We start from the raw sequence: 72,089 nt of genomic DNA on the forward strand, positions 1-72,089 counted from the left end.
CCTTCGAATGAATATTCAGGACTGATTTCCTTTAGGATGGACTGGTTGGATCTCCTTGCATTCCAAGGAACTCTCAGTATATACTAGTTTAGTTTGCTGTATGATGCTGATTTATTAGGGAAATCAGATAAGCTTTCTTTTGTGCTGACTTAGAAAGGTAAATGTCAGAGTTCTGGAATATGACTAATTTACTTAAGTGAATTTTATCTGCTTCAATATGCTTATAACATATAAAGCAAGTAAGAATGTGTAACTATAGTGAACAGTAAAATTTTGTTCATAATATCTAATATTTTCTTAAAAAAATAAAAGAATTAAATTTTAAAAAAAGAAAATTAAAGATACCAAGGGAACATTGCATACAAAGATCGGCACAATAAAGTCTAGAAATAGTATGGACCTAACAGAAGCAGAAGCTCAACATTCAGAAAACTATGATCATGGCATCTGGTCCCATCACTTAATGGGAAATAGATAGGGAAACAGTGGAAACAGTGTCAGACTTTATTTTTTGGGGCTCCAAAATCACTGCAGATGGTAATTGCAGCCATGAAATTAAAAGACGCTTACTCCTTGGAAGAAAAGTTATGACCAACCTAGATAGCATATTGCAAAGCAGAGACATTACTCTGCCAACAAAGATCCGTCTTGTCAAGGCTATGGTTTTTCCAGTGGTCATGTATGGATGTGAGAGTTGCACTGTGAAGAAAGCTGAGCGTCTATGAATTGATGCTTTTGAACTGTGGTTTTGGAGAGGACTCTTGAGAGTCCCTTGGACTGCAAAGAGATCCAACCAGTCCATACTAAAGGAGATTAGTCCTGGGTGTTCTTTGGAAGGACTGATGCTGAAGCTGAAACTTCAGTACTTTGGCTACCTCATGCGAAGAGTTGAGTCATTGGAAAAGACCCTGATGCTGGGAGGGATTGGGGGCAGGAGGAGACGAGGATGACAGAGGATGAGATGGCTGGATGGCATCAGTGACTCGATGGACATGAGTCTGAGTGAACTCTGGGAGTTGGTGATGGACAGGGAGGCCTGGCGTGCTGTGATTCATGGGGTCACAAAGAGTCAGACACGACTGAGTGACTGAACTAAACTGAACAGAAGCCGAAGATATTAAGAAGAGGTGGCAAGAATACACAGAAAAACTGTACAAAAAATATCTTAATCACATGGATAACGATGCTGGTGTAATCATTCACCTAGCGTCAGACATCCTGGAGTGCGAAGTTAAGTGGGACTTAGGAAGCATCAGTATGAACACAGCAGGTAGAGGTGATGGAATTCTAGCTGAGCTATTTCAAACCCTAAAAGATGATGCTGTGAAAGACCTGCACTCAATATGCCAGCAAAATTGTAATACTTGGCAGTGGCCACAGGACTGAAAAATGTCAGTTTTCATTCCAATCCCAAAGAAGGGCAATGACAATGAATGTTCAAACTATGACACAGTTGCACACATTTCACATGTTAACAAGGTAATGCTCAAAGTCCTTCAAGCTAGGCTTCAACAGTATCTGAACTGAGAACTTCCAGATGTACAAGCTGGATTTAGAAAAGGCAGAGGAACCAGGAATCAAATTTCCAATATCTGTTGGTTCATAGAAAATCAAGGGAATTCCAGGAAAACATCTGCTTCTGCTTCATTTACTATGTTGAAACCTTTGACTGTGTAGATCACAACAAACTGTGGAAAATTCTTAAAGAGATGAGAATGGCAGATAATCTTACCTGCCTTCTGAGATGCCTGTATGCAGGTCAAGAAGCAACAGAACCAGACCTGGAACAATGGACTGGTTGAAAATTGGAACAAGTGTATGTCAAGGCTGTATATTGTTACTATGCTTATTTAACTTCTATGCAGAGTTCAGTTCCGTTCAGTTGCTCAGTCGTGTCTGACTCTGTCACCCCATGGACTGCACCACGCCAGGCTTCCCTGTCCATCAGCAACTCCCAGAGCTTGCTCAAACTCATGTCCATTGAGTCAGAGATGCCATCCAACCATCTCATCCTCTGTCGTCCCCTTCTCCCACCTTCAATCTTTCCCAGCATCAAGGTCGTTTCCAATGAGTCAGTTCTTCACATCAGGTGGCCAAAGTATTGGAATTTCAGCTTCAGCATCAGTCCTTCAGGACTGATTTCCTTTAGGATGGACTGGTTGGATCTCCTTGCTGTCCAAGAAGAGTCTTCTCCAGTGCCACAGTTCAAAAGCATCAATTCTTCAGTGCTCAGCTTTCTTCACAGTCCAACTCTCACATCCATACATGACTACTGGAAAAACCATAGTTTTGACTAGACAGATTTTTGCTGACAAAGTAATGTCTCTGCTTTTAATATGCTGTCCAGGTTGGTCATAACTTTTCTTCCAAGGAACACGTGTATTTTAATTTCATGGCTGCAGTCACTGGCTGCAGTGATTTTCGAGCCAAAGAAAGTTAAGTCTGTCATTGTTTCCATTGTTTCCCCATCTATTTGCCATGAAATGATGAGACCAGATGCCATGATCTTAGTTTTCATTGCAGAGTACATCGTGCCAAATGCCAGGCTTGATGAGGCACAAACATGAATCAAGTTTTCCAGGAAAAATATCAATAACCTCAGATATGTATATGATGCCAACTTTATGGCAGAAAGCGAAGAGGATCTAAAGAACCTCTTGATGAAGGTGAAAGAGGAGAGTTAAAAGGCTGGTTTAAAACTGAACATTCAAAAAACTAAGATCATGGACTCTGGTCCCATCAATTCATGGCTAATTTATGGGGAAACAATGGAAACAATTAGACTTTATTGGGCTCCAAAATCATTGTGGTTGGTGACTTCAGGCATGAAATTGAAAATGCTTGCTACTTGAAAGAAAAGCAATGACATACCTAAGAAGCATATTAAAAATCAGAGACATTACATTGCAACAACAGTCCATATAGTCAAAGCTATGGTTTTCCCAGTAGTCATGTATGGATGTGAGAACTGGACCATAAAGAAGACTGAATGCCAAAGAATTAATGCTTTTGAAGTGTGGTGTTAGAGAAGACTCTTGAGAGTCCCTTGGATTGCAAGGAGATCCAATGAGTCCATCCTAAAGGAAATCAGTCCTGAATATTCATTGGAAAGACTGATGCTGTAGCTGAAGCTCTAATACTTTGGTCTCCTGATGCAAAGAGCTGACTCAATGGAAAATACCCTGATGCTGGGAAAGATTGAAGGTGGGAGGAGAAGTGGACAACAGAGGATGAGACGGTTGGATTACATCACCGACTCAATGGAGATGAGCTTCAGTAAACTCCAGGAGATACTGAAGGACAGGGAAGCCTGGTGTGCTGCAGTCCATGGAGTTGCAAAGATTCCAACATGACTGAATCAACTTAACATCAAGTAGAGTGGTAGTGAGGGGAAATGTCCAAGTGAGTCCTCTTTTTTTTGCAGCTACAGTCGATATGCCTATTCAGAAAGTCATCCAGTACATCTAGGAAGGTCTCTGGACCTGTTGTGGATATTGTGGGGTCAGCTCAGACTCAGATCTTGCTTTGCTGCAACTTGCATTCACTCTCAGAGTCTATAGTTGCCCCTAAAGTCCAGTCTCAGGCTATTATATGTTATATTGTTCAACACAGCAATTCACAATTTTTAGAGGCTATATTCCTTAATTGTTACTACAAAATACTGGCTATATACCTTGTTTTGTACAACACATTCTTTTAGCTTATTTTTTTATACATAATAGTTTATACCTCTTAATCCCTTACCCCTGTCTTACCCCTTTCCCTTCTCGCTTCCCCCTGGTAAACACAGTTTGTTCTCTCTGTCTGTGACTCTGCTTCTTTTTGTTATATTCCACTAATTTTTCAGACTCCACATATATGTGATAACATACAGTACCCTTCAAGTCCATCAGTGATTTTGCAAATGGCAAAATTTTCTTTCTTTTCTTTCTTTTTCTTTTTTAAGAGCTAAGTAGTATTCCAGAATGTATTGATGAACATTTAGGTTGCTTCTATATCTTGGCCATTGTAAATAATGCTATGAACATTGGAGGACATGTATCTTTTCAAATTAGTGCTTTTTGTTTTGACACTGCATACCCAGTTGAATTTCTGGGTCATATGCTGAATCGATTTTTAGTTTTTTGAGAAAACACCATGGTGATTTCCACAGTGGCTGCATCAACTCAAACATCCACCAGTGGTGTTTGAGGTTCCATATTCTTCACATCCTCACCAAAATTTGTTGTTTTTCTTCTTTTTTATGGTAACCTTTCTGAGAAGTGTGAGATGATAGCTTACTGTGTTTTTGAACTAATTCTTTTATTTTAATTGGAAGCTAATTACTTTGCAATATTGTGGTGGTTTTTGCTATACATCGATATGAATAAGTCACACATATTCGTGATGATTAGCGTTGTGTAGCATCATTTTATAGCACCCCACTTCAATACTCTTGCCTGGAAAATCCCATGGATGGAGGAGCCTGGTAGGCTGCAGTCCATGGGGTTGCTAAGAGTCAGACATGACTGAGCGACTTCACTTTCAACTTTCACTTTCATGCATTGGAGAAGGAAATGGCAACCCACTCCAGTGTTCTTGCCTGGAGAATCCCAGAGATGGGGGAGCCTGGTGGGCTGCCCTCTATAGGGTCGCACAGAGTCGGACATGACTGAAGCGACTTAGCAGTAGCAGCAGCAGCATTTTATGTGCCTGTTGGTCTTCTGCATGTCCTATTGTAAAAATGTCTATTTAGGTCTTATGCCCATTTTCAAATCAGGTTGTTTTTTGCTATTGAGTTTTACTAGCTGTTTGGATATTTTTAATATTAAGCCCCAATCAGTCATGTTGTTTGCAAATATTTTCTCCAATTCAGTAGGCTGTCTTATTGTTTTGTTCCTACTTTCCTTTGCTGTGCAAAAGCTTTTAATTTTAATTAGGACCCATTTATTTATTTTCGCTTTTATTTTTCTTGCCTTAGGAGACAGATTAAAAACAATATTGCTATAATTTTGTCAAATAGAATTCTATATTTTATTTTTCTAAGGATATAGTCAGTGCTATAAAATTTCCCCTCAGCCTTGTGTTAGTTGTGTGTCATTAGTTTTAATGATATGTATTTATTTTCATTCAGTTCAATGTATTTTTCATTTCCCTTGAGATTTATTTTTGGTCCATGAACGTTGAGTAAGTTTATCACTTAATGTTCAACTGTTCATATAGTCTTTTGTTATCTTTCTGTTATTGCTTTCTAGTTTGATTTCATTGTGATTGGTAAACACAGTTGATATTATTTCAGTTCTTGTAAACAATTTGAATTTTGCCTTTAATCTAAGATATAGTCTACCTTGACATGTTTTGTAGGTACCTCAAAAGAATGTGCAGTCTTCTGTTTTTGAGTGTACTGTTGTAAGTACATGTGAATTAATTCCTATTGGTTGATAGTTTTTTTTGTTTGTTTGTTTCTACATTCTTCTATATCCTTGTTTTCTGTCTCATTGGTTGCAAGAGGATTGTTAAAATTTTGAACTTAAATTTTGATACTTTTGATACTTAAGGTTGCTGTGTCTTGCTATAACTACATTATTTTCCTTTTTGCCTCTGATATTTTCTTTGCTCTTATGTCTATTTCATCTGATATCAAACACAGACATTCCTGCTTTCCTTTCAGTACTGTTTCCATGTGGTATCATTTTTTCCATACTTTTACTTTTAACTCACTATATTTGAAGTAATTGTGGATTTGTCTGTTTCTTATTTCAGATCTCTTAGTATTTCCTTCACGTATTTCTGTTCAGTTCAGGTCAGTCACTCAGTCATGTCCAACTCTGCGACCTCATGGACAGCAGCACACCAGGCATCCGTGTCCATCGCCAACTAATAATTTAAAAAATTATTTGATTTATTTGTCTGTGTCAGGTCTTAGTTGGGGCATGCAGGATCTTCTGTTTCAAATCATAGACTCTCTAGTTGTGACTTAAGGGTTCCAGAATACCTGGGTTTCAGTAGCTGTGGTATGCAGGCTTAGTTGCTCCACCACATGTGGAATCTTAGTTCTCTGATCAGAGATTGAACCTGCTGCTAAGTCACTTCAGTCGTGTTCGACTCTGTGTGACCCCATAGACGGCAGCCCACCAGGCTTCCCCATCCCTGGGATTCTCTAGGTAAGAACACTGGAGTGGGTTGCCATTTCCTTCTCCAATGCATGAGTGAAAAGTGAAAGTGAAGTCACTCAGTCGTGTCCGACTCTTAGCAACCCCATGGACTGCAGCCTACCAGGCTTCTCCATCCATGGGATTTTCCAGGCAAGAGTACTGGAGTGGGGTGCCATTGCCTTCTCCGACTGAACCTGTGTCATCTGCATTGTAAGGCACATTCTTAACCACTGGACCATCAGGGAGGTCTCCACATACTTATAAGCTCTATTTTTTGGTGCATGATATTTTTGATACCTAAGGTTGCTGTGTCTAGCTATAACTACATTATTTTCCTTTTTGCCTCTGATATTTTCTTTGCTCTTATGTCTATTTCATCTGATATCAAACACAGACATTCTTGCTTTCCTTTCAGTACTGTTTCCATGTGGTATCATTTTTTCCATACTTTTACTTTTAATGCACTATATTTGAAGTGATTTTCTTGATGACCCTAGATATTAGGGAAATATTATTTAAATTTATTTTTTTATTGAAGTAGCACTGATTTAGAGCATTACATGAGTTTCAGGTATACAACATTATATTTTACTTAGGTTGTTTCCATATCTTCATTATTGTAAATAACACTGCAATGAACATAGGTTGCATGTATCTTTTAGAAATTGTATTCTAATATTCTTTAGATAAAACATATAAGTGGGATAGCTATAAATAGTAATTCTATTCTTAGTTTATTGAGGAATCTCTATAATGTTTTCCATAATGGTTGCACCAATTTACATTCCCACCAGTAGTTCACGAGAGTTCCCTTTTCCTGCAACCTTGCCATCATTCGTTATTTGTTGGCTTTTGGTTGATAGGTTGATAGACATTTTGAGAAGAATAAGGTGATATATCATGATTTGCATTTCTTGGTGTTGAGCATCTTATCATATACCTATTGACCACCTATATATCTTCTTTGTATACCTGTTTATTCAGCTGCCCTGCCCATTTTTAAATTGGTTTGTCTGGGTTTTCTTTGTTTTCTTTTGGTGTTTATTTATATGGAATATGTGTGTGTGTGTGTGTGTGTGTGTATGTGTGTGTCTATATAGAATTAACACCCCCAAAAGATGTCATTTTCATTACAGAGAACTGAAATGCAAAAGTAGTAAGTGAAGAGATACCTGGAGTAACAGGCAAATTTGGCCTTGCAGTACAGAATGAAGCAGAGCAAAGGCTAATAGAGTTTTGCCAAGAGAATGCACTGGTCATTACAAGCACCCTCTTCCAACAACACAAGAGAAGACTTTACATAAGGACATCACCAGATGGTCAATGCTGAAATCAGATTGATTATATTATTTGCAGCCAAAGATGGAGAAGCTCTATACAGTCAGAAATGAAAATGGGAGCTGACTGTAGCTCAGATCATAAACTCCTTATTGCCAATTTCAGACTTAAATTGAAGAAAGCAGGGAAAGCCACTAGACCATTCAGGTATGACCTAAATCAAATCCCTTACAATTATACAGTGAGAGTGACAAGTAGATTCAAGGGATTAAGTATGATAGAGTCCCTGAAGAACTATGGATGGAGGTACATGACATTGTACAGGAGGCAGTGATTAAGACCATCCCCAAGAAAAATAAATGCAAAAAGGTAAAATGGTTGTCTGAGGAAGCCTTACACATAGCTGTGAAAAGAAGAGAACCAAAAGGCAAAGGAGAAAAGGAAAGATATACCCATTTGAAGGCAGAGATTCAAAGAATAGCAAGGAGAGATAAGAAAGCCTTCCTCAGTGATCAATGCAAGGAAATAAAAGAAAACAATAGAATGGGAAAGACTAGAGATCTCTTCAAAAAAATTAGGGATAATAAGGGAACATTTCATGCAAAGATGAGCACAATAAAGGACAGAAATGGTTTGGAGCTAACAGAAACAGAAGATATTAAGAAGAGGTGACAAGAATACACAGAAGAACTATGCAAAAAGGTCTTCATGACCCAGATAATCATGATGGTATGATCACTCATCTAGCTGGAATATGAAGTCAAGTGGGCTTTAGGAAGCATCAGTATGACAATGCTAGTGGATGTGATGGAATTCCAGTTGAGCTATTTCAAATCCTGAAAGATGAAGGTGTGAAAGTGCTACACTCAATATGCCAGCAAATTTGGAAAACTCAGCAAAGGCCACAGGACTAGAAAAGGTCAGTTGTCATTCCAATCCCAAAGAATGCTCAAACTACCACACAATCTCACTCATCTCACATGCTTGTAAAGTAATGTTCAAAATTCTCCAAGGCAGGCTTCAACCGTACATAAACCATGAACTTCCTGATGTTCAAGCTGGATTTTAAAAAGGCAGAGGAACCAGAGATCAAATTGCCAACATCTGTTGGATCATCGAAAAAGTGAGAAAAGTCCAGAAAAACATCTATTTCTGTTTTATTGACTATGCCAAAAACTTTGACATGTGGATCACAACAAACTGTGGAAAATTCTTGAAGAGATGGGAATACCAGACCACCTGACCTGCCTCCTGAAAAATATATATGGAGGTCAAGAAACAACAGTTAGAACTAGACATGGAACAACAGCCTGGTTCCAAATCAGGATAGGAGTATATCAAAGCTGTATATTTTCACTCTGCTTTTTTAACTTATATGAAGATTACATCATGTGAAATGCTGGGCTGGATGAAGCACAAGGTGGAATCAAGATTGCTGCAACAAATATCAATAACCTTAGACATGCAGATGACACCACACTTATGGCCAAAAGTGAAGAAGAACTAAAGAGCCCCTTGATGAAAGTGAAAGAGGAGAGTGAAAAAGTTGGCTTAAAACTCAACATTCAGAAAACCAGATCATGGCATCTGGCCACATCGCTTTATGGCAAATAGATAGGGAAACAATGAAAACAGTGACAGACCTTTTTTGGCTCCAAAATCCCTGCAGATGGTGACTGCAGTCATGAAATTAAAGGAAAAACAAAAAACAAAAACAAAAACAAAAACGTGCTCCTTGGAAGAGAAGTTATGACCAACCTAGACAGCATACCTAAAGCAGAGACATTACTTTGCCAACAAAGGTCCATCTAGTCAATGCTATGGTCCTTCCATTAGTCGTGTATGGATATGAGAGTTGGACTATCAAGAAAGCTGAGCACTGAAGAACCAATGCTTTTTAACTGTGGTGTTGGAGAAGACTCTTGAGAGTCCCTTGGGCAGCATGAATATCCAATCAGTCCATCCTAAAGGAAATCAGTCCTGAATATTCATTGGAGGGACTGATGCTGAAGCTGAAACTCCAATACTTTGACCACCTGATGTGAAGAACTGACTCATTGGAAAAGACCTTAATGCTGGGAAAGATTAAAGGTGAGATGAGAAGGGGACAGAGGATGAGATGGTTGGATGGCATCATCCACTCAATGGACATGAGTTTGTGTAAACTCCGGGAATTGATGATGGGCAGGGAGATCTGGCATGCTGCAGTCCATGGGGTTGGAAAGAGTCAGACACGACTGAGCAACTGAAATAAACTTGTATATTTGAATACTTACACCTTTTTGGATAAATTGTTTACAAATATTCTCTCCTCCTTAGTAGGAAGTCTTTTCCTTTTGTTGATATTTTCTGTCATTTGGCAAAATCTTTTTAGTTTGATGTCTATTTATTTATTTATTTTCCTTTGCCTGAGGAGACATATTCAGAAAGATATTGCTATGACCAATATAAAGGATTATATGGCATGTTTTCTTCTAGGATTTTTGTCATTTCAGGTCTTATTGTAAGTCTAATTAATTTGAATTTATTTTTATGTATGATGTGAGATAGTAGTCTAATTTCATTTTTTTTGCATGTGACCATCCAGTTTTCCTAGCACCATTTATTGAGGAAACTATGCTTTTTTTTTTCATTGTATATTCTTTGCCTTTTGACATAATTTAATTGTCCATTCCATGTGTAGGTTTATTTCTGGGCTCTGTTCTATTGCATATCTACCAATACCATACTGATTTGATTATTATAGCTTTGTAATGTAGTTTGAAATCAGTGAGGGTGATAATTCCAAATGTGTTCTTTTTTTCTCCAGATTTCTTTGGCTGTTTAAGGTCTTTTGGGGTTCATAAAAAATTAGAATTTTTGGTTCTTTTTCTGTGAAAAATAACCTTTAAATTTTGATAGTAACTTCATTGAATCTATAGATTATATTGCATAATATGGACATTTAAACAATGTTAATTCTTATCTTTTTATGTTGTTGTGTCTCCTTCAGTTCCATTCAACAATGCCTTATATTTTTCAGTGTATGTCTTTCACCTCCTAGGTTAAATTTATTCCTACATATTTTATTCTTTTCTTTGCAACTGTAAATAGTATTTTTACTTCATTTTCTAGTAGAGATAATCGAATATTTTATGTCCTTTATTTTGTGAAAATTTTGCATTATGTTGATTGATTTGCTCCCTTAAACCATTCTCACAACCCTGGAATAAAGTCTGTCTTACTAGTCTATTACAATTCAGGAAATGTTTTTTCCTTGTTACTTCTCCCTATATCTAGAGTTACACTGTTACAATTAATTTTATATAGAGCTACATATGTGATGAATTGTATTATGATATTTAGCCATCATTTATTTTGTTAGAAGATTGGTTACACATTGGGTAATGCAAGAGACAATCTTATAAAATAGAGTATAAGTAATGCAGCTATAAACATTAATAAAATCATAAATGGGGGTTTGTGCCATTAGTTTCTAGAACCAAACGAACTCCCTCAAAGATCACCAAGACTAGGAAGTTGATCACTTATGGCAGAAATCTTATTTTTCATGTGGGTCATAGTTAGCATAAGAGGAAAGGGGTTCTGGAAAACAAATGTAAAAAAAAACCTAACATTTTAAACAAAAAGTAACAAAATTATAAATCATGTTTATCAGCCCTTTCAGTCCCATGTTAATTCCTGTTTATCTGGATGAAACCATTAAGTTTTCCTTTAGAGCTTTGTAATTTCTTACCCAATTCAGTGATATGATCTAAAAGTCATCAGAAACATATTTGTCAGAAAATCCTTTTAATGGATCTTCATGAAGATCTTCATTCTGTAAAGTGTTCAGAATTAAATGACTGTAAATGACAAAAAACCTAAAATGACATGGTTAAAAATCTGATTAGAGTGAAACTGACAAAGAAACTTGCCAGTTGCTGTGAGACACACCATTTTAAGATGATAGAGTTATGACATTATACCAGAACATACCTGATTTTTATAAATTCCATATAATTTTTGGAATATGTTTTAATGACACTTACCCAAGAAATATAACCAAAGAAGATTTAGTAATACTACTTGTCAATATTTAATTTAAGATGCCAAATAAACAGAATCATTATAATATCTCACTTTGGAATGTTTCAGGGCCCTTGGAAGCATTCCAAGTTAGCTAGAGGTCAAAAGAACTTAATTTAGAAATTAACTTGGGGAATATTGTCAATATATCAAAATGTTTTAAAACACTTGGTCAAATAGTATCATATATCACTGTTAGGTATTACTTACTCAGCCAAAGTGACAATAAAATATTTTAAAGACAAGTAAAGTTACAACATTATTTAAAACATAAAGAAAGCTTTCAATGTTATCAAAAGCAGATCAATATTCCAAGAAAACTTTGTTCTCTTAACAAAAAAGAGTTAATTGAATTCTAGTTTTGTACCAGCTTACTTTTAATCTTAAGGTTTATTTACTCAATTAAATTTTATTTTGAACTTAGCTAGTCATGACCACGAAGAAACTCTTTTTTCAGGGTTCTTTTCCTACAAACTTTCTATAACTTTCTTCTTGCTTTTAGATTTTTTTCTTTCTTTCTCTCTCTCTGGAACAAAATTACTTTCTTTTCACTAAACAAAATGCAATTCTATTCTTTAAACCTTTCTCCTTTTATATAAAGACTTTTTCCTTATTAATATAGTAGTTTTGTTACATATTTCAAGAGAAATCTTAACTTTAAAAGCTTTAATTTATAGTGAAAATTGAGAAGTAAGCAATTGTGAGATTTTACATTAATGTTCTATAGATTTTCAAACATATAAATATTATTTATATTTATAAAAGCATGCTTTTTATAGAAAAATTTTCAATGTGACTCCCCAAATTTTTATTCTTAGTTTTAAGTATTTTTAGTTTATCTATAAAAGGAATACTTTGTTCAGTAATTAATGTTTCAGTATCATATTTAATTTGGGAATGATATAGCTATTTAATAAATTTCCATCATTTAACTTTGCAAAACTATAAAGTTTCAAGGTACCAAAAATCTAGAGAAACTATTTTTAAGTAGACATAGATAAAACATAGTTACTGAATGTTAGGTCCATGAATCAAAGCAAATTGGAAGTGGTCAAACAGGAGACAAGAGTGAACAATCAACATTCTAGGAATCAGTGAACTAAAATGGACTGGAATGGGTGAATCTAACTCAGATGACCATTATATTTATTCTACTGTCGGCAGGAATCCCTTAGAAGAAATGGAGTAGCCATCATACTTAAAAAAAGAGTCCAAAATACAGTACTTGAATGCAGTCTCAAAAATGACAGAATGATCTCTGTTCGTTTCCAAGGCAAACCAAACAATATCACAGCAATCCAAGTCTATGCCCCGACCAGTAAAGCTGAAGAAGCTGAAGTTGAACAGTTCGGTGAAGATGTACAAGACCTTCTAGAACTAACACCCAAAAAAGGATGTTCTTTTCATTATAGGGGACTGGAATGCAAAAGTAGGAGGTCAAGAAACACCTGGAGTAACAGGCAAATTTGGCCTTGGAGTACGGAATGAACCAGGACAAAGGCTAATAGAGTTTTGCCAAGAGAACGGACTGGTCATAGCAAACACCCTCTTTCAACAACACAAGAGAAGACTCTACACATGGACATCACCAGATGGTCAACACCGAAATCAGATTGATTATATTCTTTGCAGCCAAAGATAGAGAAGCTCTATACAGTCAGCAAAAACAAAACTGGGAGCTGCCTGTGGCTCAGATCATGAACTCCTTATTCCCAAATTCAGACTGAAATTGAAGAAAGTGGAGAAAACCACTCGACCATTTAGGTATGACCTAAATCAAATCCCTTATGATTATACAGTGGAAGTGAGAAATAGATTTAAGGGACTATATCTGATAGAGTTCCTGATGAACTATGGGGAGGTTCGTGACACTGTACAGGATACAGGGATCAAGACGATCCCCATGGCAAAGAAATGCAAAAAAGGAAAATGGCTATCTGAGGAGGCCTTACAAATAGCTGTGAAAAGAAAGGAAGCAAAAAGCAAAGTAGAAAAGGAAAGATATAAACATCTGAATGCCGAGTTCCAAAGAATAGCAAGGAGAGAGAAGAAAGCCTTCCTCAGCAATCAATGCAAAGAAATAGAGGAAAACAACAGAATGGGAAAGATTAGAGATCTCTTCAAGAAACTTAGAGATACCAAGGGAACATTTCACGCAAAGATAGGCTCAGTAAAGGATAGAAATGGTCTGGACCTAAGAGAAGCAGAAGATATTAAGAGGAGGTGGCAAGAATACACAGAAGAACTGTACAAAAAAAGATCTTCATGACACAGATAATCACGATGGTGTGATCACTCACTTACAGCCAGACATCCTGAAATGGGAAGTCAAGTGGGCCTTAGGAAGCATCACTACGAACAAAGCTAGTGGAGGTGATGGAATTCTAGTTGAGCTATTTCAAATCCTAAAAGATGAGACTGTAAAAGTGCTACACTCAATATGCCAGCAAATTTGGAAAAGTCAGCAGTGGCCACAGGACTAGAAAAGGTCGGTTTTCATTCCAATCACAAAGAAAGGCAATGCCAAAGAATGTTCAAACTACCACACAATTGCACTCATCTCACACGCTAGTAAATAAATGCTCAAAGTTCCCCAAGCCAGGCCTCAGCAATATGTGAACTGTGAACTTCCAGATGTTCAAGCTGGTTTTAGAAAGGGCAGAGGAACCAGAGATCAAATTGCCAACATCTGCTGGATCATTGAAAAAGCAAGAGAGTTCCAGAAAAAATCTATTTCTGCTTTATTGACTATGCCAAAGCCTTTGACTATGTGGATAACAATAAACTGTGGAAAATTCTGAAAGAGATGGGAATACTAGAACACCTGACCTGCCTCTTGGGAAACAAATATACAAATCAGGAAACAACAGTTAGAACTGGACATGGAACAACAGACTGATTCCAAATAGGAAAATGATTACATCAAGGCTGTATATTGTCACCCTGCTTATTTAACATAAATGCAGAGTACATTATGAGAAACACTGGGCTGGTTGAAGCACAAACTGGAATCAAGATTGCCAGGAGAAATTTCAATAACCTCAGATATGCAGATAAAACCACCCTTATGGCAGAAAGTGAAGAAGAACTAAAGAGCCTCTTGATGAAAGTGAAAGAGGAGAGTCAAAAAGTTGGCTTAGAGCTCAGCATACAGAAAACTAACATCATGGCATCCAATCCCATCACTTCATGGCAAATAGATGGGGAAACAGTGGAAACAGTGGCTGGCTTTATTTTTCTGGGCTCCAAAATCACTGCAGATGGTGACTGCAGCCATGAAATTAAAAGACGCTTACTCCTTGGAAGGAAAGTTATGACCAACCTAGACAGCATATTAAAAAGCAGAGACATTACTTTGCTAACAAAGGTCCATCTAGTCAAGGCTATGGTTTTTCCAGTGGTCATGTATGGATGTGAGAGTTGGACTATAAAGAAAGCTGAGCACAGAATAATTGATACTTTTGAACTGTGGTGTTGGAGAAGACTCTTGAGAGTCCCTTGGACTTCAAGGAGATCTAACCAGTCCACCCTAAAGGAAATAAGTCTTGGGTGTTCATTGGAAGGACTGATGTTGAAGCTGAAACTCCAATACTTTGGCCACTTGATGCGAAGAGATGACTCATTGGAAAAGACCGTGATGCTAGGAAAGATTTAGGGCAGGAGAAGGGGACAACTGAGGATGAGATGGTTGGATGGCATCACTAACTCGATGAACATGGGTTTGGGTGGACTCCAGGAGTTGCTGATGGACAGGGAGGCCTGGTGTACTGTGGTTCATGGAGTCGCCAAGAGTCGGACCCGACTGAGTGACTGAACTGAACTGAAAAGCTTTTATTCCATTTTAATCTACTTGTTTCCAACAATCATTTTTATATTACCTGTGAAAATTTTATCAGACATTTGGCAAAGTCTGCCATCATTTCAAGGTGTTTTTCTTCCTAGCAAATTTTCTTAGCGATAATATGACATTATTTGACTTCTAGTAAACCTAAGTGCAATGAAAGTAAGACATCTGTAGTCATTAAACCAAAAAAGCAATATTAAACATTAATATTGACTGTTTCCCAGATGATGTGAACCTGCAGTTCATTTGGATTGTTTTCTATTATATTTATAATTTTTAATGTGTAAGCACTTACTTTAAGGTCAATTAAATAGAGCTCTTTTAAAATGTTAATTTTGTTAATACTATCTGAAGGTAGAAACATTATATATATACTGTGTCTGTGTGTCTGTGTGTCTGTGTGTCTGTGTGTGTGTGTTTGTGCTGAGTCAGCTCCTCTATCCATAGAATTTTCCAGGCTAGAATACTGGAATGGGTTGCCATTTCCTACTCCAGGGGATCTTCCCTACCCATGGATTGAACCTACATCTCATGCATACTGTGCTACCTGGGAAGCTTGATGTATAATTTATATATACGCATATAAATAGACATAACTAGAGATCTCACAGCTTTATTTTAGGATTTAATCATGCCTTAGGTGTTACAATATGAGCTTTCTTGTTTATAAATAATAATTGTAATAAGACCAATTTATTTGCTCAGATGACTAAAGCTTTTTACTATTAGTCAGAAAGATTTGATATTTGTGTTTGTTCTTAAATCCTTATGAAGGCTATGAATTAGATTTTAGATGAAGGAGCTTTTCCAGAAGTTTTAAAAAAGTTTCTTTATCCTCCTTTTTTCTTTTTGGTTTCAGGTTCTACTTGATTGAGCTAATTAGGCTTAATCTCAGGTCATTGTGGGCTATGTTTATATTTCTTACTTGTAGATATAGGCAAGACAAAGACAGTTACTTTTAATTACCTCCAAAACTAATCATCTACAAAGAGGATATCAAAGATTGATTTGCCTACATTGTGTTTACCTTTTTGTATCAGTGAGATATTCAACTAAAATGGAAATCAAGAATTCTATGTTCTAGAATTTTATTTATTTTTTTATTTTATTTATTTTATTTTATTTTTAGAATTTTAAAGTATAATTTATCATGCCTTCAAAAGTTTGCACAAGGCATTCAACCACGCCCTCTTTCTGAGTTTACAAGTTCAACTCAGTGCAATGTACCATAGGGGCAAATAAAATCTCCATTATTGACTATATTAGCCTATGAATATTAGCTCCCAGTTTTTATTTTATATTGTGTGGGTTTGGGTAACCTGTTGGCTTCTTTGTGTATGTTTAATTATTATTGCCTGAGGGGCAGACTTATATACCCTGCCTTATAATACCAGGCAGGAGAAAGATTCCCTAGGGAGACTTAATGTCTATTACACAGTATAATTAAGCAAAAGAGAGGTAACTATCTTATACAAGGCCCATTTAAATATACCATCAGAATAATCAAGACAGCAGACTAGTAGGATGTGAAGCTCACCTTCTCCCCCAGATACATGAAAAAATACATCTATGTGTAGAACAGTTCTCATGGGGTACCTACTAAACACTGGCAGAAGATCTCAGACTGCTGAAAGGGAAAGAAAATCTCCATGTAACTGGGTAGGCAAAAAAGAAAAAAATCAGGACAGAACCTGTGCCCCTCGGAAGGAGCTGTGAGAGAATAAAGATTCCTGAATCCTGAAAGGTCCTTCACTGGTGGGGAGATCAGACAGGATAGAAGGGGAGCTTCAGAGCATGAGAGGAGAATGCAGCAGGTGATTTGTGGCAGCAAGACCAGAGGAAGAACAGAACAATCAGTGTCACTGCTCTGCACTCCCCAGCCTGAAATACACTACCACCACTGTGGGCAGGGGCTGGATGCTGGAACTCAGAATTTGGAGATCAGAACTGTGAAGAGGACTGGAGCTGGCTGTGTGGAAACAGCCTCAATGTGGGGGTTGCTGGAATCCATTATGACCACAACTGAGTGTACATGGAGGAAGCCTAGGTTACTTACAGGCTAGTCACCACTGTTTGAAGTTTGCATGGAGAGACAGGAGGGACTCTTGATTATAGCCCTTTTCCCAGTGAGTGCACTCACAGAGGACTGGACACTGCCTGCACAGGCTCCAGGGGTGTGGGGGTGGGTATCAAGCTGCCACCACTAACCACCCATATGCCTGGAGTGTTTGTGAATCCCTGATGCATCCCTCCTGGAGCCCAGGGGTATTCGTGACCCACCCCTCTACTACCCATTCAGACACCAAGAGTGGTCCCAAGATGCCATCACCACCCTCACAGTCTCCAGAAGTGGTCAGGAACCACCTTCAGGGTTGTGCCTGAACCACCCCTGCCTCTGAGAACCTCAGGACCAGGAAACAGCTACCATATCAGCGCACCTCCTATCAAGAGGATAACAAATAACACACACTGAGGAAAGAGGTGACAAGCATCCATACTAAAAACAGTCCTCACACCAAATATATTAAACCTACACAAAGATTCCCCCACATATAAATAACCCTCCAAGACCACAGTAAATAATTATTTATCCTAAAGTCACAGAATAAGAGAATATAAGTAAAATGGAGAAGCAGAGGAACCACTTCCAATTAAAAGATCAAGAGAAAGATTAAAAAAGACACTATATAATAATAAAAGGATCCATACAAGAAGGGGATTTTACGCTTGTTAATATCAGTCAGTTCAGTTGCTCAGTCATGTCCGACTCTTTGCAACCCCATGGACTGCAGCATGCCAGGTCTCCCTGTCTATCACCAGCTCCTGGAGTTTACTTAAACTCATGCCTATTGAGTTACTGTTAATATATATAATATATATCTTGTTAATATATATGCACCTAATATAGGAAGACCCAAATACATGAAACAAATAGTAACAGACATAAGGAGAGAAATTTTGGTGTTTTTTAAGAGGTACATTCTGTAAATTAACAAAGCCTGGCTTTAAATTTTCAGTTCAAAAGCACACTTATTTTCCAAAAGGATGACTGCACAACTGATGCCATTGCAGAGAGCAGAATCTGAACCAACTTAAAAGTGGTGTGGCTCCATGAAGACAGAAACAGTAACTAACTGATTTACCTCAATGTTTAGGAAACAAAATCAATGTCAAAGTATCTGAAATCATAAAAATTCAATGCTTTACAAATTTTCCCTGTGAGCTATGGAAGCTTTTTACATGTAGTCTGTAGTAAAACAGATGCATTCTATCATTCCAAGTTGTACTTATAAATCCCATGATTCTTTTTGCTGAAAATAAATCAGTTATGTCTCAAACAGCACAAAGTGATAGCAATTACACGTTTCATGAAAACCTTTGGTGAGACTGCAATCCTGCAGAAGTGTCTTATTTTGTTTCCCTTCTACTGTTAGATACCATTAGAATCATCCAAGTAATTTTTAAAAGAGAAACCATAGGTCCATAATGAAGGATCAGCAGACCATCCTGCATTGCTGCATCACCTATTATATGTCATGTTTCCTTTAGAGTTTGATACGCTCTAACAAGTGATCACCACAGATGATATCTACTTGACAAGCTGAATCAAGACCCATTTTTCTTTTTCTTCTGAGGAATTTTTCTACATGTCCAATAGTTGCTTCTCATGAAATTCAGACAAACTTCTTCTCCAGTGGCTTAAAATGTCCTGTGCCTTCATCAACACCAATAAACTTTAGTAATAAAGACATATCAAGTTCAGGTGGAATAGGACACATCGATTTTAAGACTTCTTAAGTTTTTCTTTTGCTTGAAGGGGCTGGCTGTGGAACAGAAGTTTTAGGTGCTTCTAGACCCCTTTATAGAAATCATGCATTTGCTTTTTTCTCTTAGATTGATCACTAATTTGTACACTATGTCTTGTAACCCTTGGTCCAACCTTATGTGGTAAAGAGGTTGTGTCTGATGTATTACTATGTTGTATTTTGGACATCTGTTGCTATAGCAGAAGTGTCTTACAGTGCAGTTTTTACAAAATGTATGAAGACATTTTGTAATGGTAGTTGCATTATTAAGTAACCTTTGCAAATGGAACACAAAGATGTACGGGGCTGGCTCAGAGAGATTAATCAGGTGCTCCTCCTTCTGAGAGTCTGGCTGGCCCCACTTCAGCCTCAGCAAGAAGTGATTCATCTCTTCCTCCTGTTATTCCTCCTCAAGATCCTCATCCTCTTCCAATTCTTCACTGTCATCCTTAAAGCGTCCCCTCAGCAGCCCAGGCTGCACCCAGGCTGCAGCTCAAGCAGGGAACTGGGAGTCTGAGCAGCCTGGAGCCCCTGTCTTGGGCAGGAGTGGCAGGCCCTCCTCATCTACTTTGGGCTCCAGGGTGAGGGCAGGAGGGGAGATGGAAGGCAGGGGCAGCATGGCTGTGACTCCCTGGGCCATGGCAGCGCCCTCGTTGTTTGCAACTACTGCGGGGATCCCCTCCATGCTGAAAGTGGAACGATCAAATTTCTTAATGACAGCTATTTTAAATTACGAAAGTTGGATCATCATATTCTGTTGATAGCTTACCAGGAAGAGTGTCAGATTCGTGATCTCCAAAGAAGATTTAGCTTTGGGACCAGGTACCAGGCTTGATCACTCAAGAGGTTTTATGTAGCAGGGTTTTATTAAAGTATAAAAAGGGACAGAGAAAGCTTCTGACATAAACATCAGAAGGGGGTTAGGAGTGCCCCCCCCACTAGTCTTAACAAGGAAGCTATATACTTTTTAAATTGGTGATTACAATAAATCAAAAGAATGTCTAGAGGTTGTAAAGACCTTTGTAGACCCACTCCTACAATTTACATTTTAAGATGATAGGATTAGAACTAACAATAGAAATATCTTACCAGACCCACTCCCATAATATACACTTTAAGATAACAGGATTAGTCAGAATGTTTTCAAGAAGGAGAAACTGTCCTCAAGCAAGATACCTTGTTATATAATCCTTACTAAGGAAGGTAGAGAGAGAGAGGAAACAACAGCAACAACAACTTGTCCTTTCCTCCTTGAGAACTCCAGACCCCTTTCTCCTCCTCGGCGACCCCAAACTTCTTATGCACCTACCGAGAAATTGACTCTCTCACCGCCCCCCCCCTTTTGTTTTAGGAGAATTATATTGCCAGGAAAAAGGGAGTGTCATTTTCGTTCCATAATTACCTCCTGCTGTTGACAGGCATTGTCCTTAAATTATTGAGGCAATGTATTATTCTAACCTTCATATTGAGGGTCTTTGATTCAGGAGCCCCAAGTAAACATTGGAGGAGGGTGTGGCACTCATAGGAACCTGGACAACCATTTGTAACTTAAAAGCTTTCATTGTGTATATGTACCACAGCTTTCTTATCCATTCATCTGCTGATGGACATCTAGGTTGCTTCCATGTCCTGGCTATTATAAATAATGCTGCAGTGACTATTCGGGTACACGTGTCTCTTTCAATTCTGGTTTCCTCGGTGTGTATGCACAGTAGTGGGATTGCTGGGTCATAAGGCGGATTCATGTTGATCTATGGCAAAACCAATACAATATTGTAAAGTAATTAGCCTCCAAATTTATAAATAAATTTATTCAAAAAAAAGCTTTCAGAAGGTTAGAAACAAACTGCATTATATACTTGCAGATATAAAGAAAATAGACATTACACCAAGTTAAAACATAATCAGAATTAAATGTTATATTATGTACATAGTTAAGGTACAAAGTGTTACACCAATTCATCTTAGGATTGCTCAGTTCAGTTCAGTTCTGTCGCTGAGTAGTGTCCGACTCTTTGCGACCCCATGAGTTGCAGCACTCCAGGCTTCCCTGTCTATCACCAACTCCCGGAGTTCACCCAAGTTCATGTGCATTGAGTCAGTGATGCCATCCAGCCATCTCATCCTCTGTCGTCCCCATCTCTTCCTGCTCCCAATCCCTCCCAGCATCAGAGTCTTTGCCAGTAAGTCAACTCTTTGCATGAGGTGGCCAAAGTATTGGAGTTTCAGCTTTAGCATCAGTCCTTCCAAAGAACACCTAGGACTGATCTCCTTTAGTATGGACTGGCTGGATCTCTTTGCAGGCCAAAGGACTCTCAAGAGTCTTTTCCAACACCACAGTTCAAAAGCATAAATTCTTTGGCACTCAGCTTTCTTCACAGTCCAACTCTCACATCCATACATGACCACTGGAAAAACCATAGCCTTGACTAGATGGACCTTAGTCAGCAAAGTAATGTCTCTGCTTTTGAATATGCTATCTAGGTTGGTCATAACTTTTCTTCCAAGGAGTAAGTGTCTTTTAATTTCATGGCTGCAATCACCACCTGCAGTGATTTGGGAGCCCCCCAAAATAAAGTCTGAAACTGTTTTCACTGTTTCCACATGAAGTGATGGGACCAGATGCCATGATCTTAGTTTCTGAATGTTGAGATTTAAGCCAACTTTTTCACTCTCCTCTTTCACTTTCATCAAGAGACTTTTTAGTTACTCTTCACTTTCGGCCATAAGGGTGGTTCCATCTGCACATCTGGGGTTATTGATATTTCTCCCGGAAATCTTGATTACAGCTTGTGCTTCTTCCAGTCCAGCGTTTCTCATGATGTACTCTGCATTTATGTTAAATAAGTAGGGTGACAATATACAGCCTTGACATACTCCTTTTCCTATTTGGAACCAGTCTGCTGTTCCATGTCCAGTTCTACCTGTTGGTTCCTGACCTGCATACAGATTTCTCAAGAGGCAGGTCAGGTGGTGTGGTATTCCCATCTCTTTCAGAATTTTCCACAATTTATTGTGATCCACAGAGTCAAAGGCTTTGGCATAGTCAATAAAGCAGAAATAGATGTTTTTCTGGAACTCTCTTGCTTTTTCCATGATCCAGCAGATGTTGGCACTTTGATCTCTGGTTCCTCTGCTTTTTCTAAAACCAGCTTGAACATCAGGAAGTTCACAGTTCACGTATTGCTGAATCCAGGCTTGGAGAATTTTGAGCATTACTTTACTAGTGTGTGAGATGAATGCAATTGTGCAGTAGTTTGAGCATTCTTTGGCATTGCCTTTCTTTGTGATTGGAATGAAAACTGACCTTTTCCAGTCCTGTGGCCACTGCTGAGTTTTCTATATTTGATGGCATATTGAGTGCAGCACTTTTACAGCATCATCTTTTAGAATTTGAAACAGCTTAACTGGAATGCCATCACCTCCACTAGCTTTGTTCGTAGTGATGCTTTCTAAGGCCCACTTGACTTGCCATTCCAGGATGTCTGGCTGTAGGTGAGTGACCACACCATCGTGATTATCTGTGTCATGAAGATGTTTTTTGTACAGTTCTTCTGTGTATTCTTGCCACCTCTTCTTAATATCATCTGCTTCTGTTAGGTCCCTACCATTTCTGTCCTTTATCGTGCCCATCTTTGCATGAAATATTCCTTTGGTATCTCTAATTTTCTTGAAGAGATCTCTAGTCTTTCCCATTCTGCAGTTTTCCTCTATTTCTTTGCATTGATCACTGAGGAAGCCTTTCTTATCTCCTTGCTTGTCTTTGGAACGCTGCATTCAGATGCTTATATCTTTCCTTTTCTCCTTTGCTTTTCACTTCTCTTCTTTTCTCAGCTACTTTTAAGGCCTCCCCAGACAGACATTTTGCTTTTTTCCATTTCTTTGCCATGCGGATGGTCTTGATCTCTGTATCCTGTACAATGTCATGAACCTCTGTCCATAGCTCATCAGGCACTCTATCAGATCTAGTCCCTTAAATCTATTTCTTTTTTTTTACCTTAAATCTATTTCTCACTTCCACTGTATAATCAAAAGGATTTGATTTAGGTCATACCTGAATGATCTAGCAGTTTTCCCTACTTTCTTTAATTGCAGTCTGAATTTGGCAATAAGGAGTTCATGATCTGAGCCACAGGCAGCTCCCAGTCTTGTTTTTTCTGACTGTATAGAGCTTCTCTATCTTTGGCTACAATGAGTATAATCAGTCTGATTTCTGTGTTGTCCATCTGCTGATGTTCATGTGTACAGTCTTCTCATGTGTTGTTGGAAAAGGGTGTTTGCTATGACCAGTGTGTTCTCTTGGAAAAGCTCAATTAGCTTTTGCCCTGCTTCATTCCATATTCCAAGGCCAAATTTGCCTGTTACCCCAGGTGTTTCTTGACTTCCTACTTTTGCATTCCAGCCCCCTATAATGAAAAGGACATCTTTTTGGGGTGTTAGTTCTAAAAGATCTTGTATGTCTTCAAAGAACCATTCAACTTCAGCTTCTTCAGCATTACTGGTTAGGGCATAGGCTTGGATTGCTGTGATATTGAATTGTTTGCCTTGGAAACGAACAGAGATTATTCTGTCATTTTTGAGATTGCATTACAAATAGCTATGAAAAGAAGAGAAGTGAAAAGCAAAGGAGAAAAGGAAAGATATAAGCATCTGAATGCAGAATTCCAGAGAATAGCAAGAAGAGATAAGAAAGCCTTCTTCAATGATCAATGCAAAGAAATAGAGGAAAAGAAGAGAATGGGGAGGACTAGAGATCTCTTCAAGAAAATTAGAGATGCCAAGGGAATATTTCATGCAAAGATGGGCTCGATAAAGGACAGAAATGGTAGGGACCTAACAGAAGCAGAAGATATTAAGAAGAGGTGGCAAGAATACACAGGAGAACTGTACATAAAAGATCTTCATGACCCAGATAATCACAATGGTGTGATCACTCATCTAGAGCCAGACATCCTGGAATGGCAAGTCAAGTGGGCCTTAGAAAGCATCACTACGAACAAAGGTAGTGGAGGTGATGGCATTCCAGTTGAGCTATTGCAAATCCTGAAAGATGATGCTGTAAAAGTGCTGCACTCAATATGCCATCAAATATAGAAAACTCAGCAGTGGCCACAGGACTGGAAAAGGTCAGTTTTCATTCCCATCCCAAAGGAAGGCAATGCCAAAGAATGCTCAAACTACTGCACAGTTGCACTCATCTCACACACTAGTAAAGTAATGCTCAAAATTCTCCAAGCCAGGCTTCAGCAATATGTGAACCGTGAGCTTCCTGATGTTCAAGCTGGTTTTAGAAAAGGCAGAGGAACCAGAGATCAAAGTGCCAACATCTGCTGGATCATCAAAAAAGCAAGAGAGTTCCAGAAAAACATCTATTTCTGCTTTATTGACTATGCCAAAGCCTTTGACTCTGTGGATCACAATAAATTGTGGAAAATTCTGAAAGAGATGGGAATACCACACCACCTGACCTGCCTCTTGAGAAATCTGTATGCAGGTCAGGAACCAACAGGTAGAACTGGACATGGAACAGCAGACTGGTTCCAAATAGGAAAAGGAGTACGTCAAGGCTGTATATTGTCACCCTGCTTATTTAACTTCTATGCAGAGCACATCATGAGACATGCTGGACTGGAAGAAGCACAAGCTGGAATCAAGATTGCTGGAAGAAATATCAATAACCTCAGATATGCAGATGGAACCACCCTTATGGCCGAAAGTGAAGAGGAACTAAAAAGCCTCTTGATGAAAGTGAAAGAGGAGAGTGAAAAAGTTGGCTTAAAGCTCAACATTCAGAAAACGAAGATCATGGCATCTAGTCCCATGACTTCATGGGAAATAGATGGGGAAAGAGTGGAAACAGTGTCAGGCTTTATTTTGGGGGGCTCCAAATTCACTGCAGATCATGACTACAGGCAAGAAATTGAAAGACACTGTTCCTTGGAAGAAAAGTTATGACCAACCTAGATAGCATATTCAAAAGCAGAGACATTACTTTGCTGACTAAGGTCCATCTAGTCAAGGCTATGGTTTTTCCAGTGGTCCTGTATGGATGTGAGAGTTGGACTGTGAAGAAGGCTGAGCACCGAAGAATTGATGCTTTTGAACTGTGGTGTCAGAGAATTCTCCTCAGAGTCCCTTGCATGGCAAGGAGATCCAACCAGTCCATTCTAGAGATCAGCTCTGGGATTTCTTTGGAAGGAATGATGCTAAAGCTGAAACTCCAGTACTTTGGCCACCTCATGCGAAGAGTTGGCTCATTGGAAAAGACTTTGAAGCTGCGAGGGATTGGGGGCAGGAGGAGAAGGGGATGACAGAGGATGAGCTGGCTGGATGGCATCACTGACTCGATGGACGTGAATCTGAGTGAACTCCGGGAGTTGGTGATGGACAAGGAGGCCTGATGTGCTGCGATTTATGGGGTTGCAAAGAGTCAGACACGACTGAGCAACTGAACTGAACTGAACTGCATTTCAGAATCTTTTGTTGACCATGATGGCTACTCCATTTCTTGTAAGGGATTCCTGCCCACAGTAGTAGATATAATGGTCATCTGAGTTAAATTCACCCATTCCAGTCCATTTTAGTTCGCTGATTTCTAGAATGTTAACGTTCACTCTTGCCATCTCCTGTTTGACCACTTCCAGTTTACCCTGATTCATGGACCTAACATTCCAGCTTCCTAGACAATATAGCTCTTTACAACATCAGACCTTGCTTCTATCACCAGTCACATCCACAACTGGGTATTGTTTTTGCTTTGGCTCCATCCCTCATTTTTTCTGGAGTTATTTCTCCACTGATCTCCAGTAGCATATTGGGCACCTACTGACCCAGGGATTTCACCTTTCAGTATCCTATCATTTTGCTTTTTTATACTGTTCATGGGGTTCTCAAGGCTAGAATACTGAAGTGGTTTGCCATTCCCTTCTCCAGTGGGCCACATTCTGTCTGACCTCTGCACCATGACCTACCCATCTTCATTGGCCCCACTGGGCATGGCTTAGTTTCATGGAGTTAGACAAGGCTGTGGTCCATGTGATTAGATTGGCTAGTTTTCTGTGATTATGATTTGAGTGTCTGCCCTCTGATGCCCTCTTGCAGCACCTACCATCTTACTTGGGTTTCTCTTACCTTGGATGTGGGGTATCTCTTCACAGCTGCTCCAGCAAAGCACAGCTGCTGCTCCTTACCTTGGATGATGGGTATCTCCTCACGGCCGCCCCTCATGACCTTGAACATGGAATAGCTCTTCTCGGCCTTCCTGCACCCACGCAGCCACATCGCCGAGAGGAGCTACCCACGCCCAACACCAGGGGCGGCAGCCCAGAGGCACTACCCCCCACCTGAAGCAAGGGGCAGTGGCTGGAAGAAGCAACCCCACATCCAAGGAGTGGTGGCATGATTGCTAGATGTCATCAAATTAGAGAGACATCACACCTGATTATTGTTGGTGAAGATATTGACAAAGTTGAAGAAAGTCTTTTCCTTGAAATGGAGAAACCCACCATGGAAGCCTTCAACTGATGAAGAGGGGAATGCTCCGCAGACCCAGCAATTAGACCGATTATGGAGGCTGGGTCAGGGGTCACCTCCTGGAGTTCTCCTAATGTTTGTTGAAAAGCTGATAGTTGAGTCACATAGTTAATTCTAAGTCTTCAGGATCTATTACAATGTCTGTGCACAAAACCTGTCTGCCATAGAGACAGTCCCTTTTTTTTTAGCGGCAGTTCAAGCCCTCATTAAAGCTATGGGTAAAACTTTAAACCAACTGTCTTATGTTTTCTGAGATAGCTTATGCAGATGCCTCTTATTAATGTCATTAGCCTTTTAAACTTTTGTGAGGATTTGGTTCTCCAGGAACAGTGTAAGTGATATTCTATTCCTAGAACTTTTGATACCCCTTGAGTTACGGTAGCTTTAAAGGCAGAACCATTGTCATTATGAACTTTAGTTTTTAAGATCCTGCTTATATCAGTCAGTACAGTAAGATTTTGCTCATTAGTAAACTTATGAGCTTTAAGCATGAGCAAAACAATAGTAGCAATTACACTTAACCTATATGCCCATAGCCTGTTTTTTCAGTAACAAACTGAACTCTGATCCTGTGGGCAAACTCAAAGCAGGAGCCTGCAAGAGAACAGTTTGAAAAGTCTTAAAAGCCTTTTAAGTCTCTGGGGACCGAACTAGTTTGTCAGTTTGGGCCTCCTGTGTCTCAGTTATAAGTTTATATAAAGGCTGGGCAAGTTCCCCATAATCCAGAATCCAAATGTAGCAGTAGCCTGTAATGCCCAACAATCTTCTAAATTGTCTTAAAGTCATGTTTGGCTCATTTAGGAATTTCAGACAATAAAGTATAAGGATTAGGCACTTATTATTTGTATGTTTTGAACAAGTTTCCATTCATCATTTGACTTTTTTAACACCCAAAATAGGAGTGTTTCCTGGGCTATTACAGGGAACTAATAGCCCCTGTTCCTTTAAATTTTCAATAACGGGTTTTAACCATTCCTTAAACTTGGGTTTTATTGGGTACTGCTTTTGATGTGGAAATAGATGAGGGTCTTTGAGTTTGTTGATAGGAATAGCATTTTGTGCTTGACCCACAGTTTTTCTATCCGCCCACACTTTAGGATTTACATTTTGTTCAATTAATGTGAGAGGAAAAAACAGGCTCCATATTCATGAAAACAGAGGCATGGACCTTGTTCAGTATATCCCTCTCCTGAAGAGGTAAGGGAGACTCTGGAATGATCAGAAACTCATGCGAAATAGCACAGAGTCCCAGTTGCACCTTAAAGAATGACTGAAATAATAGCGTTTGGCTTGTCCTGACAGTCCCATTATGGTAGTGGATCAGGCGAAAGCAGGCCAGGAGCTTTAGTGAGCACAGAGAAAGTTGCCCCAGGGTCCAAAAGAAAACTGACTGATTCGCTCCCCCACAGTTATTAACATCCAAGGTTCCTCAGGTGTTATTAGGATGGGAGATTGTGTGGGGACCCCTGGGCACCTTCAGTGCCAATTGTCTAGAGTCTGACCCCTGGGGCCTACACCTTGGAGGACAGTCTCTTCTCCAGTATGGTCCTTTGTAGACCAGACAGGAAGCCAGGAGCAGCTTAGATGCCTGAGGGCAATTCTGCTTGAGATGCCTCTCCTTTTCACACTAATAACAAGTCCATTCATTTTCATATAGGTCCCTCTGGAAATTTTTCTCAGGCTGTTTCAGAGTGGATCTAACAACCTTTGTTGGGGCTTCAGTCTTTCTCCTAGTTCTTTTTCTCCTCCTATTTTCCTCCTCATATTCTTTATCATAATATACCATCTGAGCCAGCTGCAACAGTTTTTCTAAAGACTTATTTGGTCCAAATGGCTGGTTTTGTAACTTATGGTGGATATCTGGAGCTGACTGAGTGAGAAATCTATCTTATAAGGTCATTTCTCCCTTTGTAATTTTGAGATCAATGTCAGTAAACTTGCGGAGAGCCTCCTGTAGTCTATCTAAGAATTTACCAGGAGTTTCCTTCTCTCCCTGTTCTATGCCAGCCAACTTAGCATAGTCTTAGGTCTCAGCATGTGCTTGCTTGAGTCCAAGAATACATCCAGCAAAGTGGCTGTGTTTTGGGAACTGTTTGGCCCACAGTAGGGAGGAAAGGGCTATTCCATGTTCCCTCTATCTCCTTGTCTCACGTTCAAGCCATTCATCTCCAAAAGTAGTAGCTTCCCCCAAAACTCGAGTTTTTGAGTCAGGGGTCAGCATCTGTCCCAAGACATGTATTACATCTCTCCAAGTAAGCTCATAAAGTAAAATTAGCCCTGTAAAGGTTTCTATGTACTTTTTTGTCCTCTAAATAGCCTCCCAGATCTTTCTTACCACTGAGTAAGAAAAGGGTTTATGGATTTTTAGGGATTGGTTAATTTTCCCAGTGGGGGCCTCCTGAAGAGGCGGTAAGTTTTGTGTCTATTCCTCAGCTCTTCTAGCTACCTTTCATATACGCCCCTGGGAATAAATTAGAGAAACCTGCTTTTTCTCATCCTCATCCTCTTTCTCATCCTCTGTCTCATCCTCTTCTCCATCTTGTATGGCAGAGGCAGAGTAAGAGGACAGGAGGGAGCTGAAAACTTTACAGCCAAATCTGTATCCTTAGGACACAGGTCTGGCATGCCTGGCAGAGAGATAAAGAGCAACACATATATCACTTCTACCCATTTCTCTTATTTCTACAGAACTTGTCTAATTGTAAAACAGTATTATAATTGAGACTCTTCAACAAGCCAGTGTTCCCTGTCTTCCAAAGGATACCGTGGCCATTCAGTATCACAGAAGATCAGGCTTGTCCTTTTAAAATTTAGGATATCAAATATGTCCCAGTTTTTTAAAAATACATTTTAAAGGAGTTGTTCTGGAAGTGTTAACTCCTATCTGTAAGAGAGAAAAAAGCAATATCCACAGCCATGGCTTCTTTCCATCAGAGGCATCCCTCCCTGCTCTAGATGGGAGTGTAGACAGACTTTCCTTCCCTGGTTGGGTTTAGTCTGTCCCTTACTGACGCAGGTGCCTTACTCATCCCTTCTGGTTCTACCACTGAGGTGGGGTGAAGATATACCAGGGGTAGACCTGATGGCATCTCAAATTGATTTAGTTCCATACCAACAAGACCTTTCTTTGATTTGCCCTTTTCCTCTGGTGTTACTTGGGGTGCAGCACAGAAGCTTTCCCAGCATGTTTCCCAAGCTAGGATTACTCAGGGAAGCATCCCTCTTACATGTGCCTGTGCACTTTCCTGAATATAGTCCTGAAAGTGAAAGTTACCCAGTTGTGTTCAACCATTTGTGACTCCATGGACTATACAGTCCATGGAATTCTCTAGGCCAGAACACTGGAGTGGGTAACCTTTCCCTTCTCCAGGGGATCTTCCCAACCCAGGGATCGAACCCAGGTCTACCACATTGCAGGTGGATTTTTTACCAGCTGAGCCACCAGGGAAACCCAAACCACAGTAGAAATGCTGAGTCATAAAGGGACAAACAACAATCAAGAAGTCCCTTTTGAGTGTCACCACACCAGTATAGCAAAAAAGGTCATAGAGGGTTGGCCAGTGAGGAAAAAGTGATTTTTTTTCCTCTAGCTACTAGGGCCAATCCTTCCAGTTCATTTCCACAGATTCCACAGAAAAGAATATCTAAGGAGTTGAGACAGAATCTACCAGAGAGCCTCCTCTTGTCCATTAAGAGCTAGTGCTACCAAAGGAAGAAGCCTATTGTAATTGCAATCTAACCAATCCTGCAATTCCTGATCTGTGTCCTCAAAAAGCTCATGGTCATTCAGTAGCACTTCTCTCCACATAAATCGGAGATAAAACCATAACAAAGACTCACTTTCAGGTCGCTGGCCCCTGAGCCAGGCAGCTAAGAGAGTGACCTCTAGCCTGACAGATGTTTCTGGAGCTAGAGCTCTGCCTCACTCCCAAATGTGCTCTTGTAACTTTCAGCTCCTAGCAAGGCTAGACACTTCCATACTTGGAGTCTAAGTAAAAGTACATAGCAACAGCATGGATAACAAGTCCCTTGAAAGTCTATGATCTGACAGATTAAGTTGGTATTCTAATTCCCCATGCAATTATGAAATGGTCAAAGAGACCAGGCAAAGCTGACCAAGAAAGGATAGTTCGGTAGACATGCTTCGCCCATTTCTGGCCGCTCCCCTCACAGGGACCTTGGCTGTCTCTTGGCACTGGCAGGTCTGTATAAACCCCCAATAATGCTCCCCTTTTTGGGGCTGCCTTAGGTCATTACAAAGCACCATGAAACCACAGACCAGTGCTCATCATTTGCTTTGCACAGGGTGTGCCTTTCATTCACACAAGCACACTGGAGAGTTAGTAAAGTAAAGCAAAAAAATGTGTATACTGAGAAAGCAGAGAGGTTAGATCTCTGAGTATTTACTACCCTGTCCTGAGGATCCTGGACAAGCCACCAAGATGATAGCTTATAGTGAATGATGTCAGATTCATGTTGTCCAAAAAAGAATATTTAGCTTTGGGACCAGGGACCAGGCTTGATCACTCAAGAGCATTTTTTTTTTTTTTACATTTCAGTAAACCTTTATTCATTAGCAAAGTTTTATTAAAGTATAAAAAGGGACAGAAGAATCTTCTGACCTAGACATAAGAAGTGGGGGTGGAGAGTAACCCACTCGCTAGTTTTAACAAGTGAGTTATATACTTTTAAAATTAATTATTATAACACATCAAAAAAATGTCTCAAGGTTGTAAAGATCTTACTAGACCCATTCCCACAACTTATATTTTTAAAATAATTATTTATTTTAATTGTAGGTTAATTACTTTACAATATTGTATTGATTTTGCCATACATCAACATGAATCTGCCACAGGTATACACGTGTTCCCCATCCTGAACCCCCCTCCCTCCTCCCTCCCCATACCATCCCTCTGGGTTGTCTAAGTGCACCAGGCCCAAGCATCCAGTATCATGCATCAAACCTGGACTGGCGATTCATTTCATATATGATGTTACACATGTTTCAATGCCATTCTCCCAAATCGTCCCACTCTCTCCCTCTCCCACAGAGTCCAAAAGACTGTTCTATACATCTCTGTCTCTTTTGCTGTCTCACATACAGGGTTATCTTTACCATCTTTCTAAATTCCATATATATGTGTTATTATACTATATTGGTGTTTTTCTTTTTGGCTTACTTCACTCTGTATAATAGGCTCCAGTTTCATCCACCTCATTAGAACTGATTCAAATATATTCTTTTTAATGGCTGAGTAATATTACATTGTGTATATGTGCCACAGCTTTCTTGTCCATTCATCTGCTGATGGACGTCTAGGTTACTTCCATGTCCTGGCTATTATAAACAGTGCTGCAATGAACATTGGGGTACACATATCTCTTTCAATTCTGGTTTCCTCAGTGTGTATGCCAAGGAGTGGGATTGCTGGGTCATAAGGCAGTTCTATTTCCAGTTTTTAGAGGAATCTCCACACTGTTCTCCATAGTGGCTGTACTAGTTTTCATTCCCACCAACAGTGTAAGAGGGTTCCTTTTACTCCACATCCTCTCCAGCATTTATTGCTTGTAGACTTTTGGATCGCAGCCATTCTAACTGGCGTGAAATGGTACCTCATTGTGGTTTCGATATGCATAGAAACGAATGAAAATGAAAACAGAACAATTCAAAACCTGTGGGACACTGTAGAAGCAGTGCTAAGGGGAAAGTTCAAAGCAATACAGACACACCTCAAGAAACAAGAACAAAGTCAAATAAATAACATAACTCTACACCTAAAGCAACTAAAAAAGGAAGAAATGAAGAACCCCAGGGTTAGTAGAAGGAAAGAAATCTTAAAAATTAGGGCAGAAATAAATGCAGAAGAAACAAAAGAGACCATAGAAAAAACCAACAAAGCCAAAAGCTGCTTCTTTGAAACGATGAATAAAATTGACAAACCATTAGCCAGACTCATCAAGAAACAAAGGGAGAAAAATCAAATCAATACAATTAGAAATGAAAATGGAGAGATCACAACAGACAACACAAATACAAAGGATCATAAGAGACTACTATCAGCAATTATACGCCAATAAAGTGGACAACGTGGAAGAAATGGACAAATTCTTAGAAAAGTACAATTTTCCAAAACTGAACCAGGAAGAAATCCCCATGTCCATAATTCTATTCTCTATGTCAGTTTCTCCATTGCTGCTTTGTAACCAAATTCTTCAGTACCATTTTTCTAGATACCATATTTTTGAGATTGTTAGTATACAATATTTATCTTTCTCTTTCTGATCTACTTCACTCTGCATATTAGGTTCTGGTTCATCCACCTCATTAGAACTGACTCAAATATGTTCCTTTTTATGGCTGAGTAATATTCCATTGTGTATATGTACTACAACTTCTTTATCCATTCATCTGCTAATGGACATTCATCAGCTTCCATGTTCTAGCTATTGTAAATAGTGCTGCAATGGATATGTGTCTTTTTCAATTTTGGTTTCCTCAAGTTATATGCCTAAGAGTGGGATTTCTGGGTCATGTGGTAGGTTTATTCCTAGGTTTTGAAGGAATCTCCATACCATATTCATAGTGACTGTATCAGTTTACATTCTCACCAACAGTTCGAGAGCATTGACTTTTCTCCACAGCTTCTCCAGCATTTATTATCTGTAGAATTTCTGATAATGGCCATTCTGACCAGTGTGAGCTGATATCTCATTGTAGTTTTGATTTGCATTTCTCTAACAATGAGTGATGTTGAGCATCTTTTCATGTATTTGTTAGCCATCTGTATGCCTTCTTTGGAGAAATGTCTGTTTAGTTCTTTTCCCCATTTTTTGATTTTTGTTTTTCTGATATTGAGCTGTATGTGCTGCTTGTATAGTTTGGAGATTAATTACTTGTCAGTTGTTTCATTTGCTATTATTGTCTCCCATTCTGAGGGTTGCCTTTTCACCTTGTGTATAGTTTCCTTTGCTGTGCAAAACATTTAAGTTTAATCACGTCCTATTTGTTTACTTTTGTTTTTATTTCCATTACTCTAGAAGGTGGGTCATAGAAGATCTTGCATTGGTTTATGTAGTCTAGTGTCCTGCCTATGTTGTCCTGGTCTTTACATTTAGGTCTTAAACCCAATTTGAGTTTATCTTTGTGCATGGTGTTAAGAAGTGTTCTAATTTCATTCTTTTACATGTAGCTGTCCAGTTTTCCCAGCACCATTTATTGAAGAGGTTGTCTTTACCCCATTGTGTATTCTTGCCTCTTTTGTAAAAAATAAGGTACCCATAAGTGCATGAGGTTTTTTTTTTTTTTTCTGGGGTCTCTGTCTTGTTCCATTGGTCTATATTTCTGTTTTTGTGCCAGTACCATACTGTCTTGGTGACGGTAGCTTTGTAGTATAATCTGTAGTTAGGAAGGTTGATTTCTCTAGCTCCATTCTTCTTTCTCAAAACTGCTTTGTCTATTCAGAGTATTTTGTGTTTCCATACGAATTGCAAAATTTTTGTTCTAGTTCTGTGAAAAATGCCATTTGCACTTTGATAGAGATCGCACTGAGTCTGTAGATTGCATTTGGTAGTCTAGTCACTTGCACAATATTGATTCTTCCTACCCAGGAACATGCACTATCTCTCTGTCTGTTTATGTCATCTTTGATTTCTTTCATTAGTGTCATAATTTTTTGTGTACAGTTCTTTTTTCTGCATAGGTAAGTTTATTCCTAGATATTTAATTCTTTTTGTTTCAATGGTGAATGGGATTGATTCCTTAATTTCTCTTGCTGATTTTTCATTATTAGTATAGAGAAGTACAAGTGATTTCTGTATATTGATTTTGTGTCCTATCAGTTCAGTTCAGTCGCTCAGCTGTGTCTGACTCTTCATGACCCCACAAATCGCAGCAGGCCAGGCCCCCCTGTCCATCACCATCTCCCGGAGTTCACTCAAACTCACATCCATTGACTCAGTGATGCCATCCAGTCATCTCATCCTCTGTCGTCCCCTTCTCCTCCTGCCCCCAATCCCTCCCAGCATCAGAGTCTTTTCCAATGAGTCAACTCTTCGCATGAGGTGGCCAAAGTACTGGAGTTTCAGCTTTAGCATCATTCTTTCCAAAGAAATCCCAGGGCTGATCTCCTTCAGAATGGACTGGTTGGATCTCCTTGCAGTCCAAGGGACTCTCAGGAGTCTTCTCCAACACCACAGTTCAAAAGCATCAATTCTTCGGTGCTCAGTTTTCTTCACAGTCCAACTCTCACATCCATACATGACCACTGGAAAAACCATAGCCTTGACTAAATGGACCTTTGTTGGTAAAGTAATGTCTCTGCTTTTCAATATGATGTCTAGGTTGGTCATAACTTTCCTTCCAAGGAGTAAGTATCTTTTAATTTCATGGCTGCAGTCACCATCTGCAGTGATTTGGGAGCCCAAAAAGATAAAGTCTGACACTGTTTCCACTGTTTCCCCATCTATTTCCCATGAAGTGGTGGGACTAGATGCCATGAGCTTTGTTTTCTGAATGTTGAGCTTTAAGCCAACTTTTTGACTCTCCTCTTTCACTTTCATCAAGAGGCTCTTTAGTTTCTCTTCACTTTTTGCCATAACGGTGGTGTCATCTGCATATCTGAGGTTATTGATATTCCTCCCAGCAATCTTGATTCCAGCTTGTACTTCTTCCAGTCCAGCGTTTCTCATGATGTACTCTGCATATAAGTTAAATAAGCAGGGTGACAATATACAGCTCTGATGTAGTCCTTTTCCTATTTGGAATTTGTCTGTTGTTCCATGTCCAGTTCTAACTGTTGCTTCCTGTCCTGAATACAGATTTCTCAAGAGGCAGGTCAGGTGGTCTGGTATTCCCATTTCTTTCAGAATTTTCCACAGTTTATTGTGATCCACAGAGTCAAAGTCTTTGGCATAGTCAAATTCACTGACTGGCTCTGGTAATTTTCTGATAGTATCTTTAGGATTTTCTATGTTAAGTATCATGTAATCTACAAACAGTGAGAGTTTTACTTCCTCTTTTCTGATCTGGATTCCTTTTATTTCTTTTTCTTCTCTGATTGCTTTGGCTAGGACTAACAGCACTGTGTTGAACAGCAGTGGTGAAAGTGGACACTCTTGTCTTGTTCCTGATCTTAGGGGGAATGCTTTCAGTATTGCACCATTGAGAATATTGTTTGCTGTAGGCTTATCATATATGGCCTTTACTATGTTGAGGTAGGTTCATGTTATGCCCATTTTTTGAAGAGTTTATCCATAAAAGGGTGCTGATTTGTCTCAAAGACTATTTCTGCATCTATTGAGATTATCATATGGTTTTTATCTTTCAATTTGTTAATATGGTATATCACAATGATTGATTTGGTATATTGAAGAATTCTTGCATCCCTGGAATAAACCCAACTTTTTCATGGTGTATGAGCTTTTTGCTGTGTTGCTGAATTCTGTTTGCTAAAATTCTGTTGAGTATTTTTGTATCTATGTTCATCAGTTATACTGGCCTATAGTTTTCTTTTTTCTGTGTTGTCTTTGTCTGGTTTTGGTATCAGTGTGATGGTGGGCCTGAAGAATGAGTTTGGAAGTGTTCCTTCCTCTTAAAAATTTTGAAAGAGTTTTAGAAGGATAAGCATTTGCTCTTCTCTAAATGTTTGATAGAATTCTCCTCTGAAACCATCTTGTCCTGGGCTTTTGTTTTTTGGAAGATTTTTGATCATAGCTTCAATTTCAGTGTTTGTAATTGGGTTATCCATAATTTCTATTTCTTTCTGGTTCAGTCGTGGATGATTGAACTTTTCTAAGAATCTTTATATTTCTTCCAAGTTATCCATTTTATTGCCATATAGTTGTCCATAACATTCTCTTATAATACTTTGTGTTTCTGCATTGTCTGTTGTAACCTCTCCTTTTTCAATTCTAATTTTGATGTGATTCTTCTCTCTTCATTTTTTTTTCCCTTGATGAGTCTGGCTAAATGCATGTCAATTTTGTTTTTCTTCTCAAATAACCAGCTTTTAGTTTTATTAATATTTTCCGTTGTTTCTTTCATTTTTTTTTCATTTATTTTTGCTCTGTTCTTTATGGTGTCTTTCCTTCTACTAATTTTGTTTTTTTTTTCCCCTTCTTTTTCCAGTTGTTTTAGAATAGATGTTGTCTATTCAATAGTTTTCTTGTTTCTTGAGATAGGATTATATTGCTATAAACTTCCCTCTTAGAATTGCTTTTGCTGTATCCCATAGGTTTTGAGTTATCATGTTTTCTTTGTCATTTGTTTCTAGAAATTCTTTTGATTTCTGTTTTGATTTTTCAGTAACCTGTTGGTTATTTAGAAACATATTGTTTAATCTCCATGTGTCTTTTATAGTTTAATGTTCATGTGGTTTTTTTTTAACAGTTTTTTCTTGTAATTTTTATCTAGTTTCATAGCATTGTGGCTGGAGAAGATGCTTTATATGATTTCAATTTTCTTAAACTTACTGAGGTTTGATTTGTGACCGAAGATGTGGTCTATCCTGGAGAATAGTCCATGTGAACTTTAGAAGAAGTTGTACTCTTCTGCATTTGGGTGGAATGTCATGAAGTTATCAGTGAGATCCATCTCATCTAATGTATCATTTAAGACTTGTGTTTCCTTATTAATTTTCTGTTTTGGTGATCTCTCCATTGGTACGAGTGGGGTGTTAAAGTCTCATACTATTATTTTGTTACTGTCAATTTCTCCTTTTATGTCTATTAGTGTTTGTCTTATGTATTGAGGTACTCCTATGTTAAGAGCATAGATAGTTGCAATTGTTATGTCTTCCTCTTGGATTGATCCCTTGAGTATTTTGTACTGTTCTTTCTTATCTCTTGTTACATTCTCTATTTTAAGGCCTATTTTGTCTTATATAAAGATTGCTACTCCAGATTTCTTTTGCTTCCCATTTGCATGGAATATATTTTTCCATTCTCTAACTTTCAGTGTCAAAGGTCTGTGTCTTGAGGTCTGAAGTGGGTTTCTTGTTGACAGCATATGTATAGATCTTGTTTTTGTATCCATTCAAGCAGTCTTTGTCTTTTGGCTAGAGCATTTAATCCTTTTACATTTAAAGTAATTATTGATATATATGTTTCTATTGCCATTTTCTTAATTGTTTGGGGTTGATTTTGTAGATATTTCTTCTCTTGTGTTTCTTGACTGTATAAGTCCCTTTAATATTTGTTGTAAAGCTGGTTTGGTGGTACTGAATTCTCTTAACTTTTGCTTGTCTGAAAAGCTTTTTATTTCTCCATCAGTTTTTAATGAGATCCTTGCCAGATATGGTAATCTTGATTGTAGGTTTTTCCGTGTCAGTACTTTAAATATATCCTGCCATTCCCCTCTGGTATGTAGAGTTTCTGCTGAAAGATCAGCTGTTAAACATATGGGGTTTCCCTTGTATGTTACATGTTGCTTTTCCCTTGCTGCTTTTAATATTCTTTCTTTGTGTTTAGTCATTATTAGTTTGATTAGTATGTGTCTTGGCATGTTTCTCCTTGGGTATATCCTGTATGGGGCTCTTTGTGCCCTTTGGCCTTAATTGACTATTTCCTTTTCCATGTTGGGGAAATTTTCAACTATAATCTCTTCAAAAATTTTCTCATACCTTTTCTTTTTTCTTCTTCTTGTCTCAGAGGTCTCTGAGACTATCCTCAGTTCTTTTCATTCTTTATTCTGCTCTTCAGAAGTTATTTCCATAAATTTATCTTCCAGCTCACTGATTCGTTATTCTGTTTCAGATATTCTGCTATTGATTCCTTCTAGAGTATTTTTGATTTCAGTAATTGTTTTGTTTACTATGTTTCTTTCATTACTATGTCAATTTGTTACTATGATTCTTTATGGTGCTTGGTGAGTTGTTCTGCTGCTCATTTGAAGTAACAAACACTTTCTTTGCCTTTGTGCTCAGTCTTATCCAACTCTTTGAGGTACTATGTATTGTAGCTCACTAGTAAAGTAATGCTCAAAATTCTCCAAGCCAAGCTTTAGCAATACGTGAACCATGAACTTCCAGGTGTTCAAGATGCTTTCAGAAAAGGCAGAGGAACCAGAGATCAAATTGCCAACATCTGCAGGATCATGGAAAATGCAAGAGAGTTCCAGAAAAACATGTGTTTCTGCTTTATTGACTATGCCAAAGCCTTTGACTGTGTGGATCACAACAAACTGTGGAAAATTCTGAAAGAGATGGGAATACCAGACCACTTGACCTGCTTCCTGAGAAACCTATATGCAAGTCAAGAAGCAACAGTTTGAACTGGACATGGAACAACAGACTGGTTCCAAATAGGAAAAGTAGTACGTCAAATTTTCATATTGTCACCCTGCTTATTTAACTTATATGCAGACTATATCATGAGAAAGGCTGGGCTAGAAGAAACACAAGCTGGAATCAAGATTGCTGGGAGGAATATCAATAAGCTCAGATGTGCAGATGACACCACCCTTATGGCAGAAAGTGAAGAGGAACTAAAGAGCCTCTTGATGAAAGTGAAAGAGGAGAGTAAAAAAGTTGGTTTTACACTCAACATTCAGAAAACGAAGATCATGGCATCTAGTACCATCACTTAATTGTTAAATAGATATGGAAGCAGTGAAAACAATGACAGATTTTGTTTTTTGGAGGCTTCCATATCACTGCAGATGGTGACTGCAGCCATGAAATTAAAAGACACTTACTCCTTGGAAGGAAAGTTATGACCAACCTAGATAGCATATTCAAAAGCAGAGACATTACTTTGCCAACAAAGGTCCGTCTAGTCAAGGCTATGGTTTTTCCAGTGGTCATGTATGGATGTGAGAGTTGGACTGTGAGGAAAGCTGAGTGCCAAAGAATTGATACTTTTGAACTGTGGTGTTGGAGAAGACTCTTGAGAGTCCCTTGGACTGCAAGGAGATCCAACCAGTCCATTCTGAAGGAGATCAGTCCTAGGTGTTCTTTGGAAGGACTGATGCTAAAGCTGAAACTCCAATATTTTGGCCACCTCATGCAAAGAGTTGGCTCATTGGAAAAGACTCTGATGCTGGGAGGGATTGGGGGCAGGAGGAAAAGGGGATGACAAAGGATGAGATGGCTGGATTGCATCACCAACTCGATGGACATGAGTTTGTGTAAACTCTGGGAGTTGGTGATGGACAGGGACGCCTTGTGTGCTGGATTCATGGGGTCACAAAGAGTTGGACATGACTGAGTGACTGTCCTGGAACTGGAGTCTCCTCTGTCCATGGGATTTTCCAGGCAAGAATACTGGAGTAGGTTGCCATTTACTACTCCAGGGGATTTTCTTGATGCAGGAATCAAACCCAGTCTGTTGTGTCTCCTGCAATGTCTTCTCTACTACTGTGTCTCCTGGGAAGCCCAAATGCCTTCTTTATGTAAAGCGTTTTTCCCCTTCTACTTTATTCTAGTGATTCCAATACTCTTGTCTGGAGCATCCCATTGGACAGAGGAGCCTGGTGGGCTGCAGTCCATAGCACTACAAAGATTCTGACAGGACTGAGCCACTGAACATGAGCAGGAGCATGTATGATTCATAGAGAGGGGAATGGCAACCCACTCCAGTATTCTTGCCTGGAGAATTCCACGGACAGAGGAGACTGGTGGGCTACAGTCCATGGGGATGCACAGGGTCAGACGCGACTGAGCAGCTAACACACACACACACACACACACACACACACACACACACACACACACACTGCTGCTGCTGCTAAGTCACTTCAGTCGTGTTCTACTCTCTGCGACCCCATAGACAGCAGCCCAACTGGCTTCCCGGTCCCTGGGATTCTCCAGATAAGAGCACTGGAGTGGGTTGCCATTTCCTTCTCTAATGCATGAAAATGAAAAGTGAAAGTGAAGCTGCTCAGTCGTGCCAACTCTTAGCGACACCCCCCCCCCGCCCCCCCACACACACAGGATTAATTCAGTGGGTAAGAAATTAGAGGCCTTTTCTTTGTTTTCCAGTAGCTGGTGATATAGAACAAGTTTTTAGTTTCTCTTACCTGTGCAGTCTCTGGTTATACTTTGAGTAAGCAGTTTCCATCCGCCACCATTTCTATCACATGTGTCAACAACTGCTTTTGCCTCTAGGGTTGTTGATACCTTGCTGTTGCCAATGTCACTGGCATTGTCAATGGGACCATTGGGACAGTAGATATTTCTGTAGTATCTGGGATCTCCTGAGTTGCAGGTTCTGTCACCATTGGAGAAGGAGGGAAGCTGGAGGTGCCAGGACCCCTGACTGGTGTTGCTAGGTTCATGGGCTGTACTGCTGTGGACAAGGGGTAGTGTGTGTGTGTAGGGGGGGTCTGGAGTCATGAGTACCTCTGCAGCTGGAGGAATGAGGGTCACAGGTCCTCCTACCACTACTGTCCAGTTATTTGTAGCTGAGGCTGCTGCTGTGTTTGGAAGACCTGAGTCATGTGTGATGACTCCATTGATGCTAATGTTCTCTGGGATGATTGCTCAGCTGCTGTGGCAATGGGGCTGGGATTACAAATATTGCTGCTTCTAACATGCTGGTTCTGTCTCCTCTATGTGTTCAAGTCTAACTACCTTTAGAAGTGTGTGCATGCTTAGTCGCTTCACTCATGTCTGACTCTTTGTGATCCTATGGAATGTAGCCCACCAGGCTCTGTCCATGGGGTTCTTCAGGCAAGAATACAGGAGTGAGTTGCCATTTTGTTCTCCAGGGAATCTTCCTGCCCCCAAAACTAAACCCATGTCTCTCACATCTCCTGCACTGGCAAGTGGGTTCTTTACCACTAGCACCACTTGGGAATCACTTTATAGGTCCTGATATATGGAATTCAACAGTGTCCTGGTGTGTTGGACATAGGCATCATTTTTTTTTTAATTTTACTGGATGTAGATTGAATGGGAAAAACAAAGGGAGCATCTCACTTAGACGTGAAGTTGACATCACTCCAAGTCATAATTTTTAATCCACTTTAATAATCCCTCTTTCTAATTGATATATTTATGCCATTTACATTTAATGTAGTTACTAATATGTTAGAGCTTTTAATCTTGCTATTTTATTGTTTTCTCTATATTATGTTTCCTTTTCCTCTTTTTCTACTTTCCTTCCTGTTTTTTACTTAAACATTTTTAGAATTCTTTTGATTTAAAAGTGTTTTTGAGGATATAATTTTGCTGATTTTAGTGGTATGTTGATACACACACACACACACACATTAGGATAGCCACTATATATTTGTATAACATGTATCCAAGACATATTTTAGCATGTTATATATAATAGTATATAACATGTAACATTACATAGAATGTTATATATATATGTTACTATATATGGTATATATTGCAACAGTCTACTGTGGTCATCATTTTATTAATTCTAATGAAGTGTGGAAAACCTAATAACTATTTAAGTCTCTCATATATATAGTTTTCTTAAATATTTCTTCTGAATACATTTAAAAGCACATCAGGAAGTGTTATGGTTTTGCTTAAAACATTAAACATAATTTAGAAAAGTCAGTAGGAGAAGAGGCATTAATTTATTATTGATATTTTTTCTTAGTGTTCTTTCTTCCTTCCTGAAATTCCAGGTTTCCTCCTCTTATTATTTCCTTTCTGTTTAGAGAACTTCCTTTATTCATTCATCTAGAGTAAGTCTGCCTAAGATATAGTCTCTTAATTTTCCTTCATTTAAGAATATTTTTATTTCCTTTTCATTACTGGAGAATATTTTCACCTCAAAGGGTTTTTGTTGAAAATTTTTTTAACCCTTTATTTATTTATTTCTTCCAAATTTATTTTTATCCTTTAACACACTATTATATACAGAGATAAAACAATTTAAAATGAGTTAGAATAGAAATTTACTTAACACAATTACAATTTTTCTTTCTAAATCCAATGTGTATTCAACTGAGTTTTATTTTTATATATTTTTATTTTTCTTTTTTTTATTTTATTAATTTTTATTTTTACTTTACTTTACTTTACAATACTGTATTGGTTTTGCCATACATTGACATGAATCCACCACAGCTGTACATGAGTTCCCAAACATGAACCCCCCTCCCACCTCCCACCCCACATCATCTCTCTGGATCATCCCCGTGCACCAGCCCCAAGCATCCTGTATCCTGCATCAAACATAGACTGGCAATTCGTTTCTTACATGATAGTATACATGTTTCAGTGCCATTCTCCCAAATCATCTCACCCTCTCCCTCTCCCTCAGAGTCCAAAAGTCCGCTCTACACATCTGTGTCTCTTTTGCTGTCTCGCATACAGGGTCATCATTACCATCTTTCTAAATTCCATATATATGTGTTAATATACTGTATTGGTGTTTTTCTTTCTGGCTTACACCATCTTTCTAAATTCCATATATATGTGTTAATATACTGTATTGGTGTTTTTCTTTCTGGCTTACTTCACTCTGTATAATCAGCTCCAGTTTCATCCATCTCATTAGAACTGATTCAAATGTATTCTTTTTAATGGCTAACTAGTACTCCATTGTGTATATGTACCACAGCTTTCTTATCCATTCATCTGCTGATGGATATCTAGGTTGTTTCCATGTCCTGGCTATTATAAACAGTGCTGCGATGAACATTGGGATACATGTGTCTCTTTCAATTCTGGTTTCCTTGGTGTGTATGCCCAGCAGTGGGATTGCTGGGTCATAAGGCAGTTCTATTTGCAATTATTTAAGGAATCTCCACACTGTTCTCCATAGTGGCTGTACTAGTTTGCATTCCCACCAACAGTGTAAGAGGCTTCCCATTTCTCCACATCCTCTCCAGCATTTATTGCTTGTAGACTTTTGGATCACAGCCATTCTGACTGGTGTGAAGTGGTACCTCATTGTGGTCTTGATTTGCATTTCTCTAATAATGAGTGATGTTGAGCATCTTTTCATGTGTTTGTTAGCCATCCGTATGTCTTCTTTGCAGAAATGTCTATTTAGTTCTTTGGCCCATTTTTTGATGGGTCGTTTATTTTTCTGGAATTGAGCTGCATAAGTTGCTTGTATATTTTTGAGATTAGTTGTTTGTCAGTTGCTTCATTTGCTATTACTTTCTCCCATTCCGAAGGCTGTCTTTTCACCTTGCTTATAGTTTCCTCTGTTGTGCAGAAGCTTTGAATTTTAATTAGATCCCATTTGTTTATTTTTGCTTTTATTTCCAGTATTCTGGGAGGTGGATCATAGAGGAACCTGCTGTGATGTATGTCGGAGAGTGTTTTGCCTATGTTCTCCTCTAGGAGTTTTATAATTTCTGATCTTACATTTAGATCTTTAATCCATTTTGAGTTTATTTTTGTGTGTGGTGTTAATTTCATTCTTTTACAAGTGGCTGACCAGTTTTCCCAACACCACTTGTTAAAGAGATTGTCTTTTCTCCATTGTATGTTCTTGCCTCCTTTGTCAAAGATAAGGTATCCATATGTGTGTGGATTTATCTCTGGGCTTTCTGTTTTGTTCCATTGATCTATACTTCTGTCTTTGTGCCAGTGCCATACTGTCTTGATGACTGTGGCTTTGTAGTAGAGCCTGAAGTCAGGCAGGTTGATTCCTCCAGTTCCATTCTTCTTTCTCAAGATTGCTTTGGCTATTCGAGATTTTTTGTATTTCCATACAAATCTTGAAATTATTTGTTCTAGTTCTGTGAAAAATACCTCTGGTAGCTAGATAGAGATTGCATTGAATCTGTAGATTGCTTTGGGTAGTATACTCATTTTCACTATATTGATTCTTCCAATCCATGAACATGGTATATTTCTCCATCTATTAGTGTCCTCTTTGAAAAGCCATATGATTATCTCAATAGATGCAGAAAAGGCCTTTGACAAAATTCAACATCCATTTATGATAAAAACTCTTCAGAAAACAGGAATAGAAGGAACATACCTCAACATAATAAAAGCTATATATGACAAACCCACAGCAAACATTATCCTCAATGGTGAAAAATTGAAAGCATTTCCCCTAAAGTCAGGAACAAGACAAGGGTGCCCACTTTCACAGCTACTATTCAACATAGTTCTGGAAGTTTTGGCCACAGCAATCAGAGCAGAAAAAGAAATAAAAGGAATCCAAACTGGAAAAGAAGAAGTAAAACTCTCACTGTTTGCAGATGACATGATCCTCTACATAGAAAACCCTAAAGACTCTACCAGAAAACTACTAGAGGTAATCAATGAATATAGTAAAGTTGCAGGATATAAAATAAACACACAGAAATCCCTTGCATTCCTATACACTAATAATGAGAAAGTAGAAAAAGAAATTAAGGAAACAATTCCAGTCACTATTGCAATGAAAAGAATAAAATACTTAGGAATATATCCACCTAAAGAAACTAAAGACCTATATATAGAAATTTTTTTTCTTTAAGCACTTGAAATATATTTCATTTGCTTTTGGCTTTTATCATTTCTGATGAGAATTTTGCCATCATTTTAACTTTTTTCCTTATAATAAAGAATTGTTTTTCATTTGCTTTCAAGATATTTTATTTGTCTTAATTTTTACAAGTTTAATTATGATGTGTCCTGTCATGAAATAATTTGGGTTTATGCTCTTTGGGTCTTCCTCAGATTGTTGAATCTGTTGTTTTATAACTCTTGTCGAATTTGGGATATTTATAGTGTCAACTTAAATAAAGAAGTAAAGCAAGACAAGCTCCCATTACCAGGCATTTAGTTTGTTCAGGAATATCAGAGAAATTGCAATTCAGGAACCATATGCTATAGCAAGGTACAAGTAAAGTTCATTTAGGGGTTGAAGTTGACTGCATTTATGGGCAAGAAGTGTAAGGAGGGTAAATGCCAGCTAGAGTCTAAGCAGTAAGTTTGTTGGCTTGAGGATGGGGAGAGTTTCTTAACAGATACTCATTGGTGAGGAAGTAAGTCTTGGGCTTCTATAAATTAGGCATTTATGGAAATCAGTCTATCAGTCTTTAGGTTCTGTTCTTCTTAGTATGCATGTGTGAGATTTTTTCATTTAATATCTTCCAGTTCCATTTTAGATTGAAATCCTTTCTCATTTCCTTCTCTTGATCAAGATGTTTCACAGAAAGCATCGCTGATCAAGTCTTCAGGCATTGTTTTCCTCTTTCTTTTCTTGGTTCTTTCCTTCCTTCCTTCTTTCTTTCTTTCCTTCTTTTATTCCCCAACATTTTTATTTGAGATACATGTCCTTTCGAGCTGAGGAGGAACATCTTCAGGTATCTTGCCCCATGGAGGAGAGGATGGCAAGTGAATTTCATTGACCTCATTTAAACAAAAAGTAATTTCAAAAACCAAACTCTGTATATTAAAAAAAAAAAAAAAAAAAAAAAACTCTGTATATTAGATTAGGATAGCTGACTCAGGGAAACTAAGGAGGAAGGAATACTTGATGTTTGGGAATTAGCCAGTGTTTTCTGCTGATTTCTGAAAAAGCTGTGAATTTCTGTAAGGTTAGGTTAATTTTCCTTTATCAACTTGTGTTGACCATCTTCGGTTTGTTCCTGACATAAGTGACTCCATTTTAATTTGTTTGTATACTTTTCCTTTTTAAAATCACGTCCCCATTACACGGTGCTGATCATCTGATATATTGCTTGGTGTTTCTTTTGCATGGACTTCACCTTTTGACTGATTATCCATTTTGTTTCTTTTTCTTCATCATACTATGATTAGACATATTTCTTCAGGGTGAAATAAGCTTTGGGGGTGAGTGGTAAATTCAAAAGGCCAAATTTGAATGCCTTCTTTATTTGGAGGCTAAGTGGAGGGTCAAGGCAGGAAGATCTTGTCAAGGTTACGAGTGTTCAATATCAGTTTGAAGCACTGGACAAGCATTTTCAGTTTTTCTATTTTTACAGATACTAGATAGACAGCAGCTGTATACTCTAAAAATTGCAACACAAAATAGAATGGCAGATAGAAAGACCAAACTATATTATACATTTAAACTATGCACTCAATCCTGTTGATAACCAGTTGAATAAATGGCAATTCTAAGATGAGTCACTTTGGACTTGTAACCAATGAATTTGTTCTCATATTCTAGATAATTGTACCTCTACTCCCCCAGAAGTGTTGATTCAAGTACAACAAATATGTTGACTATAGCACAGACACTTCCTTGTTCTGCAAAGAGATAATTGTGAACTATTTTATTGACAAGGGAAACTTTAGCTAGAGAGTCTAGAGATTTTTGTTGGGCCACTATGGCCTTAGCGATAGTGTTGGTGATGTTTCCAATTGTTAAAGAGAGGTTTCTGACCATAGCTGTACTCATACTCATTCTTAACCAGGGATGTAGGGGTCTGCCAAAGGAAGCGAAGCCTCATTCATAAATGCTTCCTAAGTCCTAACTTGATGATATAGATTCAGGGGAGATGTGTCTCAGTTTGGTTGTGAACAGTTAAAGGTACAACTAGATAACCTAAGGAATACTGTACAGTTATGTGTAAGCCATCTAGGCATTCATAGACATGAGGAGAATGTCAACCACCAAAGATAAATTGTGGCAGGGTACCAATTACTTTTTCTAAAATGGTGTTTTAATGGATTCACTTACTACATATGTCCATTTAAGCCTGGGGTCAGTTAGGTTTTCAGTATAAGTACATTTAGGAAATAAATATTCTATCCTGAAATAAAAGTTGTTCTAAATTTCTTGCAAAGGTGGATGCTACAGATATCTTTTTGTAATTGGGGACAGATCTGATTTAGATAATCATAATAATGTGCAGGTGCATATGTAATCTGGCTTGCATAGGTATCTTTGCCTTATTGGGCAAGCATAGTTATAATCAGAGAAAGGTAAAAAAGAAAAGTCACTGGAAAACGTGGCTATGAAAATTTAACTCTGTAGCTGACATAAAAAGAAATTTGGGTGTTGTTTATGGTGGCATCAGGGATAGAAGAAAAATTGATTATATGAAGGACCAGGTGTTGTAGAAAATGGGGTGCATCTATGTTCATAAGTGATATTGGCCTGTAATTTTTATTTTTCGTGGTACCTTTAGATTTAGTATCACAGTGATGGTGGCCTCATAGAATGAGTTTGGGACTTTTCCTTCCTCTGCAATTTTCTGAAAGAGTCAGAAGAATAGGTGTTCACTGTTCTCTAAACTTTCGGTAGAATTCACCATGAAGCCATCTGGCACTGGGCTTTTGTTGTTGTTGTTGTTGTTGTTGAAGATTTTTTATTATAGTTGATTTCTGTGCTCGTGATTGTGTTCATATTTTCTATTTCTTCCTGGTTCAGTTTTAGAAGGTTATACTTTTCTAAGAATTTTCCCGTTTCTTGCAGGTTTTCCATTTTCCTGTCATATTGTGGCTTGTAGTTGTCTCTTATGATCTTTTTGTGTTTCTGCATTATCTGTTGTAATCTCTCCTTTTTCATTTGTAATTTTATAGATTTGTATCTTATCCCTTTTTTTCTTAATGAGTCTGACTAATGGTTTGTTAATTTTGTTTATCTTCTCTAAGAACAAGGTTTCAGTTTTTTAAAAATCTTTGTTGTTTTTTCCTTCATTTCCTCTTAGTTAATTTCAGCTCTGTTCTTTGATTTCTTTCCTTCTACCAAGTTTGGAAATTTTTTTTCTTCTTTTTCTAGTTGATTTTGGTGTAAGGTTGTGTTGTTTATGTGATATTTCTCTTGTTTTGCTATAAACTTTCCTTTTAGCAATGCTTTTACTTCATCCCAAAGGTTTTGGATGACACAGTGGTAAAGAATCTGCCTGCCAATTCAGGAAATGCAAAAGATGTGGTTTTGATACCTGGGTTGGGAGGATTCCCTAGAGTAGGCAGTGGCAATCCACTACAGTACTCTTGCCTGGAAAATTCCATGGAGAGAAGAGCTTGACAGGCTACAGTACATGGGATCACAAAGAGTTGGACATGACTAAGAAGGCAGACACACACACATAGGTTTTGAATTCTCATGTTTTCATTCTCATTTATTTCTAGGTATATTTTGATTTCCACAGTGATCTGTTGGTTATTCAGAAGCATATTTGTTTGGCTACATTATTTCTGTTTTTTAAAGTTTTATTTTCCCTGCAGTTTATATCTAATATTATAGTGCTGTGGTCAGAAAAGATGCTTAAAATGGTTTCAACTTTTTTATCTGCAAAGACTTAACTTGTGACCCAAGATGTGATCTATCCTGGAGAAGTTTCCATGTGCACTTGACAAAAATGTTAAATAGATGAAATGCCCTGTAGCTATCATTTAGATCTAACTGGTCCAAGGTATCATTTAATAATTGTGTTTCCTTATGAATTTTCTCTCTATATGATCTGTCCTTTGTGTGAGTTGGATATCAATGTCTCCCACTATTATTATGTTCCTTCTGATTTTCCTTTTGTTTATGTATGAGGTGCTCCTTTATTGGGTGTATTTATATTTATATTTATTATGTCTTATTCTTAGATTGATCCATTTATCATGATGTAGTATCCTTCCTTTTCTCATGTAATGGTCTTTGTTTTAAAGTTGATCTTATCTGATATTAGTATTGCTAGTCTTGCTTTCTTTTGATTTCCATTTGCATGGAATATATTTTTCCAGCCCCTCTCTTTCTGTCTGTAAGTGTTCCTAGGTCTGAAGTGGGTCCCTTATGGAAAGCATATATTGGGGTACTGTTTTTGTATCCATTTTGCCAGTCTGTGTCTTCTGGTTGGAGCATTAAATACATTTACATTTAAGGTAATTATTGTTGTGTATTATTCTATTACAATTTAATTTACTTTTTTGAGTTTGCTTTTGTAGGCTTTTTCTTTCTCTTGTGTTTCCAGTCTAGAGAAGTTCGTTCAGCATTTGTTGTAAAGCTGGTTGGTGGTCCTGAATTCTCTTAACTTTTTGCTTATCTGTAAGGCTCTTGATTTCTCCTTCAAGTCTGAATAGATCCTTGCTGGATAGAATAATCTTGGTTGTAGGTTTTTTTTTTTTTTCCTTTTATCACTTTATGTATATCCTGCTAGTCCTTGATGGCCTGCAGTGTTTCTGTTTAAAGATCACCTGTGAGCCTTATGGGGATCCCATGGTATGCTATATATTCCTTTTCCCTTACTGCTTTAAATATTTTTGTCTTCATGTTTTATTTTCATTAGGTTGATTATATGTGTATTGGCATGCTTCTCTTTGGGTTTATCCTGTGTGGGACTCTGGGATTCCTGGACTTGGGTGTGTATCTCCTTTCCCATGTTATGGATTATTATTATTTTTTTTACTAATATCCCCCACAAATATTTTCTCATACCCTTTCTTTTTCTCTTCTTCTTCTGGGAACCCTGTAATACAATTATCCTTGTGCTTAATGTTGTCACAGAACTATCTGAGTGTGTCCTCATTTCTTTCTATTTTTTTTTTTTTAATTCTGCTTTGTTTCAGTTATTTCTACCATTCTATTTTCAGGCTCACTTATCTGTAATTCTGCCTCAGTTATTCAGCTATTTGTTCCCTCTAGTGTATTTTTCACCTCAGTTATTGTGTTGTTCATTGCTGAATGTCTATACTTTCTTTTTTATATTGTTGTTGTTCAGTCACCAAATTGTATCTGACTCCTCCTGACCTCATGGATTGCAGCATGCCAGGTTTTCCTGCCCTTCACCAACTCCTGGAGTTTGCCCAAGTTCATGTCCATTGAATTGGTGATGCCATAAAACTATCTCATCCTCTTTTGCCCTTATCTCTTTCTGCCTTCAATCTCTTCCAGCATCAGAGTTTTCCCAGTGAATCAGCTGTTCATATCAGGTGGCCAAAATATTGGAGCATCAGCTTTAGCATCAGTACTTTCAATGAGTATTCAGGGTTGATTTCCTTTGAGATTGACTGGTTTGATCTCCTTGCAGTCCAAGGGACTATCCAGAGTCTTCTCCAGCACCACAGTTCAGATGCATCAATTCTTCAGCACTCTGCCTTCTTTATGGTCCAGCTCTCACATCTGCACATGACTTTTCCAAAGACAATAACCTTGACTATATGGACCTTTGTTGGCAAAGTGAAACTTTTGCTTTCTAACACATTGTCTAGGTTTGTCATAGTTTTCCTTCCAAGTAGCAATCTTCTAATTTCATGGCTGCAGTCACCATCCACAGTGATTTTAGACCCCAAGAAGAGGAAATCTCTCACTGCTTATACATTTTCCCCTTCTACTTGCCATGAAGGGATAGAACTGGATGCCACGATCTTAGTTGTTGTTGTTGTTGTTTTTAATATTGTGTTGTAAGCTAGCTTTTTTCACTCTCTTCCTCCACCCTCATCAAGAGGTTCTTTAGTTCCTCTTCACTTTCTGCCACTAGAGTGATATCATCCGCATATTTGAGGTTGTTGATATTTCTCCTGGCAATCTTGATTGTAACTCATGCAACCTAGCATTTTGCATGATGTGCTGTGCGTACAAGTGAAACAGGATGACAGTAAAAAGCCTTGTCATAATCCTTCCTCAATCCTGAACCAGTCACTTATTCCATACTAGGTTCTGACTATTGCTTCTTGACCTACGTACAGATTTCTCAGGAGAGAGGTAAGATGATCTCATATTCCCAACTCTTTAAGAGCTTTCCACAGTTTGTTATGATCCACACAATCAGAGGCTTTAGTGTGGTCAATGAAACAGAGGTAGATGTTTTTCTGGAATTATCTTGCATTCTCTATGATCCAGCAAATATTGGCAATTTGACCCCTGATTCCTCTGTCTTTTCCAAACCCTGTTTGAAATCTGGAATATCTCAGTCCACTTAATGCTGAAGCCTAGCATGCAGGATTTAGAGGATAACCTTACTAGCATGGGAGATGAGTGCAATTGTCTGGTGGTTTAAAAATCCTATAGTACTACCTTTCTTCAGAATTAGGATGAGGATTGACCTTTTCCATTTCTGTGGCCAATGCTGGGTTCTACAAATTTTCTGGCATATTGAGTGCAGCATTTTAATAGCATCATCTTTCAGGATTTTCGATCACTCTGCTGAAATTCCATCATATCTACTAGCTTTATGCACAGCAGTGCTTTCTAAAGCCCACTTGGCTTCACACTCCAGAATGTCTGGCTCTGGATGAATGACATTATCATGGTTGTCCAGATAATTAAGATCTTTTTTGTATGGTTCTTCTGTGTAGTCGTTCCATCTCTTCTTGATGTCTTCTGCTTCTAGTGATCTTTACTGTTTCTGTCCTTCATTGTGCCCATCTTTGGATGAAGTGTTCCTTTGGTATTTCCAATTTTCTTGAGATCACTAGTTTTTCCTGTTCTGTTGTCTTTCTCTATTTATTTGCACTGTTCATTGAAGAAGGGCTTCTTTTCTCTCTTTACTCTTCTCTAGAACTCTGCATTTAGTTGGCTTTACCTTTCCTTTTCTTCCTTGCTTTTCTCTTCACCTCTTTTCTCAGCTATTTGTAAAGCCTCCTGACACAGCCACTTTGCCTTCTTGCTTTTCTTTGGGGAGATTTTGTCTGCTGCTTTCTGTGTAATATTACAAACTTCCATCCATAGTTATTCAGGCACTCTCTCTATCAGATCTAATTCTTCAAATCTATTTGTCATTTCCCTATATTCATAGGGGATTTTATTTAAGTCATGCCTGACTGGCTTAATGGTTTTCCCCACTTTCTTTAGTTTAAGTTTGAACTTTGCAATGAGAAGCTGATGATCTGAGCCATAGTTGGCTCCAAGTCTTCTTTTTGCTAACTGTATGCAACTTCTCCAACTTCAGCTTCAATGAATGAAATCAGTGTGATTTTGGTATTGACCATTTGGTGATATCCATGTGTAAAGTTGTCTCTTGTGTTGTTGAAAAAGGCTTTTGCTATGACCAATGCATTCTCTTGGAAGAATTCTGTTAGCATTTTCTCTGCTTAATTTTGTACTCCAAGGCCAAACTTGCCTGTTACCCCAAGTATCTCTTTACTTGCTACTTTTGCATTCCAATCCCCTTTGATGAAAAGGACATTTTTTTTTGGGGGGGGTGTTACTTTTAAGAGGTCTTTTAGGTTTTCATAGAACTGATCAGCTTCAGCTTCTTCAGCATTGATGGTTGGGGCATAGACTTGAATTACTGTGATGTTGAATGATTTTCCTTGGAAAGTAAATAAGATCATTCTGTTGTTTTATAGGTTGTATTTTAGACTCTTGTTGATTATGGGGGCTATCTGTTTCTTCTTTGGGATTCCTGCCCACAGTAGTACTAATAATAGTCATCTGAATTAAATTCACCCAATTCCTTTCAGTTTAAGTTCACAGATTCCTAAGATATCAGTGTTTACTCTTGCCATCTCCTGTTTGACCACGTCCAATTTATCTTTATTTATGGATCTATTTGTTCTTTACAGGAGATGGCAAGAGTGTACATTGACATTTTAGGAACCAGTGAACTAAAATGGACCAGAATGGGCAAATTTACTTCAGATTACCATTACATCTACTGCTGTGGGCAAGAATCCCTTAGAAGAAATGGAGTACCCCACATAGTCAACAAAAGAGTCTGACAAGCAGTACTTGGGTGCAATCTCAAAAATGACAGAATGATCTCTATTTCAAAGGCAATCCATTCAGTATCACAGTAATCCAAGTCTATGCCCTAATCACTAATGCCAAAGAAACTGAAGTTGAATGGTTCTATGAAGACCTACAAGATCTTTGAGAACGAACACCAAAAAATATCTCCTTTTCATCACAGGGGGTTGGAATGCAAAAGTAGGAAGCCAAGAGACACTTTGAGTAAAAGGAAATTTTGGTCTTGGAGTACAAAATGAAGCAAGGCAAAGGCTAACAGAGTTTTGCCAAAAGAACACACAGCTCATAGTAAATACCCTCTTCCAACAACACAAGAGACGACTCTACACATGGACATCCCAAGGTGGTCAATACCAAAATCAGACTGATTATATTCTTTGTAGCTGAAGATGGGGGAGCTCTATACAGTTAGCAAAAACAAGACAGGGGGCTGACTATGGCTCAGATCATGAACTCCCTGTTGCAAAATTCAGACTTAAATTAAGAAAATAGGGAAAACGAATAAACCATTCAGGTATGACCTAAATCATATTCCTTAGAATTATATAATAGAAGTGATGAATAGATTCAAGTGATTAGATCTGATAGAGTGATTGAAGAACTATGGATGGAGGTTCATAACATTGTACAGGAGGCTATGATCAGAACCATCCCCCCAAGAAATAAATGAAAAAGGCAACATAGTTGCCTGAGGAGGCGTTACAAACAGTGGAGAAGAGAAGATAAACTGAAGGCAAAGGAGAAAAGGAAAGATAGACCCGTCTGAACTCAGAGTTCCAAAAAATAGCAAGGAGAGATAAGAAAGCCTTCCTCAGTGATCAATGCAAAGAAATAGAATGGGAAAGATGGAGCTCTCTTCAAGAAAATTAGGGATACCAAGGGAAAATTTCGTGCAAAGATGAGCACAATAAAGGAAAGAAATGATATGCACCTAATAGAAGCAGAAGATACTAACAAGAAGTAGCAAAAATACACAGAAAAAATATACAAAAAAGATCTTAATGACACAGATAACCACAATGGTATGCTCACTCACCTAGAGCCAGACATTCTGGAATACGAAGTCAAATTAGCCTTAGGAAGCATCACAGTGAACAAATCTAGTGGAGGTGATGGAATTCCAGCTGAGCTATTTCAAATCCTAAAAGATGATGCTGTTAATGTGCTGCGCTCAATATGCCAGACAATTTTGAAAACTAAGCAGCAGACACAGGACTGGAAAAAGTCAATTTTCATTCCAATCCCAAAGAAAGGCAATGCCAAAGAATGTTCAAACTACCACACAATTGCACTCATCTCACATGCTTGCAAAGTAATGCTCCAAATTCTCCAAGCTAGGCTTCAACAGTATGTGAATGGAGAACTTCCAAATGTTCAAGCTGGATTCAGAAAATGTAGAGGAACCAGAGATCAAATTGCCAACATCAGTTAGATCATAGAAAAAGCAAGAGAATTTCAGAAAAAAACATTTACTTCTGCTTCATTGACTATGCTAAAACCTTTGACTCTGTGGATCACACACACACACAAAAGAAAATTCTTAAAGAGACTGGACTACCAGACCACCTTGCCTGCCTCCTGAGAAATCTGTATACAGGTCAAGAAGCAACAGTTATAACCATACATGGAACAATGGACTAGTTTCAAATTGGGAAAGGAGTACCTCAAGGCTGTATATTGTCAGTCTGCTTATTTAACTTATATGCAGAGTGCATCATGCAAAATTCTAGGCTGGATGAAGCACAAACTGTAATCAAGATTGCTTGAAGAAATATCAATAACCTCAGTTATGAAGATGACACCACCCTTATGGCAGAAGGTGAAGAGGAATGAAAAAGCTTCATGATGAATGTGAAAGAGGAGAGTGAAAAAGCTGGGGGAAGACTCACCATTCAAAAAATGAAGATCATGTCATGCAGTCCCATCACTTTATGGCAAATAGATGGAGAAACAATGGAAACGGTGGCAGACTTCATTTTCTTGGGCTCCAAAATCACCGCAGATAGTGACTACAGCCATGAAATAAAAGATGCTTGCTCCTTGGAAGAAAAGCTATGAGCAACCTAGACAGCATATTAAAAAGCAGAGACATTACTTTGGCAACAAAGGTCCGTTTGGTCAAAGCTATGGTTTTTCGAGTAGTCATGTATGGATGTGAGAGTTGGACCATAAAGAAAAGCTGAGCACTGAAGAATTGATGGTTTTGAACTGTGGTGCTGGAGAAGACTCTTGAGAGTCCCTTGGACAGCAAGGAGATCAAACCAGTCAATCCTAAAGGAAATCAGTCCTGAATATTCATTGGAAGGACTGATGCTGAAGCTGAAGTTTCAATACTTTGGCCACCTGATGTGAATAACTGACTTATTTGAAAAGACCCTGATGCTGGGAAAGATTTAGGGCTGGAGGAGAAAGGGACAATGCAGGATGAAATGGTTGCATGGCATCACAGACTCGATGGACATGAGTTGGATCAAGCTTCGGGATTTGGTTATGGACAGGGAAGCCTGGTGTGGTGTAAAGAGTCGGACGTGACTGAGCAACTGAACTGAGCTTAACCATTTTTTACACCATCTGGTTTTACTTTCATCACCAGACACATCCACACCTGAGTGTCATTTTTGCTTTGGCCCAGTCACTTCATCCTTTCTGGAGCAATTCTTCCCCAGCAGCATATTGGACACCTTCCAACCTGGGGAACTCATCTTCTGATGTCATATCATTTTACCTTTTTATACAGTTCATGGGTTTCTCATGGCAAATATTCTGGGGTAGTTTGCCATTCCCTCCTCCAGTGGATCACATTTTGTCAGAACTTTCCACTATGACCCGTCCATCTTGTGTGACCCTGCATGGCATGGCTCATAGCTTCTTTGAAGAATTTAAGTCCATTAACCATGACAAGGCAGTGTTCCGTGAAGGAGTCCTATTTCTTCTAGGTTCTTGTTAAACATTTCTTGTATCTTCTCGATCTGTGCCTCCATTTTATTTTCAAGATTTAATTCTTTTTCAGGTACATTGCTTATTTCCTCTTCATTTGTTTGGTATTGTGGGGTTTTACCATGTTCCTTAATCTGCTGCATGTTTATCTCTTTTCTATTTGTTTAATTTTCTCTGTTTGGGGTCTTCTTTCTGCAGCCTGAAGGTCATAGTTCTTCTTGTTTGTGTGGTTGCCCCTCATGGGTGAGGTTGGGCCAATGCCTTGTGAAGATTTCCTGGCTGGAAGGATTTGTGCCTATATTTTGGTGTTTGGAGCTGGATCTTACCTCTCTGAAGGGCAGTTCTGTGTCCAGTAGTGTGTTTTAGGGTTTCTATAGGCTTGGCATTATTTTGGCCAGCCTTCTGCTAATGTGTAGGCCTTTTTTGTTGAAGATTTGACATGAAGTGTCTGTCACTAGAGCTTGCTAGCCTTTGGGTGAGGTCTTGTCTTAGTGTGTAGATGGAGGCCTTTGGCAGAGCTCACATTGATTAATGCTTCATGGAGTTGGGAGTCCTCTGGTGATCCAAAGTCCTGGACTCAAGTCTCCCTCCTTGGATGTTCAGGCTCAACCCCTTACTGTGGCACAAATACTTCACAGGCCACTCAGCACAGAAGACAAAACCTGAAGAATAATGATGAAAACAATACTCAACGGTCCAGAAAACCTAAATATATATACACCCTTACAAGAGAAAAAACAGAGAAAATAGAAAAAAAAATAAAACAGGAATCAAAAAAGAAGAGAGAAATAAAGCCAATAAACCTTCCCATAAGTGAAAATGAATACTAAAAGCTAGAATAACAAAAATACAAGATCAAAAATATGGAAAAAATGCAATATAACTAAACACTGTAAAAATAGGAATAAAATATAATTTTTATTTTAAAATAAGATTTTTTAAAACTGAAAAAGTAATATACAAATAACAAAGGAATAATAAAGAAAGAACAATATTAGAATAATACAGAAGAGAAAATAAAAAGGATATATATATATATATATATATATATATATATATATATATATAGAGAGAGAGAGAGAGAGAGAGAGAGAGAGTGGTAGTAAGAAGAATGTCCTCTTTAGTCTTCCATTGACCTCTACACTCAGGGAGCACCTGCCCATCTGCCTACTCAGGACATCATCCAATACTTCTTGGAAGGTCTCTGGACCTGCTGTGGGTGCTGTAGGGTCAGCTCAACCTCAGATCTGGCCTTACTCCAGCTTATACTTGCACCCAAAGTCTAGTCTCAGGCTAATTGCAGGGGTTTAATCCACTGCACCTGTGGCTCCAAGAGTACACTACCTTCTTCTCTTTGCTCACACAACCCCTGGTATTCTGCTTTGGTTTGGGACCTGCTTCTGCTTGTGGGCTTCCCTCTGGTGTCTATACCCTTGGGAAGAGGGAGGGAAAAGGAAGCCATAGTTAGGATGTACTGGGAAGTGCCTGCAACAATACAGACCCTGTGGATATTGTTATAGTCTGAGGTAGGTCATGCTCTCTTTCAGAGGAACTGAGCTTGGATCATGGGTCCCTAGGAATAGCCATGCTGCGTGGGCTCCCAGGAAAGTATGGGCAGTAAGTTGTGCCTGCTCGTGGCTTGGTGGCAGCCTCTACTTCCAGGGTCGGGAATTTTATCCACTGTCTCTGGCATTTGCCTTGGATTTGGCAATAACCAATCAGTTGCATTCCCCACTCTGGGACTGCAAATTGCTGTCACATCTAGTCCCACCCCTAACCTTCCCCCTGCTGGCATTGATGATGGCTTTGGCTGGGCATCTTTACCTCTAGGGTCCAGCAGCTCAAAGCTGTTGCTCATCTCACCAATGGCTTTCATGAAGGCAGGGGTCCTGCAATCTGTGAGCACAGGAGTTAGAGATTCCCCATGGCAATGATCTCTTGCCTCTCTGGGAGGCACAAGCTTTTCCCTGGATTCCCTCGGCTGTGTCATACTAGTCACTTCAATGTATCTTCACTGTAACCAACCCCAGTCCTCACCCTTGCATCTGATCCTTGAAGCCTGAGCCTCAGCATACAGGCCCCACTTGCTGCAGTGGGCATGCAAGTCACTGAGTGGGTCTGACTGGTTCAACAAGACATTGACCCTGGTGGTGCTGGTGCATGGAAAGCAGGCCACATGGGCTGGGGAGACAGTGGATAGTGGGGAACAGGCAAAGGTCCACGTGAGCACCTAGGTTCTTTGAAGGAGGGCTGTGGCAGAGGTTCAGTGAGCTATTTATTTCAGTTATTTTTCAGTTCTAAGATTTCCATTTGTTTCTTCTTTGTATTTTCTATATTTTTCCTGAAACTTTATGTTTCTTTACTGCAGCTGTCTATTTTCACTTGTTTCAAGTGTCTTCATAATTGTTTACTGAAGCATTTCTATCATATCTGCTTAAAAAAGCTTGTCAAATTATTCTAACTTCCCTGTCTTCTTTCTATTGTCATGTACGATTATTTTTTCATTCTGGTTGATAAATTTCTGGTGTTGTTATGATGAGTGATTTTCAAATGTAGCCTTGACATGTTTTCATTATGTTCTGGGACATTGAATTTTAGTTAAACTTTCTATTTTAACTGACTTTCTCTGACATTGCTTTAGCAACTAAGGGGGAAGAACTACCTAATTATATCTAGATGAAGGTGGAAGTCCAGGTTTCATTCTCAGCCTCTGTTGATACCAAAGACAGGTTGGGGGCTCTCCCCAACTGCTGAGAAGGGGTAGGAGTTCTGGCTCCCTGCATTGTGTCTGTTGACACGGTGGTGGGAGGTGAGGTTAGTTACTAGATGCATAGAGCATTGTATCTTTAATATTGTATGTGTGTGTATGTTGCTCAGTCATGTCTGACTCCTTGTGATCCCATGGACTGTAGTCCACCAGGCTCCTCTGTCCATGGAATTCTCCAGGCAAGAATATTGGAGTGGGTTGCCATTTTCTTCTCCAAGGGAATCTTCCTGACCCAGGGATCAAACTTATGTCTCCTACACCATGGGCAGATTGTTTACCATCTAAGCCACCAGAGAAGCCTTAATATTTTATAATATTATGAAATGTGCAAAAGTGCTAAGTCACTCCAGTCATGTCTGACTGTGGCCCTATGGATTGTAGGTCTCCAGGCTGTTCTGTTCATGGGATTCTCTAGGCAAGAATACTGGAGAGGATTGTCATGCCCTCCTACAGAGGGTCTCCCCAACCGAAGGACTGAACCTGTGTCTCTCATGTCTTGTGCATTGGGAAGTGGTTTCTTTACCACTAGTGCCACTTGGGAAGACCTATCAGGTTCCTCCATGATGGGATTTTCAAGACAAGAATGCTGGAGTGGATTGCCATTTCCTTCTCCAGGGGATCTTCCCTACCCAGGAGTCGAACCTGGGTCTCCTGCATTGCAGGCAGACACTTTACCGTCTGAGCCACCAGGGAAGACCTATTATGAAAAGTAAAGCTTATTATTTGAGAGCCTCAGATATGAAATTTACCAGTTAATCAAAAAAATAAAATGCTACTATAAAATACATTTTAAGGCACTATAGCTCAATAAAACAACTTTATATTGTTAACTATTATTTCCATTTAGACAGTCTTCCAAATTTAGCACAAATTTACTTATACTTCAATGAAGATAATGGCATCTGGTCCCATCACTTCATGGGAAATAGATGGGAAAACAGTGGAAACAGTGTCAGATTTTATTTTTGGGGACTCCAAAATCACAGCAGATGGTGATTGCAGCCATTAAATTAAAAGATGCTTACTCCTTGGAAGGAAAGTTATGACCAATCTAGATAGCATGTTGAAAAGCAGAGACATTACTTTACCAACTAAGGTCCATCTAGTCAAGGCTATGGTTTTTCCAGTGGTCATGTATGGATGTGAGAGTTGGACTGTGAAGGAAGCTGAGCACAGAAGAATTGATGCTTTTCAACTGTGGTGTTTGAGAAGACTCATGAGAGTCCCTTGGACTGCAAGGAGATCCAACCAGTCCATTCTGAAGGAGATTAGCCCTGGGTGTTCTTTGGAAGGAATGACGCTAAAGCTGACACTCCAGTACTTTGGCCACCTGATGCGAAGAGTTGATTCATTGGAAAAGACTTTGATGCTGGGAGGGATTGGGGGCACGAGGAAAAGGGGATGACAGAGGATGAGATGGCTGGGCATCACCGACTCGATGGATGTGAGTTTGAGTAAACTCCGGGAGTTGGTGATGGATAGGGAGGCCTGGCGTGCTGCGACTCATGAGGTCACAAAGAGTAAGACAGGACTGAGCGACTGAACTGAACTGAACTGATACTTCTTACTAATATGCACTACACATGTGTTTAGAAGTCTTCAATAATGTAAACAAGCCATGTACACTTTTAAATAATATTTTCTTTGCCATACTTGAATGCAATCTCAAAAACAACAGAATGATCTCTGTTAGTTTCCAAGGCAAACCATTCAATATCACACTGATCCAAGTCTATGCCCCGACCAGTAATGCTAAAGAAGTTGAAGTTGAATGGTTCTGAGAACACCTACAAGACCTCTAGAATTAACACCCCCAAAAGATGTCCTTTTCATTATAGGGGACTGGAATGCAAAAGTAGGAGGTCAAGAAACACCTAGAGTAACAGGCAAATTTGGCCTTGGAGTACAGAATGAAGCAAGGCAAAGGCTAATAGAGGTTTGCCAAGAGGACGCACTGTTCATAGCAAACACCCTCTTCCAACAACACAAGAGAAGACTCTACACATGGACATCACCAGATGGTCAACCCTGAAATCAGATTGATCATATTCTTTGCAGCAAAAGATGGAGAAGCTCTATACAGTCAGCAGAAACAAGACTGGGAGCTGACTATGGCTCAGATCATGAACTCCTTATTGCCAAAGTCAGACTTAAATTGAAAAAGTAGAGAAAATCACTAGACTATTCAGGTATGACCTAAATCAAATCCCTTATGATTATACAGTAGAAGTGACACATAGATTCAAGGGATTAGATCTGATAGACAGAGTGCCTGAAGAACTATGGATGGAGGTTTGTAACATTGTACAGGAGACAGGAATCAAGACTGTCCCCAAGAAAAAGAAATGCAAAAAAGCAAAATGGCTATCTGATGAGGCCTTACAAATAGCTGTGAATAAAAGAGAAGTGAAAAGAAAAGTTAAAAAAGAAAGACATACCCATTTGAATGCAGAATTCCAAAGAGTAGCAAGGAGAGATGAGAAAGCCTTCCTCAGTGATCATTGCAAAGAAATAGAGAAAAATTGTAAAGTAATTAGCCTCCAATTAAAATAAATAAATTTAAATTAAAAAAAAAAACAATAGAATGGGAAAGATTAGAGATCTCTTCAAGAAAATTAGAAGTACCAAGGGAACATTTCATGCAAAGATGGGCTCAATAAAGGACAGGAATGGTTTGGACCTAACAGAAGCAGAAGATATTATAAAGAGGTGCAAAGATACTCAGAAGAACTATACAAGAAAGATCTTCACGACCCATTTAAGCACAATGGTATGATCACTCATCTCAGGCCAGACATCCTGGAATGTGAAGTCAAGTGGGCCTTAGAAAGCATCACTAAAAACAAAGCTAGAGGAGGAGATGGAATTCCAGTTGAGCTATTTCAAATCCTAAAAGAGGATGCTGTGAAAGTGCTGCATTCAGTATGCCAGCAATTTTAGAAAACTCAGCAGTGACCACAAGACTGGAAAAGGTCAGTTTTCATTTCAATCACAAAGAAAGGCAATGCCAAAGAATACTCAAACTACTGCACAATTACACTCATCTCACACACTAGCAAAGTAATGCTCAAAATTCTCCAAGCCAGGCTTCAACAGTACATGAACTTCCAGTTGCTCTACCTCAGTTTAGAAAAGGCAGAGGAACCAGAGATCAATTGCCAACATGTGTTGGATCATCGAAAAAGTGAGAGAGTTCCAGAAAAACATATATTTCTGCTTTATTGACTATGCCAAATCCTTTGACTGTGTGAATCACAAAAACTGGAAAATTCTGAAAGACATGGGAATACCAGACCACCTGACTTGCCTCTTGAGAAATCTGTATACAGGTCAGGAAGTAACAGTTAGAACTGGACATGAAACAATGGACTGTTTCGAAATTGCAAAAGGAGTACATCAAGGCTGTATATTGTCACCCTGCTTATTTAACTTACATGCAAAGTACATCATGAGAAACGCTGGGTTGGATGAAGCACAAGCCAGAATCAAGATTGCTGGGAGAAATATCAATAACCTCAGATATGCAGATGAAACCACCCTTATGGCAGAAAGTGAAGAGGAACTAAAGAGCCTCTTGATGGCAGTGAAAGAGGAGAGTGAAAAGTTGGCTTAAAGCTCAACATTCAAAAAACTAAAATCATGGCATCTGGTCCCATCACTTCATAGCAAATAGATGGGGAAACAGTGGAAACAGTGACAAACTTTGTTTTTTGGGCTCCCATATCACTGCAGATGGTGACCCCAGCCATGAAATTAAAAGACACTTGCTCCTTGGAAGAAAAGCTATGACCAACCTAGACAGCATAGTAAAAAGCAGAGGCATTACTTTGCCTACAAAGGCAAAGCTATGGTTTTTCCAATAGTCATTTATGAATGTGAGTATTGGACCATAAAGAATGTTGACCATCAAAGAATTAATGCTTTTGAACTGTAGTGTTGGAGAAGATTCCTGAGAGTCACTTGGATTGCAAGGAGATCAAACCAGTCCATACTAAAGGAAATCAGTCCTGAATATTCACTGGAAGGACTGATGTTGAAGCTGAAACTCCAATACTTTGGCCACCTGATGTGAAGAGCTGACTCATTTCAAAAGACCAATTCCAGAAAAATAAACGACCCAATCAAAAAATGGGCGAAAGAACTAAATAGACATTTCTCCAAAGAAGATATACAGATGGCTAACAAACACATGAAAGGATGCTCAACATCACTCATTATCAGAGAAATGCAAATCAAGACCACAATGAGGTACCATTTCACGCCAGTCAGAATGGCTGCGATCCAAAAGTCTGCAAGCAATAAATGCTGGAGAGGGTGTGGAGAAAAGGGAAGCCTCTTACACTATTGGTGGGAATGCAAACTAGTACAGCCACTATGGAGAACAGTGTGGAGATTCCTTAAAAAACTGGAAATAGAACTGCCCACTGCTGGGTATACACACCGAGGAAACCAGAATTGAAAGAGACACATGTACCCCAATGTTCATCACAGCACTGTTTATAATAGCCAGGACATGGAAGCAACCTAGATGTCCATCAGCAGACGAATGTATTAGAAAGCCATGGTACATATACACAATGGAGTACTAGTTAGCCATTAAAAAGAATACATTTGAATCAGTTCTGATGAGGTGGATGAAACCGGAGCCTATTATACAGAGTGAAGTAAGCCAGAAAGAAAAACACCAATACAGTATACTAACTCATATATATGGAATTTAGAAAGATGGTAATGATAACCCTGTATGTGAGACAGCAAACGAGACACAGATATATAGAACAGTCTTTTGGACTCTGTGGGAGAGGGAGAGGGTGGGATGATTTGGGAGATTGGCATTGAAACATGTATAATATCATGTATGAAATGAATCACCAGTCTGGTTCGATGCCTAATACTGGATGCTTGGGGCTAGTGCACTGGGATGACCCAGAGGGATGGTACGGGGAGGGAGAAGGGAGGGCAGTTCAGGATGGGGAACACGTGTATACCTGTGGCAGATTCATGATGATGTATGGCAAAACCAATAAATATTTTAAAGTAATTAACCTCCAATTAAAATAAATAAATTTATATGTGTATGTATGTATGTATGTATATATATAAAGACCCTGATGCTGGGAAAGTCCGAATGCAGGAAGAGAACAGGAGACAGTGGAGGATATTGTTGGATGGCATCTCCAACTCAATGGATATGAGTTTGAGTAAACTCTAGGAGTTTGTGATGGAGAGGGAGGCCTGGCGTGCTGCAGTCCATGGGGTCGCAAAAAGTTAGACAGGACTGAGCAACTGAACTGAACAGTTTTAAATAATATTTTCAAATAGAAAAGTCTTAATAATACCTCTTTGAAAAAGAAACAGATCATTCATTTAGATTTTAAGTTGAGATGCTAATATTTGCTTCTATATCCAAGAATTGTTTAGGCCTTATGGAAAAAAAAAACCAGTTAGCATTATAAACATACAATATTACTTAAATCAATTGTGTGTGAAAACACTTATTTATGCTTAAAATTTCCTATTTCTAACTTGGATATCATTGAGTCAGCCAGAAAGTTCGTTTGGATTTTTCCATAACATCTTACAGAAAAAGAGAAATGAACTTTTTGGCCAAATCAATAGTCGAATATTTCATTATGAATTTATCTTGTTAAGAGATAGAATAATGATTAATAGATAATCTAGAAATAGACATATTTACTCTTGTGTTTCATACAAATTAAAGCACTCGGCAATACAATTCTGGATAACTACAATATTTTCCTCTCACATCAGGAAAAGTTGTAAAATAATGAGTCAGGACCAATTATCTTTTATTTCCAAATATAAAATTTGTTTAAACTAAAATCATCTCCAATTTTTATATGTTATATTTATTTTAAAATTAAGAAAAATATTTAAATATTTGGAAGTAGATTTTAAGTTAAAAACATGTAGGCTTGGGGTTCAAGATGGTGATATAGGAAAATCCTGAACTTATCTCCTTCCATGGATATACCATATCCACTGCTAAATAAGGAACAATTCCCTCTGAAAACTAGCCAAACAGTCACTCCACAGCAAAGGATAAAAGAACAACATCAAGACAGATAAGAAAGGTAGAGATGTGCCAAAATGCCATCATTGGCACAGAAATGCACAATTGGGAGGAAACACAATTATGAAACATCTCCCTCTTGAATAAGGGGTTTGTTTCCCACATTGGGCACTGCAACCCTTGGGACCTGCACCATAGAGACAAGCTCTCTAAATTCCTGGCTTTGAAAATCAATGTGTCTTATATCCAGGAGACCCAAAGGGCTATAAGGAATGGAGATTCCTCCTTTAAAAAGCTTATGTGCAGACACACTCACTGAAGACCCGGCACAGAAACAACAATTTGAAAAGCACCTAGACCATATGGGAAAGAGAATTATTTCTAATCTTAAAGCATCTGGCAAAGGGGCAAGGGCCTATTGGGACTCTGTCTTGGCATGAAGGCACTGGCGGATGCCATTTGTATGCTCTCTCTGCCTTGCTAGTGCATGCAGACAAGACTTGACCCCATGTTCTCTCATATCCCCACTGAAGCCTGCACTCACATCCATCACCTGTGCTCTTCCATAGTGCTACTAAAGGTGCTGATTACATACAGTCTACACAGACGATGTCCTTTTAATGTCTGACACTGATGGCCAGGGTCTTGTATTTATGGGATTGAAACAAAGAGACAGTTCCTGGTAGGTTATCACTTGCATGGCACATATAGAATATTGAAACACATCCTGTTTTCCTGTGAAAAAAAGGCCTATTTATTTTTCCTAGAGCTTCAGCCTGGGGGACTGACTTCAAGTTTACCACTCACTTAGATGCTATAGAGGTGCTATTAGGGAGTATAGACCAGGGAACACCATCCTTGTTCTCTCCCTTGGCCTTGCTACAATTCAACAGTACCTCCCAGAAAGGAGCTTAAACATTCATCTGGAGCCCCATTTTTTGCAACTGTCATCCAGATAGCCTGACATAGAGGCCAAGTAGTGTTTACAATTACAGTCCCACTGTATGTATCCTTTAAAAGCTCTTTTTTGAAGGTCTGGCTTCCAATCAGCCTGAAACTAGGTGCTTACTGAGATTCTTCCATGTGGAACACTGACAGGTTTTGGCACAGTCTCAACAACTGTGACCTGTCAAGATCAATACAGTTTCCAGAGACAATGAAAAGTGAGGACAAGATTGAACAATAATCATTTACATGAAACTACTCCTTCAAAACTGGGAGAAGTGCCTGTTTCACCAAATACCTAAAATCAAACACAGATAGTCAAGCAAAATGAGGAAACACAGGGATACATGTCAAATGAAAGAACATAAATCCCCAGACAAAACTCTTAGTGATGTATAGGTAAGTAATTTATCTGATAGAGTTGAAAGTAATGGCCATAAAGATCCTCCCTGAACTTGGGAGAAGAATGGATGGACACATTGAGAATTTCAACAAAGAACTAAAAATGTAAGAAACTACTAAAGAGACATCACAGAGCTGAAGAACACAGTAACTGAACTGAAAAATACACTAAAAGTTATATTAAAGACTTAAGTGTAAGACCTAAAGTCATAAAACTTCTAGAGGAAAACATAGGCTGTATGATCTTTGACAGGATTCTTAGAAATTTTTTCTGGATATATCTTCTTAGGTAAGGTAAGCAAAAGCATAAATAAACAGATGGCACTGCACCAAATTAAAAATCTTTTACACAGCAAAGGAAGCACTGAACAAAATGAAAAGGCTACCTACTGAATGGAGAAATATTCATTAATGATATATCCAGTAAGGGGTTAATGTCCAAAATATATGAACAATTCATGCAACTCAAAATTTTAAAAGGACAACCCAATTTAAAAATAGGAAGAGGCCTGGAATAAACATTTTTCTAAGGAGACATACAGATAGCCAACAGGTTCATAAAAAGATACTCAACATCACTGATCATCAGGGAAATGCAAATCAAAAACACAATGAGATGTCACCTCACACATGTCAGAATAGCTATTATATGAAAGGAAACAAATAACAAGTGCTGGTGTGGGTGTGGAAAAAAGAGAACTCTTGTGCACCATTAGTGGAAATGTAAACTGGTGCAACCAGTAAGGAAAACAGTGTAGGGATTACTCAAGAAACACTCCTGGGTATTTACCTGAGGAAGAGGAAGACAGTAATTTGAAAATATATATGTACTTCTGTGTACACTGGCATTATTTATAATAGCCAAGACAGGGAAGCAGCCTAAATGCCAATCTATTGACAAATAAATAAAGAATATGTGATCTCTCTCTCATGTGCATGCACATGCACACACACACACACACACACACACACATGCACCTACACACACACAGACAGAAACCAAACAATGGAATATTACTCAGCCATAAAAGAATGAAATGTTTCTATTTACAACAACATTTTGTTGTTCAGCCTCTATGTCATGTCTGACTCTGCAACCCATGGACTGCCACACGTCAGGATTCCCTTTCCTTTACTATCTCCCAAAGCTTGCTCAAATTCATAACCATTGAGATGGTGATGCCATCCAAACATCTCATCCTCAGTTGACCCCTTCTTCTGCTCTCAATCTTTCCGAGCATCAGGATCTTTTCCAAAGAGTCGGCTCTTCACACCAAGTGGCCAAAGTATTGGAGCTTCAGCTTCCGCATCAGTCCTTTCAATAAATCAGTTCATTTCAGTTGCTCAGTCGTGTCTGACTTTTTGCGACCCCATGAATCGTAGCACGCCAGGCCTCGCTGACCATCACCAGCTCCCAGAGTTCACTCAGACTCACGTCCATCGAGTCAGTGATGCCATCCAGCCATCTCATCCTCTGTCGTCCCCTTCTCCTCCTGCCTTCAATCCCTCCCAGCATCAGAGTCTTTTCCAATGAGTCAACTCTTCGCATGAGGTGGCCAAAGTACTGGAGTTTCAGCTTCAGCATCATTCCCTCCAAAGAACACCCAGGGCTGATCTCCTTCAGAATGAACTGGTTGGATCTCCTTGCAGTCCAAGGGACTCTCAAGAGTCTTCTCCAACACCACAGTTCAAAAGCATCAATTCTTCGGTGCTCAGCTTTCTTCACAGTCTAACTCTCACATCCATACATGACCACTGGAAAAACCATAACCTTGACTAGGCGGACCTTAGTCGGCAAAGTAATGTTTCTGCTTTTGAATATGCTATCTAGGTTGGTCATAACTTTTCTTCCAAGGAGTTAGCATCTTTTAATTTCATGGCTGCAGTCACCATCTGCAGTGATTTTGGAGCCCCCAAAAAATAAAGTCTGACACTGTTTCCACTGTTTTCCCATCTATTTCCCATGAAGTGATGGGACCAGATGCCATGATCTTCGTTTTCTGAATGTTGAGCTTTAAACAAACTTTTTCACTCTCCTCTTTCACTTTCATCAAGAGGCTTTTTAGTTCCTCTTTACTTTCTTCCATAAGGGCGGTGTCAGCTGCATATCTGAGGTTATTGATATTTCTCCCAGCAATCTTGATTCCAGCTTGTTCTTCTTCCAGCCTAGCGTTTCTCATGATGTACTCTGCATATAAGTTAAATAAGCAGGGTGACAATATACAGCCTTGACGTACTCCTTTTCCTATTTGGAGCCAGTCTGTTGTTCCATGTCCAGTTCTAACTGTTGCTTCCTAACCCACATATAGGTTTCTCAAGAGGCAGGTCAGGTGGTCTGGTATTCCCATCATTATTATGATCCACACAGTCAAAGACTTTGGCATAGTCAATAAAGCAGAAATAGATATTTTTCTGGAACTCTCTTGCTTTTTTGATGACCCAGTGGATGTTGTCAATTTGATCTCTGTTTCCTCTGCCTTTTGTAAAACCAGCTTGAACATCTAGAAGTTCATGGTTCATGTATTGCTGAAGCCTGGCTTGGATATTCAGGGTTAATTTCCTTTAGGATTGGCTGATTTGATCTCCTTGCTGTCCAAAGTACTCTCAAGAATCTTCTCCAGCACCACAGTTCAAAAACATCAATTCTTCAGTGCTCAGCTTTCTTTATGGTCCAACTCTCACATCTGTATATAACTACTGGAAAACCATTGCTTCAACTATGCAGACCTTTGTCAGCAAAGTGATGTCTCTGCTTTGTAATGCGTTGTCTAGTTTTGTCATAGCTTTTCTTCCAAGGAGCAAGTGTCTTTTATTTTTTTGGCTGCAATCACCATCTTCAGTGATGTTGGAGCCCAAGAAAATTAAGTCTGTCATTGTTTCCAGTTTTTCCCCTATCTATTTGCCATGAGATGATGGACTGAATGCCATGATCATTGTTTTAAAAATGTTGAGTTTTTAGCTAGCGTTTTCATTCTCCTTTTTCACCTTCATTAAAAGGCTTTTATTTCCTCTTTGCTTTCTGTCATTAGACTGGTATCATCTGCATATCTAAGGCTGTTGATATTTCTCCTGGCAATCTTGAATCAAGCTTGTGATTCATCCAGCCTGGCATTTTGCATGATGTACTCTGCATTGAAGTTAAATAAGCAGGGCAAAAATATGCAAAAATAAGAATGAACCTAAAGGGTATTATGCTAAGTGAATACTTCACATGTAGAGAAAGTACAAACATCACATGATTTCACTAATATGCAGAATCTAAAAATCAAACTACCTTAGAATTTAAACAAAAAAATCAAGCTGATAGATACAGAGAACACATCGATGGCTGCCAGAGGGGAAAAAAGTGTGATTAGTGAATGGCTGAAGGGTGTCAAGAGATACAAACTTATAGTTATAAAGTAAATAAGTCATGGAGATGTAATACACAGTATGGTTGCTATGGTCAATAATATTTTATTGTGTATTTGAACTTTGATAATAAAGTACATCTTTACTTCTATAGTGAGTTATAGTAGATTAAGTGAAAGAGGAGAGTGAAAAAGTTGGCTTAAAGTGCAACATTCAGAAAATGAAGATCATGGCATCTGGTTCCATCACTTCATGGGAAATAGGTGGGAAAACAGTGGAAACAGTGTCAGACTTTATTTTGGGGGGGCTCCAAAATCACTGCAGGTGGTGATTGCAGCCATGAAATTAAAAGACGCTTACTCCTTGGAAGAAAAGTTATGACCAACCTAGATAGCATATTCAAAAGCAGAGACATTACTTTGCCAACTAAGGTCCGTCTCGTCCAGGTTATGGTTTTTCCAGTGGTCATGTATGGATGTGAGAGTTGGGCTGTGGAGACGACTGAGCGCCAAAGAATTGATGCTTTTGAACTGTGGTGTTGGAGAAGACTCTTGAGAGTCCCTTGGACTGCAAGGAGATCCAACCAATCCATTCTGAAGGAGATCAGCCCTGGGATTTCTTTGGAAGGAATGATACTAAAGCTGAAACTCCAGTACTTTGGCTACCTCATGCGAAGAGTTGACTCATTGGAAAAGACTCTGATGCTTGGAGGAGGCAGGAGGAGAAGGGGACAACAGAGGATGAGATGGCTGGATGGCATCACTGACTCAATGGACGTGAGTCTGTGATGGAGTTTGTGATGGGCAGGGAGTCCTGGTGTTCTGCGATTCATGGGGTCACAAAGAGTCGCACGTGACTGAGCGACTGAACTGAACTGAACTGCAATGAACAATGTTGTTTTAGTTTCAGATACACAGGAAATTGATTCAGTTATTTATACACGTGTGTGTGTGTATATATGTATATATACATATATATACATATATACACATATATATATACACATATATTCTTTTCCAAATTCTTTTACCATTTAGGTTATTACAGAATATTGAGAAGCGTTCTCTGTGCTATACAATAGGTCTTTATTGGTTATCTATTTTAATGAAACAGTGTGTATATGAAAATACCAAGCTCCCAATCTGTCCTGCCCCCTCCCCTGGTAAACATAAATTTATTCTCTAAATCTATTAATCTGTCTATGTTTTGTAAATAAGAGGTTTATGTAAAATATTTTTATATTCCTCATATAAGTGATATCATAGAATTGTTGTCTTTCTCTGATTTACTTTGCTTATGATAATCTTCAGGTCTATCCATGTTGCAGCAAATGGCATTATTTCCTTCTTATTATTTTATTCCTTTTTTATGCTCCATTGTATAAATATATCATACCATCTTTATCCATTCATCTGTCAATAGGTATTTTTCTGTTGTTTAGTCGCTCAGGCGTGTCTGACTCTTTGCGATCCCATGGACTGCAGTATGCCAGACTTCCCTGTCTTTACTGTCTCCCTGAATTTGCTTAAACTCTTGTGCATTGAATTAATGATGCTACCCAGCCGTCTTGTCCTCTGTCAACCCCTTCTCCTCTGCCCTCAGTCTTTCTCAGCATCAGAGTCTTCTCCAATGAATCAGCTCTTTGCATGAGGTGGACAAAGTATTGAAGTTTCAGATTCAGTATCAGTCTTTCCAGTGAATATTCAGGGCTGAGTTTCTTCAGGATTGACTGGTTTGATCTCCTTGCTGTCCAGGGGCCTCTAAAAAGTCTTCTCCAGCTTTACAGCTTGAAAACGTCAATTATTCATCACTCTGTCTTCTTTATGGTCCAACTCTTACATCTGTATATGACTACTGGTAAAACCATAGCTTTGACTCTACTGACCTTTGTTGGAAAAGGACCTTTGTCAGCAAAGGAGCTTTTTCAGCAATAGAGATTTAAGTTGCTTTATATCTTGGATATTGTAAATAGTGCTGCATGTTTTTGTGCCAGTATCATACTATCTTGATGACTGCAGCTTTGTGGTATAGTCTGAAGTCAGAAAGTTGATTCCTCTAGCTCCATTCTTCTTTCTCAAGATTGCTTTGGCTATTCCATACAAATTTTGAATTTTTTTCTTCTAGTTCTGTGAAGAATAGCACTGATGATTTGATAGGAATTTCATTGAGTCTGTAGATTACATTTTGTCATTTTAGTCATCTTCACAATATTGATTCTTCCAATCCAGGTGCATAGAATATCTCTTAATCTGTTTACAACATCTTTCATCCATGGCTTATAGTTTTCTTATACAAGATTTTCATTTCCATAGCTAGATTTATTCCTAGGTATTTTAATCTTGTTGTTGCAACAGCAAATGGTATTGGTTCCTTAATTTCTTTCTATTTTTTTCATTGTTAGTGCATAAAAATACAAGTGATTTCTGTGTACTAATTTTGTATCCTGCAACTTTACTAAATGTACTGATTACCTCTAATA

The 72,089-nt window shown here is 38.7% G+C and overlaps 1 non-coding gene and 1 pseudogene across 1 annotated transcript; both read right to left on the reverse strand.

The window, feature by feature from the left end:
- Positions 1-18,732: 18,732 nt before the first annotated feature.
- LOC138930707 (polycomb group RING finger protein 6-like) lies at positions 18,733-19,815 on the reverse strand (annotated as a pseudogene).
- Positions 19,816-59,499: 39,684 nt separating this feature from the next.
- On the reverse strand, positions 59,500-59,571 carry TRNAC-GCA (transfer RNA cysteine (anticodon GCA)). Its single transcript has one exon. It is a non-coding gene; the product is annotated as a tRNA-Cys (tRNA).
- Positions 59,572-72,089: the final 12,518 nt, after the last annotated feature.

Source organism: Ovis canadensis, chromosome X (genome assembly GCF_042477335.2).
Source record: "Ovis canadensis isolate MfBH-ARS-UI-01 breed Bighorn chromosome X, ARS-UI_OviCan_v2, whole genome shotgun sequence".
NCBI classification, from domain to species: domain Eukaryota; kingdom Metazoa; phylum Chordata; class Mammalia; order Artiodactyla; family Bovidae; genus Ovis; species Ovis canadensis.